General features: G+C 37.6%; 2 pseudogenes; one reads left to right on the top strand and one right to left on the bottom strand.

Moving 5' to 3' along the window:
* Positions 1 to 24,785: 24,785 nt before the first annotated feature.
* On the top strand, positions 24,786 to 25,042 carry LOC110292144 (anaphase-promoting complex subunit CDC26 pseudogene; annotated as a pseudogene).
* A 9,277-nt stretch (positions 25,043 to 34,319) lies between these two features.
* LOC147004254 (eukaryotic initiation factor 4A-III pseudogene) lies at positions 34,320 to 35,611 on the bottom strand (annotated as a pseudogene).
* Between the last annotated feature and the right edge of the window lie 36,478 nt (positions 35,612 to 72,089).

Here is a 72,089-nt window from a genome sequence, read left to right as displayed (position 1 = left end):
ATGAATAATCTAAAAGTCCATTTCATCCACCAAATGACATTCAGAAAACCAGGCAGAATAGTCTACGTTTAGAAATGAAAGCTATAGAGTAAAAGGGGATGACATGATCACCAGCTATGGTTAAACCAAATCTCCAGACCAATCCCCAGGGACAGGGTTGAAATTAGTACATTGAATCTTGCTGAACACTGGGCCTTTTAACATTCCATCAAGGATAGAGGAAGGACTCATGAGGCTCTACCCCTACCTGAGTCATAACACACACACACAGAGTAGGGATACAGTGGCATGAAAGGCAAGAAAGGAAAAGAGGGCATAATGTGAAGAAATGCGATCAAAGATTATATGTGTGTCTGTATATATGAAAATTTGGAAAAAATAAATAAGTTTATTTATAAAGTCTGTGTGTGAAAAAAAATATGACATCTCCTCCGAATTCTAGGTGCTGATTTATTTACCTAAAATGTTATTTGGAAATTGTAGAGTTTTCATCTTGTCTGTTCTCAAAGTCCAATCTACCACAAGGAGTTAAATAAAATGAAAAGCTTATTTTTAAAACTGAAATATAATTTCAATCACATCTTTCAAAGCTCTGTGTCTGGAAAGATAAAATAAAACAATTTCTAGGTGATTTTCAAGCAGCGAGCTTTGAAAATCATCCTCCTAATATACAGATTCTTTGATTTCTAGTTGCGACTGTTTGATTGAAAATAATATTTATCATGTAATTTAAAAACCAAAGACATAGCTAACTCATTTCAAAAACATGCTTTGAAGATGTTTACTTATTATAATTCTAATGTTCAAAGAAGTAATATCCACATGGAAGTTGGGCACACAGTTCTCCATCAGTAGTGTAATTTGCCACAATCAATTACAGAATATATGTTTAATATGATACTGCTTCAGAATCTCCAGACTATGAAACTGGCTGCTCTTCAGCTGAAAAGGTGTGAGACACAAGGCATTTAGATCTATTAAGCTTAATAACTCCTTACATCTTTTTAAAGTAAATTAAAAGACCACTTTTAATGATACTTTTACATTTAAAATAATGAGAGAGTAAGAAAGACAAATTATTTGCCAAAAAGATGATACATAGAAGTAAACGTTGAATTCTTAGATCAATTTCATAAACTCTGAGTTATCACATATTTTAGGTTCTTTGATTAGGTCATATCAAACTGTCTTAACATCTCAACTGGATTTAAATGAAAGCATGGATAAATCCTATATATAAAGGCTTGATAACTGAATTTCTTACAAAATCAAATAAATTATTCCTAGGAGTTAATATATAAATTCTTTAAAATTTAAAATTTTATATGAAACAAAGTTGCTACAGTTTGGATGATTTGAGTGGATCGCTCTAGGGTTCATAGCTTTAGAAGTTTGATTCTGAGTGGAACCATATTGGGATGTAGCATGGCCAGATGGCCATGAGAATGAATGCAAATCTGCAACTGACAGGGTTGGGGAGGTGGGGGCATCTCCAGAATGAGACAGAGACCTGGCATAAGGGAGGGTGGCATACCCGTGACTCACAAAATTGGCATTATTGAACTTGAAGATGCCACCTCCTGTAGCCGGGCTGGAACCCCAGTAGAGCAATAGGGACACTAACCCACCCACAAAACTTTCCACCCCAAATTTATCCTATCTATAAGAAACACAGGGATGGGGAATGAAGCAGAGACTGAGGGAAAGGCCAACCAATAACCTGACACTATCCATGATACTCTGTTTTTCTTGCAGACAGAAGTCTAGCATGGCTGTCCTCTGAGAGGCTCCACCAAGAAGCTGACTCAGACAGATGCTGACATCCACATCCAAACAGTGAATGGAATTTCAGGGCGCTTATGGAATAATAGGAGGAAGGATTGCTGGCCTGAACGGTTTAGGAACTCCAAAGAAAGACTAATGTGGAAATTTGGGGCTCTCAGAAACTGAACCACCAACCAAAGAACATGCACAGGCTTGATTTGGGCCTCCCTGCACATAAGTAGCAGATGTGAAGCTTTGTCTTCATGTGGGTCATGAACAGCTGGAGCACAGGCTATCCCAAAAGCTGTTGCCTGTACTTGGGATATGTTCTTCTCATTGGACTTCCTTGTCTAGCCTAGCTTCTTAGACTTGATATGCCAGGGTCAGGTGATATCCAGAGGGGCCCCACTGGCTCAAAGGAAAAGGGGAGGGAACATTGAATATAAAATATATTAAAAATAAGAAAGAAGTGAGGCCTAATGATATATGCTTGGGTCCTCAAAGGTGAAGCCCTTAAAAGTATTTGATATGTATCATGTACGTCTCTTTATTTCATGAAAACAAACATTGTAAATGAAGAAATTAAGACTGTCTCTTTCTCCTCTTTCTTCCTAACTTACTATGTTATTTCTCCCTGGATCTATGACATTACCTAGTCATGATAACATTACCATGTGTCACACATAAGGCATCTTTCACCTGAGCTGAACCAAAGATCATCATACCCTGGAAGCTTCAGAACTGTGAACAAAATAAACCTAAGTTTTTTCATTAGTTTCTCAGCTTTAGGGCCCTCCTTGGGAAGGCACTACAATTGTTTGGTCGAAATGATGTTCTGTCCTGTGAAATTTCTTTCTAAATGTTCGAGGTTTCACTTATAGCTTATTGCTACTGTCAGCCTCAGTTGGGAAGGGAAACTTCTTTGTTTATTTGGTGGTTACTTTGGAGACTCATAATCACTAGAACAGCTGAGAATAAGTGAATGTGGCTGAAGTGGAGTGGTCTAATGCTCAGCCAGAAATGGAAGAAAACAATACAGCCTCTATATGATCTGCCCCCATCCCGAAAGCTTAAAGAAATGCTGTAGAAAAGGGGCAGATGGAGTAGTAGAGCTGAAGGAAGCAATAGAAGTTCTGAGGCTATGTTCTGCAGTTGAAACTTTTGTTACTAGAGAACTTACAGAGGTTCACAACTTAGGATCCTAATCAAACTTACAAGGCTTGGAAAGCTCAAAAAGTCACAAGACCCAAAACGTATGACCAGGGCTGCATAAGTAGAAAAGACTTGTTGGGAAGTAATAAACTCTTTGGTGAAATTAAGTGTGTATTGCGAAGAAAGCTTGAGGGATGCAGTTTTCACGAGCTAGCATCCATGCTGTGGGGATGTTTCTATAGGAAGTTGCCCTTAGTTTCCCAGTACTCAATCATTCACCCAAATTCCTGTAAGTAACCCAAATAAACTCATTGGTTTAGCAAAGCTATATTTGGATGGTCTGAGTCTTTGACCTCTCTATGGTGCTCTAACTGGGGTGAAGAGATACTTGTTCATGTCTTACCAGGAAAATTCACAAAACAATATTTAAGAAACCATACCAGAAGTCATGGACTTGAGAGGTGTTTGGACTGGTACAAAATTGTAAACCCTTCTCACATCACTGGACAGTGTTTCTAATGATTCAAATACTCACAAATATACAGGTTCATTTCTACAATACATACTACCAGATTTCCTGGTCCACATTATGTCAGTCTTCAAAGATAACCACCAAGTTCCTGCTCCTCGACTTTGTATTCACTTCAGCTTACAAATATCAGTATCTTCTGTTATCTATCAATCACTCAACTGAACTCCCTGGACTTTTAAAATCACTTTTGTCACCTTTTTTTTTTTTTTTTTGTATTAACTGTCCAGTAAAAGAGCTCTTGAATTCAATTCCTCTTGATGGACTTGATAGCCCTTAGTTATCTCAACATACTTGATGTTTTCCTTTGTCTGTTTAATTTTTTTTTTTTACTTCTTTGAGAAAAAAGAGATGGATTAGTATATGACTTTCCAGTCATATAAGAATCTGTTTATTTTTTAAAAAGATACATTTCACATATGTATGGCAAATACATTATGTAATGCTAGCAAAATCATCATGAGAAGATTGAGCAACGAGATAACACTGTTAAAATTTTATGCCAGCTTGTAGGTAAGGCAAATTCTTCAAGGAAGCAGGAACCTGCCCATCTGACTTTTCTCCTGGTAGATAATGGCCTGTGATTGGATGTTACACTTTCAGTCATTCCCAACACAAAAATGATAATAGAGAGGGCCTATAGCACTTCCTCTCTTTAAGAGAGATAAAATTTATATATCAGTCCTACTTCATAATGTGATAGCACCAATCCTTTATTCTAAAAGCTTTCTGAAGAACTGAGACTAGTTCAGCAAGCATTGCCTTGCTGAATACCAAGGTACAAAGACATTTGACTAGTCTACAGCTGTTTGTATTTTTAAATATTTCTTTGTTTGTTTTATGCCAGAAATTGAAATTGGTTGTGATCTTTTAAGAGTCATTTTGCTTTTAACCAGTTCCTGGCCTACAAACCCTATTTTGAAGGTCTAGAAGTTAGACATATTCCTTGGTGAGCAGATAGGTAGAGGAGCCATAATTAGGTAGGAAAGCTGGTAGTAAAGATAAATGATTTCATTCTTCTCTCTTGATCTGAGGCAAAACCCTGGAATCCTAAAACAAAGGCTTTGAGAGAAATTTCTTTTGTCAGTAGACCCTCGACTAGCTGAACAAGTTAAAGGCTTGATCAAGATATTTTATTCAACAGTTGTGAACCAATCAGTTGTCCTAATTTTCTTCAAACTGATCATCTCTTAAGTTAGGAACAGAAGACTCTTGGGTCCCACCCTCTCAGAGGAAAAGGTGAAAATAAATAAATAGGTATATAGATAGATAGATAGATAGATAGATAGATAGATAGATAGATAGATAAAATGCCTCTTAAGAAACTGGTTTCATGGCTTACACACACACACACACACACACACACACACACACACACACAGATATGCTGTCACACCCACCCAAACACTTACCCACTTTGAGGAGGTTCTTTTTCTCTGTGTGCCTGCTGCATATATATGTTTTTTCCTTCCCAGTGGAAGGAGTTGTGGGTAGTGAGAACTATGATCAGAATACACACACACACACACACACACACACACATACACACACAGACATGTATTGTTTCCCAGTTTATATGGCAAATCCACTAGGATTCACCACCAGAGAATTTAGATTTAATAAGGCTTACAAGATTAGGATTTTAGTTGTTGCACCCAGCGATTAAGTGACCATTGTTTCTGAACTAAATTTATGTTGTGTTTTTCTTCATATGGAGGCTCATCAGGGTTCAAGAGAGAAAGGATTCAAAGTGTAGGTTTGCCTGATATACACCACAAATGTAGGGGTTTTGAAGCATAGGGCTGGTCTGGTAACGACCTGCCAGTAGGAACACGGTGGAGAGATTTTGGAGCTCTGAGTCAGAGCATCTCCAGGATGTAAGAACTTACTGGAGAGACCACCGGGGGCTGAGAGAAGCTGGGTGAAGCTCGGGAACTTGCCATATCTTTTTTATATTTCTCTCTCTCTCTCTCTCTCTCTCTCTCTCTCTCTCTCTCTCTCTCTCTCTCTCTCTCTCTCTCTCTCTCTCTCTCATATACACAGTCACTCTCTCTCTCTCACACACACACTATTTCTATAAAACCAAAACCAAAAGCCTTTCTTCAGCTGTTGATTCTGTCTGCTCCAATTTGCTGTATTTGAGATATCTCTGCTGCTTGCTATCTGTTACACTGGATTCCCCCCAACCCCACCTCACGTTTTAATTCTTTAACCTAACCGGCAGAGAAACATATCCTCTCAAGATCCCTAGACAGTAAGACCTTTACTCAGAGTCAACTTTATGAGAAAAGTAACTGAAGAGTTGTTCTGAACCCTAAGCCTTTAGCAATATGTCAGTGTTAGGACTTTAAGAAGAGAGAACGGAGGAGAGAGAAAGAGAGAGAGGCGGGGTGAGAGGATGGCATTTGTAGGTTAATTTAACTCGCTACACTGTTTGCACAGCCATCTGCCATGGGCTCTTGTTTTGAGATTCTTTTTACTCTCATTCACTGGTCACCTTCCTGCCAGTTTTAATCTTCTATGAGGAAGCAAACAAGGTCATATTTTCCTGGCCATGAAACAAACTTAACTTTGGGAAGTCAAAACTTCTCAAAAGGACTTTGAAATTATCACCAGTCGGGAATTACCTCAATCTCACAATCCGGGGCTCCTTTATCTTTGTGATCTTCAAGGAAAGTACTCAAATGAGACCCATGGGGAACAGAGCTGAAAATAGGCAACTGCTTTGCAGAGAAGAGAACACTCCCTTAAGGGATAAGGGTGGACAGTGACCAAACGCTATTGCTCCAATCTACATTTTATCTTATTTCAAATGTCTCTAAAAACGGGAAGCTTTTCTAAGCAGAGTTTTTCCTCTACAGGTAAAACCGAATTTACTTTGGATTGATTCCTAAAGGAGAGGCTATAGATGTCTTTGGGTTTCCTTTTTCTTCCTTTCTTTTATTTATTTTTTTAATCAGAATGCCTCTTGCTAGAACATAATCTAATAAGATCTCAGGCTCTTGAAGCCTTGTTTAGATATTTATCTACTATTGACCTTCAGGACAATTCAGAAGATTACTTTCCTATCCAAGGCCAGAGATGTGACAAGATCACATGCTCCTGATCAATAACTAGATCCTTCTAGCTTGAGGGTTTCCATTCCAGTGTTTTCAAAGCCACTAATAATTAACTACCTAACGCAGCCAGTTCTCTTCACCAGTTTGCAGGTTCATCCCATGTTTGCCTACATTTTATGTTGTTTCCTTTCTTTGAAGGGTTTTTAGTTCACTCCCCACAATCAAACCACACAAAGAGGCACTTCCCATCATAAGGCTTGCTGATCTCTCTAGGCCATGAGCTTCCTTCTGCCGAGCTATCCATTGCATCACACACATGGAAGAAGCTCTATTTTTAGTGCCATTTCCTCATTTTTGTCCCCTTTCTATTTTGCATGATGAATCATTACAGATTTCTCCCTGTCCTCCTACCCCAGAGCTCTAGCGGGAGCCTACTGAGTCTGATCTTGAACATTTCCTGGTTGAAAAATGAAGGAAATGGTTCCTGCCGTCTTAGTCATAGATAATGATTAAGTGAAATGTCACGCCTGCATTCCACACATGCTGCATACTATATCCCCACACTGAATGTTCCTTAAACTCTCTTTTATACAGCTGAACATTTCTTGTTTTTCAGGTTTCCAAAGAAATCTTACTTCCTCAGAGTTGTACTCCTAAGGTAGCCCAAGAACAGTTTCTTTGTCTTCCACTGCAATATTTCTCCTAATCCTATCGAATAATCAGCGATTAGTCTGGGCAGTGTTCAGTTATGGATGGTTAGTTAGCCTGGGATGGGTGGCAGTATTCAGTTATGGATGCTTTTGTGAAGACATACTGGATATTAACAAAGATCTTGGAAGAGTTGCTTCTGGTATTCAGCAAACAAAGACTAGTGGTACTACCAAACAAATTATACAAATCAACAAAAATAGCTCTGCCTAAAACTTCATAACAACCAATGTTTAAAAAGCCTGCCTAGCTCAACACCATAAGTCACACTGAATGTGTGTTTTTTCCACTCCCAAGCTAGGGAAAACAACATAAGACTCTGCTATATAAAATTCTGAGATATTAAAGATCTTATCTACTACACTGAACATTATTTCCTATGAAAAAGAAAACAGTTTTTTTTTCAGGACAAGTCATACTTTTTTATTAAATAAACCTCTGAAGGTATTGTACTGTTTGTCTCTATTTCTTTGGCTGGAACATTAGAACCTAATTTGCTGCCCACCTGTAATAATGATGTAAGTCGGTGATACTAACTCCTACCCAATCTGCTCTTGGCCTTATTATTTTTCTGCTTTCACATCCTTTTGTCCAAATATATTCAGTTCTCTCTTTCTTTCTGTTAGATATATACAAGTACAATTTTAAGAAAACAAGATTTTTACATTTAAATAGCTGATTAAATACAACAGACAATCAAACAGGGCCAGCTTGTCACTGAACAAAATGCTTTGCTTAGGCTTCAGGGAAGATAAGAGAAAAGATGCAACAATAACACAAAGTCACAAAAATGTAATAAACTAGATATAAAATTATCCAGCAAGTGACAAAGCCAAATCTTGTTTTTATAGTGGAAAGAAAGTTGATTCGAGATTAAATTAACTGCCTAAATTTGCAGAGTAAATTTAATGATTTATAAATGGCAATCTGTAATGATGCATATTTCTTCTTCCCATATGCTTCAAATACCACAGAGTCAGGAACAGTTCAAAGAACTGCAATTTAGGAAATCAGCATTACTAACTGGAAGGTATTTCCTGTTTCCATATGATGAGTTTGATAACAAAGACATAAATGTTTGGGTTGTCTTCACCATTTACTGCTAGGCATAAAATTGCAAATAAGAATCCTCATGATCTCTACAACATTCTAGACGGGAAAAAAAAGCCTTCAAATTTATAGATGAGTGTCTGACCTTGAGAGATAAGCAGAGTATTTGAGGGCTCCCATGTGACACATCACTACAAAAAGAACTTCATATATATTGGGGGAGGGGGAAACATCACATGTTAAATGAAGCCAGTCATTCCACTTTGCAATGCCTCACATAATTCACATTTGACTTTTCTTTACTAACTTTGAATATTTTTTCAATTGCATATTTTATGTCTACGCTAACCTTCCTTTTAATTTCTGCTATAATTTCACACTCAAAAACAATGTGTCCAAGCTTTTTCTCTGCCATTTTTCTGACCTATAATTCTGAAATATATCATGAAGACAGTAACCGTATAATTTTTCTGATATTTCTAGCGGTTTCTAGAAAAATAGATCTTTAATTGAAAATGATTATTGCAATAATTAATATAAGACAGAAGTCCTATTGAGAAGGAAATAAAAAAGAGAAAAATATGAAGATTAGAATGGAAAGGAGAATCAACCTCTGTAGGCTGAGAAGTTCTGCAGCAAAGCACAGCTAACAACAGTTTAAGACTGTTCTGTCATAGCCATAAGGCTGCACATTTCCAAGAATCTCACTAGAAATTTCATTAATAGTGAAAGTACATGTGCCACAGCCTTTATCTTATCAGATTTTATTTTATCAGATTGCATCAAAGGCATTTCTAGAGCCATACTTTAATATTGCTTATGAAAAGAGATAATGTAGAAGAAAAATAAAGGATTTCATATCAACTTTTCTAATTTGGAAAGTTGTGCTTCATACAACATATTTTGATCATATTCTCCTCTCCCAATTCCTCCCAGGTCCTCCTCACTTCCTTGCCCATCCAACTCCATATCCATTCTCTATGGCTTTTTGTATCTCTAAAAAAAAAAAAAAAAAAATCCAAAACCAAACCAAATTCACACATTATCTTTCCACGAATCCAGCCCTACAAAGGATAATGAAAGAAAAAAAAAGAATACAAGGACGGAAACCACGTCCTAGAAAAAGCAAGAAAGTAATCCTTCAACAAACCTAAAAGAAGACAGCCACAAGAACAGAATACCAACTTTAACAACAAAAATGATAGGAAGCAACAATTACTTTTCCTTAATATCTCTTAATATCAATGGACTCAACTCCCCAATAAAGAGACATAGACTAACAGACTGGGTACACAAACAGAACCCAACATTTTGCTACTTACAGGAAACCCATCTCAGGGAAAAAGACAGACACTACCTCAGCGTGAAAGGCTGGAAAACAATTTTCCAAGCAAATGGTCTGAAGAAACAAGCTGGAGTAGCCGTTCTAATATCTAATAAAATCGACTTCCAACCCAAAGTCATCAAAAAAGACAAGGAGGGACACTTCATACTCATCAAAGGTAAAATCTTCCAAGAGGAACTCTCAATTCCGACTATGTATGCTCCAAATGCAAGGGCAGCCACATTCATTAAAGAAACTTTAGTAAAGCTCAAAGCACACATTGCACCTCACACAATAATAGTGGGAGACTTCAACACACCATGTTCACCAATGGACAGATCATGGAAACAGAAACTAAACAGGAACACAGTGAAACTAACAGAAGTCATGAAACAAATGGATCTAACAGATATCTACAGAACATTTTATCCTAAAACAAAAGGATATACATTCTTCTCAGCACCTCATGGTACCTTCTCCAAAATTGACCATATAATTGGTCACAAAACAAGCCTCCACAGATACAAAAATATTGAAATTGTCCCATGCATCCTATCAGAACACCATGGACTAAGGATGATCTTCAATAACAAAATAAATAGTAGAAAGCCAACATTCACATGGAAACTGAACAATGCTCTTCTCAGTGATATCTTGGTCAAGGAAGGAATAAAGAAAGAAATTAAGGACTTTTTAGAGTTCAATGAAAATGAAGCCACAACATACCCAAACTTATGGGACACAATGAAAGCATTTCTAAGAGGAAAACTCATAGCTCTGAGTTCCTCCAAAAGGAAACTAGAGAGAACACACACTAGCAGCTTGACAACACACCTAAAAGCTCGAGAACAAAAGGAAGCAAATTCACCCAAGAGGAGTAGACAGCAGAAATAGTGAAACTCAGGGGTGAAATCAACCAAGTGGAAACAAGAAGAACTATTCAAAGAATCAACCAAACAAGGAGCTGGTTCTTTGTGAAAATCAACAAGATAAACCCTTAGCCAGACTCACTAGAGGGCACAGGGACAAAATCCTAGTTAACAAAATCCGAAATGAAAAGGGAGACATAACAACAGATCCTGAAGACATCCAAAACACCATCAGATCCTTCTACAAAAGGCTATACTCAACAAAACTGGAAAACCTGGATGAAGTGAACAAGTTTCTAGACAGATACCAGGGACCAAAGTTAAATCAAGATCAGTTTAATGATCTAAACAGTCCTATATCTCCTAAAGAAATAGAAGCAGTCATTAATAGTCTCCCATCCAAAAAAATCCCAGGACCAGATGGGTTTAGTGCAGAGTTCTATCAGACCTTCAAAGAAGATCTAATCCCAGTTCTTCACAAACTATTACACAAAATAGAAGCAGAAGGTATTCTACCCAACTCATTCTATGAAGCCACAATTACTCTGGTACCTAAACCACAGAAAGACCCAACAAAGATAGAGAATTTCAGACCAATTTCCCTTATGAATATCAATGCAAAAATCCTCAATAAAATTCTCGCTAACCGAATCCAAGAACACATTAAAACAATGATCCATCCTGACCAAGTAGGATTCATTCCAGGGATGCAGGAATGGTTCAATATACGGAAATCCATCAAGGTAATCCAGTATATAAACAAACTCAAAGACAAAAACCACATGATAATCTCCTTGGATACAGAGAAAGCATTTGAAAAAATCCAACACCCATTCATGATAAAAGTCTTGGAAAGATCAGGAATTCAAGGCCCATACCTAAACATGATAAAAGCAATCTACAGCAAACCAGTAGCCAACATCAAAGTAAATGGTGAGAAGCTGGAAGCAATCCCACTAAAATCAGGGACTAGACAAGGCTGCCCACTTTCTCCCTACAGCATTGTACTTGAAGTCCTATCCAGAGCAATTTGACAACAAAAGGAGATCAAGGGGATAGAAATTAGCAAGGAAAAAGTCAAAATATCACTTTTTGCAGATGATATGATAGTATATATAAGTGACCCTAAAAGTTCCACGAGAGAACTCCTAAACCTGATAAACAGCTTCAATGAAGTAGCTGGATATAACATTAAGTTAAACAAGTCAATGGCTTTTCTGTATACAAAGGATAAACAGGCTGAGAAAGAAATTAGGAAACAACACCTTTCTCAATAGTCACAAATGATATAAAATATCTTGGTGTGACTCTAACTAAGGAAGTGAAAGATCTCTATGATAAGAACTTCAAGTCTCTGAAGAAAGAAATTAAAGATCTCAGAAGATGGAAAGATCTCCCATGCTCATGGATTGGCAGGATCAATATAGTAAAAATGGCTATCTTGCCAAAAGCAATCTACAGATTCAATGCAATCCCCATCAAACTCCCAACTCAATTCTTCAATGAATTAGAAAGGGCAATCAGCAGATTCATCTGGAATAACAAAAAACCTAGGATAGCAAAAACTCTTTTCAAGAATAAAAGAACGTTTGGTGGAAACACCATGCCTGACCTAAAGCTGTACTACAGAGCAATTGTGATTTAAAAAACAAAACAAAAACAAAAACAAAAACAAACACAAACAAACAAACAAAACCAACAACAACAACAAAAAAAACTGCAAGATACTGGTTAGCGAAAGACAAGTAGATCTATGGAATAGAATTGAAGAAACAAAAATGAAGCCACACATCTATGGTCAGTTGATCTTTGACAAGGGAGCTAAAACCATCCAGTGGAAAAAAGACAGTATTTTCAACAAATGGTGCTGGCACAACTGGTGGTTATCATGTAGAAGAATGAGAATTGATTCATTCCTATCTCCTTATACTAAGGTCAAATTTAAGTGGATTAAAGAACTCCACATAAAACCAGAGACACAGAAACATAGAGCAGAAAGTAAGGAAAAGCCTCAAAGTTATGGGTACAGGGGAAAAATTCCTGAATAGAACAGCAATGGCTTGTGCTATAAGATCAAGAATCCACAAATGGGACCTCATAAAATTGCAATGCTTCTGCAAGGTAAAAGACACCATCAATAAGAAAAAAAGGCCACCAGCAGATTGGGAAAGGATCTTTACCTATCCTAAATCAGATAGGGGACTAATATCCAATATATATAAAGAACTCAAGAAGGTGGACTCCAGAAAATCAAATAACCCTTTTAAAAATGGGGCTCAGAACTGAACAAAGAATTCTCACCTGAGGAATACCGAATGGCAGAGAAGCACCTGAAAAAAAGTTCAGCATCCTTAATCATCAGGGAAATGCAAATCCAAACAACCCTGAGTTTCCACCTCACACCAGTCAGAATGGCTAAGATCAAAAATTCAGGTGACAGCAGATGCTGGCGAGGATGTGGAGAAAGAGAAACATTCCTCCACTGTTGGTTGGATTGCAAGCTTGTACAACCACTCTGGAAATCAGTCTGGCGATTTCTCAGAAAATTGGACATGATACTACCGGAGGATCCAGCAATACCTCTCCTGGGCATATATCCAGAAGATGTTACAACCGGTAATAAGGACACATGCCCCACTATGTTCATAGCAGCCTTATTTATAATAGCCAGAAGCTGTAAAGAACCCAGATGCCCCTCAACAGAGGAATGGATACCGAAAATGTAGTACATCTACACAATGGGGTACTACTCAGCTATTAAAAATAATGAATTTATGAAATTCCTAGGCAAATGGTTGGACCTGGAGGACATTATCCTGAATGAGGTAACCCAATCAGAAAAGAACTCAAATCATATGTACTCACTGATAAGTGGATATTAGCTCAGAAACTTAGAATACCTAAGATATAAGCTACAATTTGCAAAACACATGAACCTGAAGAAGAAGGAAGACCAAAGTGTGGACACTTTGCCCCTTCTTAGAATTGGGAGCAAAACATGAATTGAAGGAGTTACAGAGATAAAGTTTGGAGTTGAGAAAAAAGGATGGACCTACTACAGACTGTCATATCCAGGGATCCATCCCATCATCAGCCTCCAAAAGCTGACACCACCATTGCATACACTAGCAAGATTTTGCTGAAAGGACCCTGATATAGCTGTCTCTAGTGAGACTATGCCAGGGCCTAGCAAACATAGAAGTGGATGCTCACAGTCAGCTATTGGATGGATCACAGGGCCCCCAGTGGAGGAGCTAGAGAAAGTACCCAAAGAGCTAAAGGGATCTGCAACCCTATAGGTGGAACAACATTATGAACTAACCAGTACCCCAGAGCTCTTGACTCTAGCTGCATATGTATTAAAAGATGGCCTAGTTGGCCATCACTGGAAAGGGAGGCCCATTGGACTTGCAAACTTTATATGCCCCAGTACAGGGGAATGCCAGGGCCAAAAAGTTTGAGTTGGTGGGTAGGGGAGTGGGGGGGAGAGTATAGGGGACTTTTGGGATATCATTGGAAATGTAAATGAGGAAAATACCTAATAAAAATATTTTAAAAAATGTTCAACATCCTTAATCATCAGGGAAATGCAAATCAAAACAACCCTGACATTCCACCTCACAACAGTCAGTATAGCTAAGATCAAAAATTCAGGTGACAGCAGATGCTGGCGAGGATGTGGAGAAAGAGGAACACTCCTCCATTGTTGGTGGGATTGCAAGCTTTTACAACCATTCTGGAAATCAGTCTGATGGTTCCTCAGAAAATTGGACATAGTACTACCGGAGGATCCTGCAGTACCTCTCCTGGGCATATATCCAGAAGATATTCCAACTGGTAAGAAGGACACATGCTCTACTATGTTCACAGCAGCCTTATCTATAATAGCCAGAAGCTGGAAAGAACCCTGATGCCCCTCAACAGAGGAATGGATACAAAAAAAATGTGGTATATTTACATAATGGAGTACTACTCAACTATTAAAAAAGGATGAATTTATGAAATTCCTAGGCAAATGGATAGTCCTAGAGGGCATCATCCTGAGTGAGGTAACCCAATCACAAAAAAACTCACAAAATATGTACTCACTGATAAGTGGATATTAGTCCAGAATCTTAGAATATCCAAGATATAAGATACAATTTGCAACACATAAACTCAAGAAGAACAAAGACCAAAGTGTGGACACTTTGCCCCTTCTTAGAACTGGGAACTAAATACCCAGGGAAGGACTTACAGAGACAAAGTTTGTAGCTGAGACAAAAGGATGGAACATCTAGAGACTGCCATATCTGGGGATCCATCCCATAATCAACTTCCAAAAGCTGACACCATTGCATACACTAGCAAGATTTTGCTAAAAGGACCCAGATATAGCTGTCTCTTGTGAGACTATGCTGGGGCCTAGCAAACACAGAAGTGGATGCTCACAGTCAGCTATTGGATGGATCACAGGGCCCCCAATGGAGGAGCTAAAGAAAGTAACCAAGGAGCTAAAGGGGTCTGCAACCCTATAGGTGGAACAACAATATGAAATAACCAGTACCCTCCCCCCCCCCCCCCCGCCTCCCAGAGCTCGTGTCTCTAGCTGCATATGTATCAGAAGATGGTCTAGTCAGTCATCAGTGGAAAGAGGCCCATTGGTCATGCAAACTTTATATGCCTCAGTACAGGGGAACGCCAGGGCCAAGAAGTGGGAGTGGGTCAGTGGGGGAGTTGGTGGGGGAGCGTTTTGGGGACTTTTGGGATAGCATTGAAAATGTAAATGACATAAATACCTAATAAAAAAAGGAAAACAAATGAAGGAGAAAATGTAAGACAGAAAATACCAAAACAAAATGCTATCTCCCCCCAAACCATTATCTATTTTGTCTTGGTTAACTACTCTCAGAAACGGCTCTGCCCTGAAGTACTCTTTATGTTTAGTAACACTCCACTGGGGAAAGCTGGGTTTCTCTTTCCCAGAACATGTCAACTGGAAGTTGCTTTCTGCTTAGAGATGGGACTTTGTGTCCACTTCCCCATCTCTGTGCTGGGATTTTGTCTTGTTTGAACTGATGCAAGCTTTGTATAAGCTGCAATATATGAGTTCATAGGTGTGTCAACCATGTTGTATCTTGAAGACCCTTTTTCTCTTGAAGTCATCCACCTTCTCTATTTCTTACAACTTGTGTTCACTAAAATTGTACAAATGATAAATATTAACACAGTTGTGTCTCTCCTTTGCAGAGTTCAAACCTACACTTTGAATAGGTCTTACTGTCTCATATCTCTTTTGGGGAATCCCCAATACCCATGTTTGAGTTTGTCTTAATTTCTTTCTAAACATATTTCTTTTTCATAATCCTTGTGCTTGAAGTTCATATTTAAATGGCCTTAAGAAAACCTTCCACTCTGCTTCCTACAAGGAAGTTCTGAAATCATTTTCTCCACTGAAGCCACCAATCACAATTTGAGCTCTAGTAGAGATTTCTAAAAGATAAAAGGAATTCTTCAGCCTTTGGAAAGTGGCAGTATAGACCTCTAGTTTTGTCCATTAACTTGATTTTACCAGAATCTTCTTATTCCATTATAAAGGGAGGAAATTCGACATAACTACCTCCTAAATGTTTCATTGGGCAGAAAGCAACAGGGATGTGCTTTCATGAACCACTAATCATGCATGCCCGGGTGAGATTTCCAGTGACTCGCTGCCTTTCAGTCACTCATGTTCATGTAAGCAGCCTCCACACACTCATTCTCTTACCAAGCTAGACTTGAAAGGCAGACCTTCTTTGGTTCCCGATGCTACTATCTCTAACAGAGTGAATAGACAACTGCAACTTACCATTCACATAACCTCATCCATCTATGCTCTGAGTCAAAGTTCCCCATAAATTGTTCCAAAACAATATTACTTTAATAAAAGTTTCACATGCCTCTGTACAAAATAGTAATTGTTTCCATTTAAAAAAATCAATTATCCTTTTAAATCTTAAGTGGAATGGTCTTTGAAAATACAAACCTTCAAGCTATACCTTATTGAGTATTCAACTTACCTGAATCATTGACTGATATTAGTTGATATTAAAGATGTTTTAAGTCGTAATATATGCTGAGTAGTGCTACTCTATTAAAACAAACATAGGATAATTCTTAAGTTGTATGTTTTATGTCAAATATCATGTCTTTGAATAAATCCAGGTCAGATAGAATATAAATATCTTTCTGCTTGCTCACCACATAGCAATACTTAACACCATTCTCATCTCTCCGAGCCTCTGTGGACCAGAAATACTTAATTTAGTAATCTTTTTAAGTGTTTTTGATATTTTGGTACCTGAATCCTAAAAGCACTAAAAACATGATGGCAAATGCCTGCTAGGAAATGCTTCTTCAGTTTATTAATAGAATGCTCAATAATAGATGCTCAAACAGAAGTTGGAAAAGAGGTTGGAGCTAGGGGTTGAGGGTCATATGTCCTTGGTCCCAAACAAAGATGTCCACGGCTGTTTAATTAATGCGAAATGTCAGAAAAGAAAAGAAACCTTCATTCACGAATTTGAACTTGTGCTTGAAGTTTAAGGAGACCACAACCCCGTGCTCTAGTAGCCCACACTCCTTTTGAGTCAGATGGGCTGTTCTAGAGCAGATGTGAGGCTAGGAAAGTTTCCATACAGTAAGCACAGGGCAGAAACATCTGTACAAGTCTCCACATTTTCAGAAAAGAAATCAAACTATCCTCACTTTGAAAGGAGAGAGAAAACAAACAAGTGTTAGAAAAATAGGGCAATCTCATACCTCACTTCAGATGATAAGTGTCTTGAATGTAATAGGTGGCTATTTTGTAATTTTATTTCATTTCAAATGGTGTGGCATATAACACCCATATAGAATGATTTTAAATAGTAAACTGAGAGAATATTGGCCTACATAAAAGTTAAACCTCTCAGTATGTTATTGGTAAGGATTCTTTCTGAAAGCCCTATTATTGAACATCTATTAAGAAAAACAGAATCATTTTTACATTTTATAAATCTAAATATTTGTCAGCTTTCACATTGATTGATTTGGTTTTTAAAACTAGGTTCCATATAAACAAAATAGCTATAATAATCATGTTTCTGCAATTATAAACTTAAATCAACCATGAATGCTAATATGGATAGCATATGTGATTGAGTTTAGAATCACTATACAAACACACTTCTAAATGTGTCTATGAAGGTGATTCCTGGAAATATAAGTGAGCAGAAAAGAGTAACTCTGGATATGGGTAACAGGATAAACTGTATCCCCTCAAACTGTAAAACGAAGCAAAGCCTTCTTCCCAGGCTGTGTTTCTTATCAGGTACTTAATCACAACAATGAGAAAAGTACCAAACAAATCATATACAAATACTTCACATTCCATGTTAAAAAATATAAAATATTAAAAAAGAAATTAAACATTAAACTTAACTTAAAATTAAATCAGTTCAACTAATTTCTGTCCATTCACAGAAGATTTAAATTGAACTTATTTTTCTACAAATATCAAAACATTTATTGCAGATGACTATTTCTAGGAATCCAAATTTTGATAACAAACTGAAACATAGCTTTAATAATGTTATGTCTAACTGCCTTTCTGTTTTAAGCATTTTCCTTCCATAGAGAAAGCATATGCAGTTTACATGTATCATTCTCTCTAGGAAATCTTTTAGGTTATATTCTCACTAATGAAAAATATGTCCTAACATAATTCCACTTACATAGCATAAGGTCTTACTATATCCATTTCTTTAGGTTAATTAAAACTTAATACAAAGCGAGAACCTTAGAATGTCTCCAAGTCAAACAGGAAAGGAAAATCTTGGGCTTAAAATAAAGCTTAAAATCTTAAACTAATAGCTAAAAGAAGTACTGGTGTATGAGTACCACATTACAGACACTTGGTCTTCTGAAAATATAACTAAATTTTTTCTATCTAATTCTACTTTACCCATGACTCCATATAAGATTTTATTGCTTAGTTTAAGTGAAGGTTAGCACTTTTGTTATTAAGAACATTTTTCAAGAGTTTATAATAATGTTAAAATTTCTTTTCTATCTTTCTTATTTGATACTGCCAGAAAACTCAATTATATGTTTGAAAACTCAAGGAGGCTCATTTTAACTGTTTTTATATTTCTACCACCCAAACAAACTTTTCTTTTATCAGCACAAACACTAGGATCTAAGAATCTACATGAATTATCAGGTATATTTTATCTTCAAAATATGATCTAAACTCTCTCTGCTTCAAAAAATAATGGAAGCAAAAAAGAAAAAGGACTATATGATTGAGCCCCAAAACTTTCTTAAATTAAACTTCTTTATTTCTGTCTTCATTTTCTTTTGTTGCAGGAAGGTTGAATCAAATGTCCTGGTACAAAAAAAAAATGACTATACAACATACAAGCAAGAATGATAACATCTTTGAGAGAGCTGGAAAGGTGGGGTGATAATATTTTTGACATTTAGGAGATATAAAAATATAATTTATATTGATGCATAGTGATATAGGTTGTGTATATCTACCAGAACTTTTGCTCTAAAATGTAGAAATATCCCAAAGTATTCTTAGTGTTTTCATTCTGACAAGCATATTTATTTAATTTAACTAAGGAAATCTTTAAGAGGCTAATATTAATATAAATGAATATTGGTAATATAGAAATAAAGAACAGCTCAGTTTGTCCTTTCTACTGTTAAAATGGAAATGAATGCCTTCCATATGTTTGAGCAATGACTTACGTGACATGAAGTTACTGTAGATAGTTGCACTTCCAAACATTAGATACTGCAGAATGTGAAATGAAAGTCAAGGTGTGATTCCAGAAGATATTAGGCTCCTGGCAATCATGTATCATATATAAATCATGAGTGAGAAGTATAATGAACAATATAAACTTTATTAATTATGCTAAATTTAGTTTTATTTAACATGAACTCTTCATATTTAGAGGCTTTGAAAAATGCATACTGTGATGCTAACTTCAAAAAACATATTGTAACTGGTTGAGTTATGATCATTGATTTTGAAATACCAGTTATTAAGGCAATAAGATGTATCACCTTATAATTTAAAATTTTTGACATAAAGCAAGCAGTTAGAATTAGATTTTTTAACATGTCATATCAGTTAAAAATTTAGATTATTTTTTACTTATGATTAACAATATCTAAGTAAAAGTTCAAATCTAATCTAGGAAATTAGTATAATACAGAAAGTGATATGATTTACTTTTCTATAGAAGTAGAAAATTTTTGATGTAGTGTGATAGTTTGTATATGCTCAGCCCAGGGAGTGGCACTATTAGAAGCTGTGGCCCTGTTGGAGGTATGTCCTTATTGGAGTAGAAGTGTCACTGTGGGTGTGGGCTTTAAGACCCTCATCTTCACTGCCTGGAAGTCAGTCTTCCACTAGCTGCCTTCAGATGAAGATGTTGAACTGTCAGCTCCACCTGCACCATGCCTGCCTGGATGCTGCCATGATCTTGCCTTGATGATAATGGACTAAATCTCTGAACTTGTAAGCCAGCCCTAATTAAATGTTGTCCCTATAAAAGTTGCCTTGGTCATGGTGTCTGTTCATAGCAGTAAAACCCTAACTCATTCAGAAGTTGGTACCAGGAGTGGGGTATTGCTATGATAGGCCTGACTATGCTTTTGTTTGGAAGAATGTGGATTTGAGTACTTTGGATTTGGAAAGCAGTGGAATGCTTTAAATGAGGCTTAATGGGATATCCTATAAGGAATATGGAAGACTTTGATACTGAGAGTGATTTGAATTTTATGGATCTGGTCCAAGAGGATTCCGTGGAGAATTTCAGTATGTGTCCTAGAGACAGTTTTTGTGAAGAATGTGGCTAGTTTTTTATTCATGTCTGAAGAGTCTGCCTAAGGCTAAGGTGAAGATACTCAGATTAATTGAATCAACAAAGGAAGTCTCAGAAACACCCATCATAGACTGTTTTCTCTGGTTAGGTCTTATGGAGATCATTTTAAACAAGCATAGCAAGCCGAGAAAAGAAAAATATAAAATATATGGTTCGAGTATTAAAGGGGCACCAGTAAGTGAGATGGAGCCTAATCTTGTGTTCTAGGAGATAGCAGATTAAGGGAGTAGGACACAGGAGCAGTATCCTACCCAGCTAAATTAAGATCCAGGCATGGTGGTACACACATTTAATCCCAGGAGATAAAGCAAGCAGATCTCTGAGTTCAAGGCCAGCCTGGGACAGAGCAAATTCTAGGTGAAGAAAAGTTTGAATCCAGGTATGGTGGTATACAAATTTAATCCCATGAGACAGGCACGGAGATCTCTGAGTTCAAAGTCAGTCTACAAAGGAAGTTACAGGACAGCTAAGTTAAGTGGTAAAGAGGAGCTAGAAAACAGAAAGCTGGTGATAATGTAATATAACAAGTTGGGTAAGTTCCAGCCCCAGGAAGCAACAGAACTCAGCAGCTTTGTTCATTTGCCTCTGGCTTTATAGTCAAGAGAAGGTGACTACTGGACAATTGATGTTGATTAGCTGGAGCAAAAATATTAGTGGTGATTAAGAAGAGAGCAGCATCATTGAAGTGAAATCTTCTGGGAAGTTTCTCCTGAGAACACAAACAAGCTGTGTTCCAGAGATAGCCAAGGTTGTAGTTCGTGCTGCAGCTCTACTTGATAATGTGTAAGTGTCACCCAGGTGGTACTGGTTTTGAAGACATGAAGGGGTCATGAAGAGCAGCTGAGGCTAGGCACTGTGAGAAGCCATGGAAGGTCATTGGTGAAGGTGCAGGCTCAGTTGCAGTTGATGACCCAGTACTGAAGGAAACATGCAGAGGATTTGAGACTTGGCACCATGAAGATAGCCTGAGAGGCTATTGGTGAAGCCTAGTTGCATCAGAAGACCCCAGCATATTGGAGATTCCAGTACCATGGAATGATCACTAAGAATAGCAGTGGCAGTGTAATGAATTAACATGAGCTTAGAATGCTACAGAGGAAAGAACTGAAGTGACACCAGCCCTTTGGAGGAGCCCAGAAGATCATGTATATATCCCAGACATTGAAGCAAGAAACTGTAACATTGAAGTTGCCTTGGATACCCCAATATGTTCAAGATGCCAGAACAGTGGGTTAGTTAGCTGCTGAGGAAAGCTGCTAACCTGCAATGGAACCAGCTCAGAAGAAAGTAGAAGTTTGTTGCAGAAAACAAAGATGAAAAAGGAGTCAGAAAGCTGAACAACACTTTGACATTAGATACGAAGATGCAGAGTTTGGAGTTTGCCCAGCTGGTTACCTGTCTTGCTTTGAGGATTACAGTTAAGTAATTAAATGAATCTCAGAAGAGACTTTGAACCTTGGACTTTTAACATTTTTGAGACTGCTATAGACTATGGGGACTTTTGAAGTTGGATTAAATGTATTTTGCACTATGCTATGTTTAGCTTATGAAGGCTAGGGAGTAGAATGTGATGGTTTGTATATGCTTGGCCCGGGGAGTGGCACTGTTAGAAGGTATGGCCCTGTTGGAGTAGGTATGTCCTTATTGGAGTAGAATTGTCACTGTGGGTGTGGGTTTTAAGACCCTCATCATCACTACCTGGAAGTCAGTCTTCCACTAGCTGCCTTCAGATGAAGATGTTGAACTGTCAGCTCCACCTGTACCATGCCTGCCTGGATGCTGCCATGATCTTGCCTTGATGATAATGGACTGAACCTCTGAAACTGTAAACCATTCCCAATTAGATGTTGTCCTTATAAGAGTTGCCTTGGTCATAGTGTCTGTTCATAGCAGTAAAACCCTAAATCATACACATAGGATATGAGTTTTAAATTTTATCCACTAAAGTGCTTATTCCTTTATAGTACTTTCAGAGGTAAGCACAGAAGACAGACAACACTATCATTTTCTTTCCCTGTTACAGAAGTTCTCAGTTGATCTGATCATGCCAGAGAAAAACAAGAATAAACCACAGTCAAAAGTGCAAACATCAGAGAGCAAGAGTTTACATTTATTAGTCAACTGAAGATCTCTTACTTAGATTTCTTTTACACACAACTACAAAAGCTAAAGGAATGGAACCCACTATTTAAATGTAAAGACTAATTTTAAATCATGTTCTGAAACAACAGAGTCTCTGAGTGTGTCATTTAAAACTTAGAAGTGCTAACATATTTTGTTTCAAGTATATGTCTAATAGAATTTTTGTAGCACAAACACACAGGAAGCAATCTCTCCAGCTTGCTCAATAAATGTTGGCAGCATTATTTCTGGAGTGAAATAAAGCTTTCTGTTTATAATGGTAAGCCTGTCTTAATAAGTTGCATGTGCTTGAAAAGCTGCTCATGATTTTTAAAATCCAGTGACTAACTGAGAAAGTGTAAATGGCGGGCTCATAGCCAACTCAGAATTTGTCAGAGTTATTGATTACAATGAAATGTCATCAACCCACATACAAGGGTGAGTTTTGAGGGAAAATCACTAGTTTAATCTTCAATCAATAACTGGAAAATTAGTATCAAATCCAGTAAAGCAAAGATTAAATGTGGCTATTTCTTTCTTTTGTGGATCTTGCCATATATCTATTAAATACATTCATCTCTAAGGGTTTTTTGTTGTTGTTCATATTTACTGTGTTATTTAGTAATAATAATGGTACAGAGAAAATGCTTCTAAAAGGACTTATATTGTGCTGATACAATTGTTTCAATGTTCATACCACTATAGACACAACTTCTGTTTCAAAATTAGCACAAAATTATAAAATACTATAATTATTTTAATTGGGGAAACCTATCTAAAAACTTTCAGTGAGTTTTGTTTATAATTCTGTTGATAGACAGCTATAGCAACCACTGTACCAACAACATATATAATTATGGTGGCAAACTTAAAGTTTGAAGTCTCAGCTATATTCAACCCAGATATATTCAATGAGTTAATTGAGAATAGCTTGCCATGCTGTGAGTTCAAAGAAGATACGTGTCAAAAGATTACCTCATCTATAAATCATCCTTCTGTTATTTATTTCATAAAATGAGACTAGAGATTAAACACCGTTTAACTTTTGGGCAATTTATAAGTAAAGCATGTAAAGGATGCCTTTGGGCCTGTACTTTCTTAATGTCAGGAGTATAAAACCTGTTCCATAATTGAATTCAACATTTGATGAAATGTTTTTAATGTCTTGGTTTGCTTCTTCCCTTTCATTTTTCCTGTGGCTGACTTGGCTGCTTTTCTAACTATAGTAGTACATTTGTGAAATCCTCCAAGTAACTCACAGGTAGGTCAATGTAGAAACCATTCAAGGTTTTCTCACTTATTTTGCTTTCTTATTATATTTCAGAGGTTTTGTTTAATCTCTGCTAAATTTAAAAATTGTTTTAAATAATAAAATAATAAATAAATAAATGCCACAAATCTTCCCAGCCAAAATCTTACATAAGTTCGTAAAAAAAAAATCACTCATGAATATTTTTACTCATGGATTTTCTTTGGGCTGGAAAATATGCAGTGCTATTTGATACCCAAACATTCATGTCTAAGGACATTCCTCAAGAGTGCTCATTCTAATATTTAATTTGGTGACACTGGATGCATGCTTCACATTCTTATTCTTTTTGAAAACATTGTAAATATGTGTGTATGTATGTATACATATTTTATGCATTGTGTATAATTTTAGGTAAATAAAATATAATATGATTTTTGGTATTAATTTACATCCTTGCCTTCTACACCCCACCACCATCCGTTTTTCCATTAGTATTAACCTTTCTCCCTGTTCCCTAGTTGAAGACCCCTCTCTGTATTTCCATACCTTCCATGGAAAGGCTCTATGAACAGGATTTGCCTGGATTGAAGGATATCAACTGACAAGTGGGGCCTCATAAAATTCAATTACTTTTGTGAAGTGAAGAAAACAACTGAGTGAAAAGGAAGCCCATCAAATGGGATATAATGTTTCCCACATATACACCTGACAAAGGAGTATTATCCAAAATACATAGAGAAATCAAGAAGATAAGAGTCAAGAAAACAAATGAGAAATTAAAAATGATTCAGTCGGCGTAGCAATGGAGTCATGGTGGGAGTTGAGGTTCTGGGGAACTGCAGAGGCCTGAAAAGAGATTTCGATAGTGACTTTAATCTCAGCATAGGAAGCATCTGATTAATGAATGATTTGGACCCTTAGATCCTGTGGATACCTGTGAATTGATTCATCTGTTTGTAGCTGAGGCTTGGCACCCGCAGCTTTTCCTCTCCTGACATTTCACCAGCCCCCAGCTCACGGGCTCTGGCTCCCCTGAAGCCCTGGGTGACTTTAGTATGCTGCAACGGAAACCAACCCACCTGGAGCTCAAGCTCGATGACATTGAGGAGTTTGAGAGTATTCGGAAGGACCTGGAGGCCGTGAGAAGCAGAAGGAAGATGTGGAAGGTGTAGGAACCAGCGATGGAGAAGGAACTGCTGGGCTCAGCAGTAACCCCAAAAGCCGGGAACAAATGATTAATGATCGAATTGGTTATAAACCCCAATTCAAGAGCAACAACCGCACATCTCAGTTTGGACACTTTGAATTTTAGAGATGGATTCTCTTGCATGCCAGACCCCTGGGACAGAATACAATGATGACAGAAGTAACAACCAGATTTAGAGAATTAAGTGTGTGCAACCAAGCAGAAGGTTTTCTGTCTCCTGCAGGGAGAGGTGACTTCTGTGTGAAATTACTGCTGTCCAACCTTTCTGATAGGCTGGAAGCCAAATTCTGGCTTGTCCCTGGAAAATTGGACCTCAGAAGGCTTACCTGATTTTTGTTTTTAAAAATAAATTTATTTTTGGAAAAAATGTGAGACGTCCTTAAAGGTAGTAGCACCGCTAATCGCCCGCTCTGACAGGTAACTGCTACAAGTGATGTCATCCTCCTTGTCTTTACAAAAAGATCCCAGACCCCGAACCCTTGCAGTTGATCCCCTGGGCTGACTTAACTTGTTTATTCACTGTCTGCTGACCATCCTTCAAGCAACAGAGATCGCAGATGAGTGTGCTTAGGCTGCAATCCAGCAATTGGGAGGCTGAAGTATGAATCGCAAAGAGTTGAAGGCTAGTCTGGGCTACAGAGCAAAACCCTGTCTCAAAATGTCAAAAAAAAAAAAAAAAAAAAAGGAAACCAAGACAGAGATCCCTGCCCTCATGGAGACTGGATTCTAATGATCAAATTGTCAGAATCAAATCCACTTTCAGGAAGGCTTTACACGGGGGAAGCACACGCAGCTGTAACAGTGAGAGACATTCTATTCTTCACTTGGGACTCACTTGCGCAGCACCCATCTGAGAGCTACCCTGGATACTTTCACACCATGCCCTATTTTTACCATAAAACCCAGGGACAGAACCACCAGCTGTGGAAGCCAGAACATCTGGAATCAAGTTTCAAAGAAACTCCTTAGCTGGGATTTACCCAGGAATTTGGATAGTTCCTGAGTGATGTGAATGGGAAGGTAGAGACAGAGGGACATGTATAGTTCCCTCTTCTGCTCTAAGCTTTTCTGCAAAACCTTTATTCTAGTTTTATCAATGACTCCTAAGTCCTGTTATCTTCCTGTCTTAGAACACAATAAAACCCTCAAGACACAGGCTGTTAAAAAAATGATTCAGCCAGAAAAAGAGAAAATTATCAATAGAAAAAATTAAAATGGCTAAAAACATCAAAAACATTTATCATTCTAGAATTAGGGAAATTCAATTTAAAACAACTTACCCCAGTCAGAATGGCTATGATCAACAAAATAACTGGCAACTGCTAGCGAGGTTGTGGGGAAAGAAGAGCCCTCATTCACTATTGGTGAGAATGCAAACTGGTGCAGTTACTGTGAAATCAGTATAGAGAATTCTCAAATAACTAAACAAAAATCTACAAAATCATCTAGCTGCACTATTCCTTGCCTTATACCCAAAGCATTCAACATAGTACTTCACAAACACATGCTCAGGGATTTTCACAGTCACCATATTCACAATCGCCAGAAAATGACCTATAGCAAATGAATGGATAATGAAAATTCGTTCCACATACACAAAGAATATTATTCATCCATAAAACATCATCGTTGGTGGAAATTCAAATTGGTGCAGCTACTCTGGAGATCAGTACAGTGAAACCTCAAAAAAAATCCTAAAAATAAATTCACCCCATGACCCAGATATACCATATCTTCGCTTATTCCCCAAAAACTCAACATCATACTCCATTGATATTGCTCAGTAACACTCATAACTCCCCTATTCAAAATATCTAGAAAAAGAGAATAGTAAAAATACCATGAAAAAGAGGAATAGATAATAAAACTTTGTTATAAATTCACATTGGAATCCTTTTCAACTAAAACAAACAAACAAACAAAAAACCTGAAATCATGAAATATAGAAGTCAATTGCTGGACTTAGAAAAGATCATATTGAGTAAGTGAACCAAGACCTAGAAAGACAAATGCCTCATATTTTCTCTTATTCAATATTTCTCCAAATCCACAAGTGTGAGCATATAACAAGGAGTGTCTTCGGTTTTTATTGCTGTGAAGAGACATCATGAACACAGCAACTCTTATAAAGGAAAACATTTCGTTGGGGTTGGCTTACAGTTCAGAGGTTTAGTCTCATATCATTATGGCAAGAAACATGGGCTCACACAGGAAACATGGTGCCAGAGACAGAGCATAGAGTTCTACATCCAAATCCTCAGGTAGCATGTAGAGAGAGTAACACTGTGCCTAGCTTGAACATTTGAAACTGCAAAGCCTATCCCAAGTGACACACTTTCTCCAACAAGGCCACACCTCCAATAATGTCACTCCCTATTGAGCCTATGAAGGGCATTTTCATTAAAGCCACCACATTACATTTCCTGGCCCCAGTAGGCTTATAGCCATATAATAATGCAAGACTATATTCAGTCCGAATTCAAAGGTCCCTATAGTCTATCAAAGTCTCAACAATACTCAGAGTTTCAAAGTTTAAAGTCTCTTTGGAGACTCGTGGCAATCTCCTAACTGCACTCTTCTCTAAGGAAAAATGAAAAAACACATCACACACTTCGAATGCACAGTTGTAATGGACATACATTCCTATAATAAAAGTGAGGGAAATGAGCATAATGACAAAACACTGACCAAAGCAAGACAGAAAACCAGTTGTGCAATTTCCAAACTCTTCATTTTCATGTTTGATGTCAAAGCATTCTTAAGATCTTCATCTCCTTTCAACTTTGTTGAGTGCAACATATTTACTTCTCTTGGACAGGTTCCACTCCATGTAAACATCTTTCCTCAGGAGATATCCCACAGCTCTGGCATCTTAACATTTGGGGGTCCCTAAGACAATCCAGTCTTCATCTTCACAGCTTCACATAATTGCCTCTATAGGCTTCCACACCCTGACACATACTTGGCACCAGCGGCTTTCCTTAGTTGTGGAGAAAGATTCCATAACCCCTTTCTTTTTATCCTTGACTCTAAAGCTAGATCTACTTGGATGAAGCTACTTAGTTCTGATGCTTGTTAGGACTGGACTATGGCCTCCTCATTCAATTACATCTTCACCAACTTTCTGGTTTTGATGGTCTCCTTCACTGCCCAAACTTAGTTGTCCTGAGACTCACTCACAAACCAGACTGGCCTGGAAGTCAGAGATTGGCCAGCCTCTGCCTTCTGAGTGCTGAGATTAAAAGTGTTCACCACCATGCCTAGCATTAAGCTTTCCTTGATTTCCTTTTCACTAGTTGGCAGTTTAGCTGGGTCGGTTCTTATCTGAGGTCACCAATCCATTTATGTTTTCACTTCCTGGTGCCCCTTTTCTCCTCACACTACATTTTATATTTTTCCTTTCGCAGTTTGCTCCATTTTATTATAGATCTGCATATGCATGGTCACTAATCACCAAGCAACAGTCAATGCTAGGCTGTCTGGAATTCTCTTCTGCCAAAACTGTTAATCCTTAACTCTTTAATTTAATTTAATTTAATGTAATTTAATTTAATTTAACTTCAGGCAGATTGTTTGGACAAGGGCAGAGAGTAGCCACATTCTTCAAAATACCACAAGATCAATCTGTTTGCCACATATTAATATCCTTCCCCTCTGAAGCTTCTTGAGCTCAGACCCTCAGTTCAAATCACCTTCAGCACCACTGTCTTTCATTCTCCTACTAGTTGGGCTATTAAGGTCCACTTAAAGTGTCCAATTCGTTTACTAGTCCAAAGTCCCAAGTGTTGAATATTTCTTTAGAAAAATAAAAAACACTTAGGTCTATCACAGAAACCTTGGTACCAACTTCAGTCTTAGAATTTTTATTGCTGTAAAGAAATAACATCATTGGGAAGAGAGGCCCCTTGGTTTTGCAAACTTTATATGCCCCAATACAGGGGAATGCCAGGGCCAAGAAGTGGGAGTGGGTGGGTAGGGGAGCAGGGCAGGGAGAAGATATAGGGAACTTTCGGGAAAGCAATTGAAATGTAAATAAAAAAAAATATCTAATAAAAAAAGAATTAGATATTTTAAAAAAACATACAGAAATACCATGAAAACAGTAACTCTGAAAATGAAAGCATTTAAGTGGGACTGGCTTACAATGCATAGGTTCAGTCCTTTATCATCATGGTAGGAAGAATGGCAGCACCCAGGCACACAGGGTACTAGAGAAGTAGCTTAGAGTTCCACATCTGGATTCTTAGGCAGTAGGAAGAGTGTGACACTGGGTCTGGCTTGAGCATTTGAAACCACAAAGCCAATTTTGTCTCTGTAACTCCTTCCATGGGTGTTTTGTTCCCTATTCTAAGAAGGAATAAAGTGTGCACACTTTAGTCTCCATTCTTCTTGATTTCCTTGTGTTTTGCAAATTGTATCTTCAGTATTCTAAGTTTCTGAGGCTAATATCCACTTATCAGTGAGTGCATACCAAGTGACTTCTTTTGTTATTGGGTTACTTCACTAAGAATGATATCCTCCAGATACATCCATTTGCCCAAGAATTTCATAAATTCATTGTTTTTAATAGCTGAATAATACTCCATTGTGTAAATGTACCACATTTTCTGTATCCATTTTCTGTATCAGGACATCTGGTTTCTTTCCAGCTTCTGGCTATTATAAGTAAGTCTGATATGGACATAGTGGAACATGTGTCCTTATTACCAGTTGGAACTTCTTCTGGGTATATTCCCAGTAGAGGTATTGCTGGATCTTCCAGCAGTACTATGTCCAATTTTCTGAGGAACCGCCAGACTGATTTCCAGAATGGTTGTACAAGCTTGGATGGACCAACCAGAGACTATCCCACCCAGGGTTCCATCCCATAATCAGCCACCAAACCCAGACACTATTGCATATGCCAGCAAGATTTTGCTGAAAGGACCCTGATATAGCTGTCTCTTGTGAGGCTATGCCAGTGCCTGGCAAATACAGAAGTGAATGCTCACAGTCATCTATAGGATGGAACACAGGGCCCCCAGTGGAGAAGCTAGAGAAAGTACCCAAGGAGCTGAAGGGGTCTGCAACCCTATAGGTGGAACAACAATATGAACTAACCAGTACTCCCAGAGCTCGTGTCTCTAGCTGCACTGCATATGTAGCAGAAGATGGCCTAGTTGGCCATCAGTGGGAAAAGAGGTCCCTTGGTCTTGCAAACTTTATATGCCCCAGTACAGAGTAATGCCAGGGCCAAGAAGGGGGTGTGGGTGGGTAGGGGAGCAGGGCATGGGGAGTATAGGGGACTTTCAGGATAGCATTTGAAATGTAAATGAAGAAAATATCTAATAAAAAAAAAACAAAGCCCACCCCCAGTGACACACTTCCTCAAACAAAGCCACACTTTCTCATACTGCCACTCCTTTGAGCCTATGGGGGCAATTTTCACTCACACCACCCCAACCAAATGAGCAATTTTCATATATTCATTACTCATTTTAAAGAAATATTCTTCAGCACGAACAGATTTACTTTATATTTAGTAGTTCCTAATTTCCCCACAATTACCCTATTAAAGCTTTAATTAAATTAATAAAAGAATTGATATAGTGTTTGCTTTAAAGTGAAATGGAATTATTAGTGCACAAGGAAATGAATCAAAATGATCAAAGGAAACTTTTTCTACTGTGATTGGCATATTTTACTCAGGCCATGTTATATTATTTCATTTTGCACTAACACATTCACTAGTTAAAACTGGCACTAAAATACTTATTGACAAACAGCCTATATTTCTTCTATCAGTTACATTGACTGAAATGAGGGTCCCACTTGATCTCCATATTTACTGTCATTTAAAACTGTCTCTTCTAAAAATCTCTGGAGAAAGCAACCAACATCCTGTCAAATTTCTCTGTATGACTCTTCCTGTCAAATTATGTTTCCCTTTTGGCTTCAGATTTGAAATAACAATCACATCTTTCTTGCATCTGCTTGCCTGTGTGTGTAAATGCACATTGGTTTGCATGCCAGGAAATATGTGCGGAGGTCATAGGAAGATGGAGGAGAGAGTTCTCTCTTTTAACCATGTGAGTCTTTGGGATTAAATTAAAGTCATCACATTTGGTGGCAGTGGTCTCCACCCACTGAGACATCTTATACGTCCACTAACAATTATATTTTGTAAAAGGAACATTCTCAAATTATCTGTTAATGTTCAAAACATATTAAATCTGAAAACATAACTTAGAAAGGACTATAATGATAAAACACTTAATCTTTTTCTACATGCAATATTAGAAAATTAAATTAAGTCATCTCTAAATTATTTTTATGGCATATCTGTAATGAGTTATATTATACCAACTATTTTAATTTTCACTATATAACAGTCTTAGCTTTGATAAGAAAACATCTTATGAATTTCAGAAGTTGAACCATTAGAAGATATATCACTACAAATCCACATACGTCACAGTCCAGAACAATAGTCCTTACATTTTAAGGATTAGGGTTTTTTAAAGTTTTTTTATTAGATATTTTCTTTACTTACATTTCCAATGTAGTTTTTCATATCTGTACTGACTTCAAATTACTGAATTTAGGGGTAACCAGCCTAATCCTTAATCTCTTTAGATCACAATCTCATTTATGATTATGATTTAAAAATGTATGTCCTTTGAATTACCTCAAGAAATGTGGTTTCTTTGCCTATAGTCTTGAGTTTTCACAATACTAGCTGGCAATATTTTGACAGAATTATTTTTCTATGCAAGCCTGGACTTAATGTAAGAGTCAGCTAAAGTCTGTCTTCTATCTTTGACCTTGTTTTGTTTTGTTTTTTTCTACTTTTATCTTAGCATATGCTAGCCACATTGATATCTTTTTTTATTTTTAAAATATTTTCTTTATTTAATAAATATATTAATAAACAAAAATATTTATTAACTAAAGAAAAATTTATTCTTTGAAAATTTCATATATATATAATATGCCTTTATTTTACTCATACCCATTCATGTTCAACCTCCCATCCAAGTTCATGTTCTTTCACATGTATAATACGCATGTTAATTTTTAATATTTTAAATTAAAATAAAATAAAATCACTTTCTTTCATCCCTTTTCCCCCTCAAGCTTCAAGACTCCATCTCTCCAATCTGTCTCATGTTCTTCAGTTCAATTATTTTGATAGTCTGTTTTTTATTTACACACACACACACACACTGATATGTGAATAAAATCCAGTGAGTACATTTTGTTGTTTATGTGTCTGTCTATAGTTTCAGGACTGACCACTTTGTATTGGATTAGGGCTCATTCCTGGGAGAGGCTAATTTTCCTCTCCTATCAGTCAGTGGTTTTCTATAGTTCTTTGCCAAGGGGTATGATGAAGTGATAATTCTCCCTTTCTACTTTAGCATGTCTTGTGTCATTGCCATTGTTCTGGTGTTGTTGATATAGTCAGTTCCAAAAGAGACTGTTTTACATCTTACCTCTTTGTCCACAATGGTCCTTCAAACACAGATACAGGACTTGTGAGATAGATACATCCATCTGTCTCAAGCTTCGGTAGCTGTACCCATTTAACAGTCCTCACTACCTGTCCTAGTCTTCTGGGTTCCCGAATGAAACACATATGCAAACACACACACACACACACACACACACACACACACACTCCACAGTCTTTATATTTGGATGTGCTTTAAACAATTCAATGGCTGGGCCACTTCCTAACCTCCACGTGGCTGATCCACCTCCCACCCTTAGCCCCCACCCCCATATTCCTTTGTCATTACTTACAAATCTTATATTCCATCTTTGTTGACCTAGAACCAGTTGGAGTTTCTCTTGGGGACATCTCCTGCCCCTTCCTACATGGCATCTATGCCCTCTTTGAGCTTCTTCCTTCTTCCTTCCTTCATGTTCTCTCTGCAATGTAGACCTCCCTCTTCCTGTTCCTTCCTAGCATCCCTTGCCTGGGAATCCTAAAGTGTCCCACCTCTGTCTCCAACACACAGCCATTGACTGCAGGCAATTTTATTTACCAATCAAAACCAACTGTGGGCAGGGTCCCTCAGTCTTACATGTGGGACACTACAAACAGGTTTTGTGGAACCTAATTAACATGAGATCACAAGCAGCTACAGGCTCTCCATGGTCTGTTGATCTTTGTGTTGTGTCTAATTATGGTTTTCAGTAATGGTCTTCATTTACCGTCAAGAGAAGTTTCTTTTGAGGAGTGGTAGCTACCCTTATTATCTCAGGATGAAGGCTGACTTTTAGAATATAGTAGTAATTATGCTGGTCTAGCAATATAGTGAGTGGAAGTATATTCTTTTCTAAGGCCCATGACCTCACTAACCTTGGCAAACTGTCTAGACACAAGTATTAGGGATGAAGTCCTTCGTATTGAGTGGGTCTTAGGTCCATTTAGAGATTTGTTGATCACCATCAATGTGAGAGTGGCACTTTTTGTAACTTTATGGTATAATGTCATGTTGGTGATTGTTGTGATTCATCAGTTGGACTATTCAGCTGGGTAGGACTATTGCTTCCCTCCCTTGACAGCTTGTATAATAAGTTCCAGCACCATGGAAACTAGGTTTTCAGGTTAGATAACAAGTAGTCTTTCAGTTTAGATTCAGCTTGAATAATCCAAGTGCTATGACTTCTTCAGCATCAGGGGCCTATCCTCAACCTCTGAGGGCAACCTAGGGCAATAGCAATAGTTTACTTATATTTGGACTACCCTGATCAACCATTCAAAAGGAAGTTCCTCATACCTGATCTAGGGGTTTTGTTAGTATATGGTTCTTGTGGGAATAACTGTCAACTCAAATGGCATAACTTCTCATTGCTAATTCAAATGCCTCTCATCCCTTCCTTCATCCCCACTTCCCTCACCCTGCATCCATTGTGTGTATTTGTGTCTTATATACTTTTAGACACATATGAAATAGTATGATTCCTTGAAGGTTTTATTAATGAACCTTGATGTCAGTTGTTTCTTTTTTTTTGTTTGTTTTTTGGGGTTTTTTTTTTTTTTTTGCTTTTTTTTTTTTACAAATAGGTTTTCCTTGTTAGTAATTATAATAGGAAAGTATGCAAAGACACCCAGTTAATTGGGTCAATACTTGCAGTATGGTAAAGGCCTGTTTTTGCAATCTCTACACAATCATGAGATTATAGGTTGGGGGAGGGGGAGTAAGTTGGTTTCTGCTATTTTTTTTCTTTTACTTTTTTTGTTTCTTTTTTTAAAAAAATTTCCCCCACGGGAAAATGTCCACGTTTAATGTAAAAGGTTAAGCATTGGGTTATTTACACATGCATTAGAAAAGATGGCGGAGGCTGAAGGTCTTCCCGAGGGGCTCCGAGAAGACAGTTCATATCAATCAACCCCATTAAATAGAAGCTTCTGTTTCCAAACAGGGCCTCGGTGCACCAGCACCAGCTTCAGATGAGGTCAGCCACATTCACGGGCATCTCATCTATCTGGGTGCAGTAGTACTGCTCGATGTCCCTGAGAATCCGGATGTCATCATTCTTCACAAAATCGATGGCCACACCTTTTTGTCCATACCGACCCAATCTCCCAGTTCTGTGAATGTACAGTTCTCTGTTGTTGGGCAGGTCATAGTTAATGATGAGGGACACCTGAGGGACATCCAGGCCCCGAGCCCAGACGTCTGTGGAGATGAGCACCCGGCTGGCACCTGACCGAAACTCCTTCATGATAGACTCTCGTTCTTTCTGGGGCATGTCTCCATGCATGGATGACACAGTGAAATTGGCTTCTCTCATTTTCTCTGTCAGCCAGTCAACCTTCCTCTTGGTGTTGCAGAAGATGACGGCATGGGTGATGGTCAGCGTGTCGTAGAGATCACATAGAGTACCAAACTTCCATTCCTCTCTTTCCACAGCCACAAAGAACTGTTTGATGCCTTCCAGAGTCAACTCATCACGCTTCACGAGGATGCGGATGGGGTCGGTCATGAACTTGTTGGTCATCTCCAGGATCTCATGAGGCAGTGTGGCACTGATGAGAACGACCTGTGTGGCTGGTGTCAAATACCTGTACACATCATAGATCTGCTCCTTGAAACCTTTGTTCAACATTTCATCAGCCTCATCCAAAACCAGCATCTTGATAGCCCGTGTCCGTAAACTTCTCAGGCGGATCATATCAAAGACGCGTCCCGGCGTGCCTGCCACCACATGCTGCCCGTAGTCCAGCTTCCGGATGTCCTCCCCGACATTGGTGCCCCCAATGCAGGCATGGCACTGCACGTTCATGTAATCCCCCAGAGCGAGCAGACCCTTCTGAATCTGCACCGCTAACTCTCTGGTTGGAGCCAGGATCAAAGCTTGGGTTTCTCGAACCTGGATATCCAAGCACTGCAGCACTGAGATACTGAAGGTGGCCGTCTTGCCTGTGCCAGACTGAGACTGTGCAATGACATCTCTCCCTTTAATTATCTGCTTGATAGCACGCTGCTGGATTGCTGAAGGTTTTTCAAAACCGTAGGCGTAGATGCCGCGCAGCAGGTCCTCTCACAGGCCCATGGTGTCGAACGTGGGGGTCACGTCCACCTCCTTGCTCGTCTTGAACTCCACTTTGGTCATGTCCTCCTCTTTGAGCAGCCGCTTCCTGGCCGAGCCAGACGTCGCCATCGTGGCCGTGGCCGCCATGATCCGGATTCGCTGAAAGACAGTCTGCAGCCCAATTCCCAACAATGGTTCAGTCGCAGCTGTGAATAGAAGTCCAAGGATCTAGTAGTTACTCAGTCTCACACAGCAAGCAGGCAAAGGGCAAGAGCGGTCAGTTGTTTCTTATCTCTCTCTTCCTACCATATTGGCGTCATTCTCTCATGTAGAGTCAGTATAACACCCTCCCAGTTTTTCAGTTTCCCAACTTATACACCTGTATCCTGCTATCCCTCTCTCTTCCCAACTCCTTCCCACATGCACCTATGTTCATTTTATACTTTGGTGTTTACTGTGGTTAACCGTATGTTATATAATCATGTCTGAAGAATTAGAGCTAAGAACCACAGATGTGAGAGAGCATGAGGGATTTTTCTTTCTGGATTACCTTGCTCAATATAATATTTTTCATGGCCTACTTTTTTCCTACAAATTTCATGTTTTTATTATTCTTTATAGCTGAGTACTATTCTCTTGTGTATATGTAACACATTTTCATTATCCATTCATCTGCTGAAGATCCTTTATGTTGTTTCCATTTTCTGGCTATTGTGAATATGGTGGCCATGAAAATTGCCGAGGAACTGTTTGTGGACTGAGATGTTGAGTCCTTTGGGAATAATCCAAGAAATAGTACTGATAGCACATATTGTAGATTCACGTTTAGTTGTTTAAAAATTCTCCACACTGATATCCAAAGTAACTGCATCAGTTTGTATTTCACCAACAGTGAATGAGGGCTTGTTTTTCCCCATAATCCTGCTAACATTTGTTGTCAGTAGTTTTGTGTGTGATATGAAATCACAAACTATCAGTTTCATCATCATTTTCCCTAATGTATCAATTTCTTGGAAACATGGATAAAGTTGTGGCCATAGCCCACTGCAGTGCTTTTAATATAGGCAACATCTATTAAGAATTTATTAGCAAACTGCTGAAGACAGCACTCTATTAGTACACCCATTTGCTAATAACTTTGTAGATGCCTACTAAACATTTTCACACTAACTGATATCAAGTGTTGCAGCCAGCTCCTGATTTGTTTTCCATCATATTCAAGAAATTGAAAACAAAGCTCTTCAGTAACAGGAAACATTTGTTACTAAGCATAAACATATTAGTCCTGAATATTTTTACAGTGCTTGCTAGTTCCACTACTGACTTCTTACTTAGTAAGTTAACTCCATGAATCATAGTAGTGTAGTATAGGTACCAATTAATGGAAGCACTCTAATTCCTAATTGTACAGTCATCCCTCTGTTTTCACAAGGACATGTTGGTTCCAGAGTGCTCCATCCTAGGTCCAATGCATTCGTGTAAATCCTGAACACATCATCACTGCTTTAAAAATAAATGATAGAATATTTATAATAGCTAACACCATGCAAGTTAGCACAGTTATTATATTGTAGTGCTTATGGGGCTCTAAGACTAAACATAAAGGACAGACTAAAATGTCTGCACATATTTGATACAAAGCTTTTAAATATTTTTGTTGTTTGGATATGTATGTGCAATACCCACTCATAGAAGAGGCTGAGTATGACATTCTAAAATGCTACTGATTTAGTTATGATTCAGAATTATTTGAGGTAATGTTTTTGTGGTTAGAATTTTATCATATATATTCTGCATAAAGTATTATTCTACAGTATTTTTTCTAGCTTGATTTCTAGAAATAATTAATAATAATAATTGTGCACATTCTGAGAAAATTTTCAAGGGTAATTGGTGAGCTTGTACAGTTCTTCAAGAAGAGCCACTGGGCAAACTTTTCTCCTAATTTGTAAGATAAAAATGTAGGGAGTATAAAAGAGAAAAGTGTTGAGCTGTAAGAATAGGTTTATGAGAAAACAAAGAATGATCAATATTTAGAATGGACCCAAGTAAAATACAATACAAGAATGTGATTTTCGCTAGAAAATAATTTGTTACCGTTTTTTCTTTTAAAGAATTTTTAGAGTTCTATTTTATGCAGTTTATTGTAAATAGAAGAGAGAGGAGGCCTTGTGTTCCCCATACTCCATGCCTTGCCTTCTGAACCAGTTCAAGGCTCGTCCTGAACTATGCCAAAGAGAATGAAGTATATTGTTTAGAAGTAGAGATAAACAATGTACTACCACTAGAAACATAAAACATTCATTGAATAGGTTATTCTTTATGCAGCACAATATCCATACTTGTCCCTGAACATAGTAATATGTTGAATTAAGTGGTAGGGTCTTAACAGATCATTTGCCAAGGAAAGTAGGATCTGGGTGATGAAATAAAGAAAATCTGCATCCATTGAGAGTCTACCACTATCTTAAACTGTTTGAAAACTTTCTCAGGAAATGCCCACAGTGTTCTATGAAGAAAAATATAAATTTGTCTACAACGTCACTGAGAAAAATGGGTTTCATATAAGTAAGTACATTGTCCCAAGACTCCCAGAACCTTTGTCAAAACTGTGAGTGAATGCCCGTCAAGATTTGTCTGAATACACAGACTGTCTGATACTGCTTACTAGATGCAAGATTTGAAGAAATATAGTAAAATTGGCAATTCATTTGTAAAAGATATGTTGGTTAAAGTTGACATTGATGGAAGCAAAGTACAGGGAACAAGATAAAAATACCCTGTATTCCCTTGAGACTTACTATGGTTACTCAACTTAAATTCTGCAGTGGCAATATAAGAAAACAACTGATTCAGTATTAATTGGTAAGGACAATTTCAGCGTGCACATAAAAGGATGTGTTTGAAGCTGAATGAGAAATGTAAAATATTCATATCAGAGCAAAAAAGTAAAAGCTAGATATTATACTTGAAATTTGTGAGTACGGACAATAAGAAAGCCATTAATTCTTTGAAGTTTCGACTATGACTGTCTGATTTCTTCATATTTAAATATGTATTATAATTTCAATAGCTGAAAAATGACCTTAATGTCAAAAAAAGCAATTCTCAGCTTTTCTAGAATAGAAAAAAGTTCTCATCTAAAGGCCATTCGCCTTGGCCTCTGTGTTGCCTTTCATCATTTTCTTAATAATTCCTCTTTACCTACCTTGTCAAACACAGCTACAGATAGTCTTGGGTTGGAAATTATTCTAGTCTCATTTCTGCTGCAGTAATAAAATACGCTGATCAAAAGCTGAAGAAAGGGTTTGATTTTGGCTGACAATTCCAGGTAACAATCCATTGTTGTGGTGAAGTCAAGGCAAGAACTTAAGCAGCCAGTTGTATCACATCTACTGTCAAGAGCAGAGAGAATAAAATATGCCAGGAGTTCTCAAACTGTGGTTAATGATGCCTTTGGCAAAACTCCATCTCCAAAAATATTTACATTACTATTCATAACAGTAGCAAAATTACACTTATAAAGAAGCAAAGAAAATAATTTTAATGTTGGGGGTTGCTACAACATGAGGAACTGTGTTAAAGAATCACAGCATTAGAAAGGCTGAGAACTACTGGAATATACCCATATTGCCTACTTGATCTCTTAATGCTCAACTTGTTTTCTCTATTCTTAAACAGTCCAGGTTCAGCTCAGAAAATGGTGATACCACCTTTAGGGTGGCTCTTAGAAACACAATTAGCAATCAAAACAATCTCTGACAGGTATGCTTATAGGCCACTTAATCTAGACAATTCCCCATTAAGGCTCACATCCCTGGTGACTCTACATTGTCTCTTGTTAGTGGCTGAAACTAAGCAGAGCTAAACCTTAGAGGCAAGTTCGCACCTGGAGACTCCCACACACACCACTACTCTCTCTACAGTGCCATTTCCTCAGTGAATACCAATAAGATACTGACATTGTCTAACTGAATTCCCAGTGACTATTTCTATCCTTTCCAAGATGTCCATGAACAACCTACTAATGGATATAAACCTAATAAAAGTTTAAAAGATTATATTAGAGCTATTTAGAAAGAAATAAGTTAATTTGGGTAAAATATCTAGGTAATCAGGATCTCAGATTGGCAAATCAAAAGAGTACAACACTGAGAATATATAACTTGGGTGGGGGTGTACCTGATCTACTAGGAGAAAACATGTCACAATTGTTGCCTCATGAGCAGCAGACAGTGAGTACCCCATAATGCCTAGATATATGTATATATCTAAAGTTGAGGTAGATACACTGAAATTGATGAACAAGTCTAGAAATTCCTCACATTTGTTAATAAATTACCCACTAGGATCAAATCTCAGTAAATAATGAGAATGGTCACCCTGAAAAGGGTAGGCTCAGGATCTATGCAGCTGGTGAAGATAAAGCTGACATTTGCAAAGCTGATATCAGCATAGGCAGAAATTCCAGAAGGGAAACATGGACAGAAAACGCCAAGAAGCAAAAACCTAAGGTGTTGTAAGATACATAATCATATAGACACAGAGAAGTTAGGTGGTTAGTTAAAATATCTATAACCAATTTCCACAGAAGTGTGTTAGCTATTCCCTCTGAGTTGTACATGACCATTGCTGTCATAGATCAGAGCAGCTCTAATAATCTTTACAAGATCTGCATAAGTTTATGGGTTGAGACTATAAACATTTCATTATGGAAACATGAAGGACTCAAAAAATGATGCTTAAAGTCCTTCAAGTAATTCTCACTGAGGGTCCTCTGTTCCCCTGGCTATATTGAGAGTAAAGAGATGATAATGATGGGACTCTGTGGGAAGCCAACTCCAAGATGGCACCGGTTTCTGGTTGCGGTTATCATAAACAACACCACTGCGCAGGCGTCAATTCGAATTTGGTGCCAACCCCTCCCGAGCAGGTGCATGCAAATTGGGTGCTGGCAGACTGACCAATCCCAGGGGGCCACGGAGCCTTCTCCTGTTCCGGGGTGCATATAAGCAGGGCTCCCTGGGAGCCCAGGGTCCCTGTAGAAGCATCGCGGCAATCCTGCAATAAAGGCTGTTGAGGAGAATCCAACTGTGTCCTGTCGTTCTTGCTGGTCGAGAGCAGACGCGACCTATGGCGGCCCGTACGGGGACTCGAGGATCTTGTGGATTCAGAATTCTTCAGCTGGGGAATGGTGGTACCAGTAAGTCTCCCAAATTGATCCCCGGGCTTAAGGGGGATATGTTTTTCTTGCCCATAGACCCAGTGTGGGTAGCTCTTATCCTTGTTTCGTTTTCTGTAATTTGTGGCCTCTGCATGGCCTTTGACAGAAGCAGTTAAGACAGGTCAGAAAATTCTTATGGAACAATAAGAAAGCATGTCAGAAGAGGACAAAGAGCATATGAGCAAGAGAAAGAAAAAGGGTGAGAAAAAAAAGGAAAAGAAAAGGAAGGAAAAATAAAAGGAATCAGTGATAAAGAAAAGGAAATAGTGAAGATATATCCCTCTTTAAAGGATTTAAGTTTATAAAGCTCCACTTCCAGAGACTCGGAGCTTAGCAAAGATGATGAAGCTGACCTAGAGGAAGAGGCAGCTCGGTATGAGAGGGAAAGATATGACCTGGATTGGTCATATAGAACCAAGCCAATGAAAAGGGGAGCCGAAAGTGCTGACAACTCAACCTTACAACCCTGATTACACAGGAAAAAAGGAGTCCGCTAGGGCTGTTAGACCAGGTACCTCCTTCTGCCCAGAGGTGTGGAAAGAAATAGGATTAACCTTTCCGGTTTTTGTTGATGGACAAGGGCAGCGGTATCACAAGCCAGTGGATTTTAAAACTATTAAGCAACTGGCTGAGTCAGTCCATACCTATGGGGTGAGTGCAGCCTTTGTAGTTGCACAGGTAGAGGCGCTTGCTAGATGTTGCCTCACCCCGGGGGATTGGAACAATATAGCTCGGGCATGCCTATCATCTGGTCAGTATTTAGATTGAAGGTCTTTGTCATATGAACATGCAAACAGTCAGGCAGCAGCAAATTTAGCCACAGGACAAGATCCCCAGAGACATTGGGGTGCAGATATGCTCCTGGGTCTTGGGCACTTTGCTTTAGATCAGACAAATTATCCTGAAGCAGTCTATGCCGAAATAAATGAGGTAGCTACCAAAGCCTGGAAGGCATTGCCAAACAAAGGCGCAGTCTCAGGCAATCTTACAAAAGTCTTACAGGGTCCCACAGAAACATTTTCAGATTTTGTAGCACGCCTCGTTGAAATAGCCGCTAAAATTTTTGGAGACCCTGATACAGCTATGCCTTTGGTGAAGCAGCTAGTATATGAGCAATGTACTAAAGAATGCAGGGCAGCCATAACACCCTATAAACATAAAGGCTGAGAGGTATGGATGAAAGTCTGTTGAGAACTTGGGGGCCCGCTGACCAATGCGGGCCTAGCAGCAGCTGTAGTGCAATTAGGCAAATCCAATGATGATGCTTGTTATAAGTGTGGCCAAAAAGGACATTTTAGAAGACAATGCCCTGAAAATGAGAAAAGGACTCCATTAGATAAACCTAGGCAGCCAGGATTATGTCATAAATGTAGAAAGGGAAAACATTGTGCTAATGAATGCAGAACAACAAAAGATATAGAGGGTCGACCCCTACAGGCAGGATATGGTGACACCAGGCCAAAAAACGGATAGCCGGGCACATGTCACCAGGGCCCTCAAATATATGGGGCTCTTCAGAAAGCGTCTCTCCACCATCTGAGAGACCACGGAGAGCCACTGCAGGTTCCACAGGACTGGACCTCCACTCCACCACCAGACTTGTACTAACCCCACAGATGGGGGTACAGCCCATAGAGACAGATTTTAAAGGCCCCCTTCCAAAAGACACCATGGGGCTGCTGCTTGGATGTTCATCGACTGCCTTAAAAGAATTACAAATTACCCCTGGAGTGATTGATCCAGATTATACGGGGGTTGTAAAAATCTTAGTGGCCTCCCCCAGTGGCATTTCAGCTATCTCCCCAGGAGACAGAATTGCTCAATTATTACTGTTGCCAAGTTTGCATAAATATTTCCCAGCTGATAATAAAATAAGAGGAGAGAGTGGACTAGGTTCTACAGGTTCTCGATTTGCTTTCTTATCTATGGAATTAGGTGACTGTCCCATGTTAATTTTGGAGGTTGAAGGACGATCCTTTCTGGGGTTGTTAGACACAGGTGCAGATTGCAGCATCATCTCCACTCATGATTGGCTGCCAAAATGACCTTCGAAAACATCATCTCAAAGCCTGCGTGGTCTGGGTTATGAGACTGCCCCTCTTATTAGTACTAAGGAATTGACATGGAGAAATGAGGAAGGTAAGTCGGGAAAATTCCTCCCATACATTGTGGACATACCTGTGACCCTATGGGGCAGGGATGTCTTAACCAAGATAGATCTTAGATTAACTAATGAGTATTCCCCACAAGCCAGAGAAATTATGTCTAGTATGGGCTACACTCCAGGAAAAGGGTTAGGAAAGTCATTACAAGGCATAACTATGCCAGTATCAACTAAGTTCAAACAAGATAAAAAGGGATTGGGTTTTCCCTAGGGGCCGTTGAGGGCAGTATACCCATCACTTGGAAGACAGAGGAACCTGTATGAATTCCTCAATGGCCTCTCTCCTCTGAGAAATTAACAGCCGCTAGGGAATTAGTAAAAGAACAATTACATTTAGGACATATTAAACCTTCCCAATCACCTTGGAATACACCCATATTTGTGATCAAGAAAAAATCAGGTAAATGGAGACTTATACATGATCTTAGAGCTATTAATAGTCAAATGCAGATAATGGGCCCAATACAAAGAGGCCTACCCTTGCTTTCTAGCTTGCCCACAGATTGGCCTATAATAATAATTGGTATTAAGGATTGTTTTTTCTCTATTCCCCTTGCATCCTGTGATAGCAAATGTTTTGGTTACAAGCTAATTTCTCTCAGTCTCTTGAACAGAGTCGCCTCTTATCTGAGCAAAGCGGAGCAGTTGTCCAGAAAGCTGCTCCTCCAGATTGCCAAACTCAACGGCACTCGACTGGACCCAGTCACCTTGGGGGACTTCACCTCCTGGATCACCATTGCCTTCTCATTTTTTAAGGAATGGGCAGGAATGTTGGCCTGGGGGGCAGTGGTCCTCCTGGGTTGTGTTTTCTGCATCTGGCTATTGTGTTGACTAAAAAGAGAGCATGCTCTACATAAAGCAGTGGTGTACCAAGCTCTGTTGGCAATTGAAGATGGCGCATCTCCCAATATTTGGCTGGCCTCTTTGAAAAACTAAGAGTTTGCCCTAGGTCGTTTGGCAATTGTAGTCACACAGATCCACAGTATCCAGAGACAGGCAACTTTCCTCGTGCACAGACCAACCTAAGACATGGGGCCTGGAGGTGATAGGGCAACCCTATGACGGGTAAGGCTGTGACACTAGAGAATTGACCTAAAACAGGAGCCGTGGCCAATGGACAGATTTGCCCAGACCTAGTCCAGCATCATTAAACAAAAAAGGGGGAGATGTGGGAAGCCAACTCCAAGATGGCGTCGGTTTCCCATTGCGGTTGTCATAAACAACACCACTGCGCAGGCGTCAATTTGAATTTGGCGCCAACCCCTCCCGAGCAGGTGCATGCAAATTGGGTGCCGGCAGACTGACCAATCCCAGGGTGCCACAGAGCCTTCTCCTGTGCTGGGGTGCATATAAGCAGGGCTCCCTGGGCACCCAGGGTCCCCATGGAAGCAATAAAGGCTGTTGAGAAGAATCCGACTGTGTCGTGTCGTTCTTGCTGGTCGAGAGCAGACGCTACAGGACTCTTCAGTAGACTCTGCCTATAAGTAACTTGGAGACAGAGAAACACTTCAGGAGTTTTCCATGCTGCATCTTCATCCTGTGAAAACTGCCTTTGGTTCTCCAGGGTTCCTGGAATTAGCCTCAGTTTTGCTCACCAAGCCAGATTTGGGAAGTATTATGTATTGGGGTGTTGGGTTATTAAGTTACAGTAAACTTGTCTTTCAGAAGAATTACTTTGGTTGTCAGGTTGAAAATAACCTTTAAAAAGTGGGCCAAGAGGGAAAGCAGGGATAACAATTGATTAATGAAGACCCTTTGCAATCAATCATCTAGATAGGTGACTATGGGCATAATGTTTTGTATGCTGTATAATGTTTATCCTTAGGTTATTTAAATGCTGATTTCTCTACCCTCATATCTTGGGATGTATCATGGGATGGGGCTGGGAGGTAGCCAGATTAGCGTAAAGAAAAGACAGATCATTTAATTGCTCAGCTATCGAGACGAAGTTTTAAATAAATCTTGGTTTCTCTGTGAATTTATTGGGGACTACCATAACATGAAGAAATACAGCTGTTAGATTAATTCACTGTTTATATTTATATTAAGAATAATTCATCCTCAGGTGACAACAATGACTTAGAAAAATGTTTAGAATTTTGAAAGAGAAGACTATGTGAGCAGAGAATACATTGAGGATATACTCTGAAGTTTCAGGTCCACAGAAAATTACTCAATACTCTGATTCTCCCTTTAAGCCCCCTAGATCTAGGCATTACAGAACAAAACAAACAGTTGGCATGGCCTTTCCTCCTGGAACTGGCTGGAGTCTGTATAATATCATCCAGTGAGCACACAGTAATCTTAAATGAAACAGTTCATACCTTTTCCCCTTAAAAAGCACTGTCTATTCTAATTCCTCCAACTTGATTCTAAATGATGCTTCTTGAAAACAACATCCAGGTTTTCTTCCTTATCCTCTGACCCACCAAAGTAATGTCTAAGAATCAAAGAGTTTCCTTTGACATCCATGCTGTGTTCTTTATGGTGTTACTCATCAAATTTGAGTTGAGTTAAATTCTTCACCAAGCTCTATATGAAATGCTAACATTGTAAGTGATATTTAGGTGCCTTGAACATGGTAGATTCATGATTAAGAAAGTAGTTAGGGCTGGAGATAGTTCAGCAGTTAAGAAAATGTTTTGTTCTTGCAGCGGACTTGAATTCAGTTCCTATTATACACATGGCAGCTCACAACCATCCAAAATTCCAGTTCCATGAGATGTGGATACTTCTCCTGGCCTCTGTGGGCACCAGATATGTATGTGATACATGTACATATATTCGGGGAAATACTCAAATCAATATAATATATGAATTTTTAAAAATAGGCTAAAGATGGGAACAGAGCAAAGTTTGATGATTTTTAAGCAAATGTTACCTCTAGTACTCAATACTTCTGTAAATTGAATGTCTTAGTCTTTACACATGTAGCAATTAGCTTTTTAAAATATGTCATAAAATAATGAATGTACATCACTTTGGCTAATTGGATACATTCATGCACAAAACTTTTTAAGTAAGGTAATTCATACCAAGTGAACATATTTCAAGCTACCTAGTTTATAGAAGGATACATTATGCCTACGTTAATTCAGACGTCTTTATCTGTATCTTCTTGGGGAAAAAAGAACCCAAGTATAATTAAAATACTGAGGATGTAATAGTAATGATTCACATATCAATTTACTTTGGTTCTAGTCTCAATTTCTGAAAATCTTAATTTTGTTTAACAAATTATAAGGACAATTCCTCTAAAGCAATAATATTGTTACTAAGTATTTCCTAGTTTCCAGGCATTCTGTGTGCATAGTCCACTTAGATACCAGTCTTCCACATTTTACCCATTAAAGAATTAGTTTAAATATTTAACAATACTAGATATTTACCTGGACATAATAATAAATAAAATTATAACTGATAATGCTGCAAGTGATAATGAAATAAATGACAACTAGGTACTCTTTCATAAAGTAAACATGAAATTTCAAAAATATTGTCTAAATCATAATATAAAAAGCAGTTCATTATAATTAGCAGCAAATTCTCATTCAAAAATTAGGTAGTTTCTCTCTTAATTGTTTTCTGTTTATTACTTTAATAAATAAAATGACTGTTAGTGTTCTAGCGTTTAGCTGAACACAAAAAATCAAAAATTCTTGCTTTGTGTGAAAATCTTAAACTATATCAAAGCAGTAATAAAACGTGTGAAAATAAATAAGAAATCATGATGATTTATCAACAAATGCATTACAATTAAAGGAATTTCTATTATACCTGGGAAGAAATATTTTTATTTACTAGTCATTTATGGGATGAAAATGCATGTATAATTCATTTATTTTCATGAATTATTTTGAAGTACCTTAAAGAAATTCTTAATTTTTATAATCACACTAATGAATATTTACTATATTTATTCACTTCTATGTTTGCATATGCAGGCATCCATACCAAAGCACATATGAAGAGGTCAAAAGACAAGCCCTAGGGTTATTTGTCTCTCTCCTATATGGTTTCAGGGATGGCAGCAACCTGAGTCATGTTACCAGCATCTCTCAGGATATTCTATACTAAAGGTTTGAGCATTTGTCTCAATAAATTATAAATGGTGTAATTACACAGCAGAAGGTGGTAAAGAATATAAGAAGCTCAGTATATTATATTATATTATATTATATTATATTATATTATATTATATTATATAAGGTAAAAATGTTTAATTGTATTTATTTCATCCAATATTTGGTAAAGCTTTGGATAGTATGAAATATGAAATATGAAAATAATGTAAGCCAATTTCTTACATTTTACTTATCAAAAATATAAGAGCCAGAAAGTCTGAGACCACATTTAAATCAAAGGTTGACCTATTAGCTTAGCAAGAATTATACTAAAGCATTTTCAACAATATCTAAGTTTTTCAAATAGTTCCATTCCCTGGTGATGAAGTATTCTAGTATATGAGCCTATGAGGGCTATTTTTACTGAAAACACCAGAGTAACTTAATCTCTAATAGAGCCTTAATTCTTCCAGAATCTGAAACCAAGCGATTTCATCCTGGGGTCTAACTTTTAAGCAACACTTTCAGATATTTGGTGATCTAAAAGAAAATGTGTGCAATGTTAAAGGGACAACTTTTCTCAAAATTTGGATCCCTAAAGAGGTCAATTCTGTTTTACTATTACATACCCAGACATTCATCCTCTGTAGTTTAGTTATTCCCTTACTATTAAACATTCTCTCCTTGAAGGACAGAGTCTCATAGGCATCATGAAGTAACAAAATTTACAAGACCCATGAAGGAAGTGAAACTTACTTATGTCAGGAACTCCTAAAAGTTACAAGACTCATAAGGTCCTGTCCTAAGATTATATGACCAATAATAGTTGCTAGAGGGAGGAGGCTGTCCCATCAAGCCGCATACCTTCCTGTTGTTCAAGGACTACAGAGATGCAGCTTCTGTGAGTTGTTGCCTCTGCTGGGGTGGGCTTTTGAGAGATGGCAGCTGTCTTGAGTCACTCCTGCTTCTGTATGAAACTTTTATTCACATACCTATAAGTAATCACAATACAATCATTGGTTTACTTGGCTAGAGTTAGGGATAACTGTTTACTTAATGTGTTCTCAGTGTTTTATCTGGAGTGAACACATGCTAGCTCAAATCTCCCCAGAAAAAGTCACAGAGCATTCTCCTTCGCTGAGTGAGAGAAAATTATAATAGAAACAGAAAAATGTCTGAATTATAATGTAGAAAATGATGATCAATGAATTAATATAAAAATTTTAAAATTACTTTGAGCCATATGAAAAAAAATAATTGTTTCATTATTGTTATAGAACTTCACATTTTTGTATTTTGACAACTGATTCCTAAACACCTGAGCCAAACATGGGGATCTCATTAAGATTCATATGTTATCAAAAATAGAAATAGTTAGAAAAATAAGAAATTTTGTCCTATTGACTGTGTCCTTTGCCTTTCAGAAGCTTTTCCATTTTGTGAGGTCCCATTTGTCAACTGTTGAACTTAAAGCCTGACCCATTGGTATTCTGTTCAGGAAAATTTCTGTTGTGCCAACGTGTTTGAGGCTTTCTCGTTCTCTTCCCACTTTCTCTTCTATTAGACTCAGTGTATCTGATTTAATGTTGAGGTCCATAATCCACTTTGACCTGAGCTTTGTACAAGGTGATAAATATAGATCTATTTGCATTCTTCTACATGTAGACCACATGTTAGATGAGCAGCATTTGTTGAAGATGTTTTCTTTTTTCCACTGTATGGTTTTGGCTTCTTTGTCAAAGATCAAGTGCCCATAGGTGTGTGGGTTTATTTCTGAGTCTTCAATTCTATTCCAGTGATAGATCTGTCTGTCTCTGTGCAAAGACCATGCAGTTTTTATTGCTATTGCTCTGTAGTACAGCTTGAGGTCAAGGATGGTGATTCTCCCAGGAGTTCTTTTATTGTTGAGAATTGTTTTCACTATCCTGAGTTTTTGATTTTCCATATTAAAAAAGTTAAGATTTGCTTCTTCTATGTCTGTGAAGAATTGTGTTGGAATTTTAATGAGGATTGCAATGAATCTGTAGATTGCTTTTGGTATGATGGCCATTTTTATTATATTATTCCTACTGATCCATGAGCATGGGAGATATTTCCATATTGTGAGGTCTTCTTCAATGTCTTTCTTCAGGTACTTGAAGTTCTTATATATATATCTTTCACTTGCTTGGTTAGAATTACAGAAAGGACAAAATGGCAACCCACAGATTGGGAAAAGATCTTCACTCACCCTATATCCAATAGAGGACTAGTATTCAAAGTATAGAAAGAACTCAAGAAGTTGAACTCCAAAAACCCAAATAACTCAATTAAAAATGAGGTGCAGAGCTAAACAGAGAATTCTGCACAGAGGAATTTTAAATTGCTGAGAAGCAATTAAAGAAATGTTCAACATCCTTAGTCATCTGGGAAATGCAAATCAAAACAATCCTGAGATTCCACCTTATACCATTCCGAATGGTTAAGGTAAAAAACTCAAGTGGCAGCACATCCTGCTGAGGATGTGGAGAAAGAGAAACAATCCCTCTCCATTGCTGGTGGGACTGCAAACTGGTACAACCACCCTGAAAATCAATCTGGTAGTTCCTCAGAAAATTGGAAGTGGTTATACCTGAAGACCCATCTATACTACTCCTGGGCATAAAACCAAAAGATGTTCCACCATACCTCAAGGACACATGTTCCACTCTGTTCATAGCAGCCTTATTTGTAATAGCCAGAAGTTAGAAACAACCAAGATTTCCCTGAACAGAAGAATGGATACAGAAAATGTGGTTATTTTACACAAGGGAGTACTCTTCAACTATTAAAACTCACAGACCATATGAAGCTTAGGAAGGCCCTAGTGTAGGTACTCTAATCCCACTTAGAAGGGGGAACAAAATAATCACAGGAAGCAGAGGAACGGAGGGACGGCCAGGAGAATGAATAAAAATATGCAGCAATAGGGGATAGAAGGCAGGGGAACCTCTAGAAAGTCCTAGAGATTTGACATATGGGAGGCTCCCATGATCTTAGCCGAAATGCCCAACAGTAGGGAGATGAAACCTGAAGAGATAACCTGAATAGATAGACAGGGCCCCTAGTCAAGACATGCATTCACCCATCTTCAAAAATTTTGACCCAGAGTTGGTCCTTTCAAAAGGAAATGCAGGGACAAAAATGGTGCAGAGACGAAGGAAAGGCCATCCAGTGACCGGCCCAACTTGGAATCCATCCCATGGGCAGGCATCAAACCCTGACACTATTATTGCTTAATATACAGAGAGAAGTGCTTGAGTGTAAATATTGAATGTGGGATAATATGCCTTTTTTGATGAGGGTTTAAAAAAAGAGAAAAGAATAAAGTACTCCAAACCTAACACCTAACACCTACCAATAAGTCAAGAAATAATGGCTTAATCAATTGTCCTTTTCCTTCCTTTCAAGATCCACAGTGAAGGACTTAAAGAGCTAGCTGTAAATCTTATTAGCTTTATGTGCTATCTGCCCAACCCATAGGAGAAAGCTAATATGAAGTAATAAAGGTCAAAAGATGACTAGATAATCAAAGAATTTAAATCTCTTTCAAGACCCCAAATAATAAAATAAAATTGGAGGAAATAAACACTTGAGGGGAAGATGTATTGTAGGATTTTCAGGACACTCATAAGAAAACCTAAAAGAATTGTAATTCTCTGTTAGGCAGTATGGCCCTCATGTCTACCCAAACTCTTTTTAGTGTGCTAACACATTCACAAGCATACACTGCTTGGTAAGAATTATCATCCCTGATTTATACATTCCCAGAGGAACTTCCAGGAGGCTTAAAGTGCTACACTACTAGGCAGAAGGCCCCAGGAAAGCATCAGACTCTTTGACTCTTAATTGTAATAATAGAATAAATTGGAGATCTCTGTCCGACTGAGGAAATCCACCTTTTTTCCCAGACTTTGTTAGCTTTTGGTAAGATTGGCTGCAAATTTTTGTCTAGTGTTTTGGATTGTTTGTTTGTTTGTTTTGTTTTGTTTTTTCTGCACTGAGAAAGTCATGCGGAATTTTTCTCCCTTAATGTGCCTGTTTAGTTTAATCACATTTAAAATATTAGAACAACTTTGACTTCCTGAAACAGTCTTCTAGAGTGAGAATTTTGGTTTCCAGAAAAACACAGAAATATTATCAGAATGTGTGTGTGTGTGTGTGTGTGTGTGTGTGTGTGTGTGTGTGTGTGTGTGAGTTTAATCCCAGGTGTGTGATGTGGGGCAGCAGCATAGCAGCTGACTCTGATTTGCCACTTTCCTATCCGCTGAAGATAATTTCTGCTGTTGTGAGATGTTTGGAATTCTAGGGATTTTATGAGTCTATATAAATGCTTAGACCCTGAGAGGTGCTGAGTTTTTGGTTAGTTAGTTGGGGTTTGCTAAGTAGTCATGTGTAAAGAAGAAAAACAACAAGACATTAGATATCCTAATAACAAAGATCAAACTTGCCCCCAAGAAACTCGCTGCCCCTAATCAGCAGGGAGTAGTCTAATGATAACATCATCCCTTTTCCACTCTATCCATTTTTGGTTGGGAAACCATACTTTTAAGGTTTCTGACTACCATGATGTGTTCCATGTTCTCCCCATGAGCTGAGTGCAAAATGGAGGGTTTCCTTTCCCAGAAGAGCTCCTTCTTCTCTGGGGGAGCCTGATTCCCCACATCCTCTATCCCAGGAATGAAATGTAGAAAAATTACAGATTCAATTCTCTTTATTCCACTAAGAACCTGGCCACCCAGCACCTAGAATCCCTCTCCATGCAAATGAGGCATTCCCAGTGCCTTAAGCTCCAGCCAATGTACATTCACCTGAAAAAATCTCTTCCCACTCTTCCAAAGTTTATATAGCCTTTGTTCACCCAGAATAAAAGACACACAAGATGTTTCATTGAATACTGTCTAAAAGAGGTGCAACACTGAAATCCTCAGAAAAAGCTTCCTCCTCAAGCCCCACCAGAGTTCAGATCATACTGATATCCTGCTGATCCACCCATCCCCAGAACAGCTTCGTCTTTTCCTGTCCAATGTTCCAGGAAGTAAAATGCATGCTGAACCACACTCTTTTCTCTGCTATCTAGTGTTAGTGGGCTGAGAAGGTGGAAAGCAGGTAGAGAAGGGTTAAAAAAAGAAAAGAATCACAAAGTAGCAAACAGTCTTCATTTGGAATCACTCAATGTTTATATGTTGATGTAGTCAATTCACTTATACTTTGTTGATTCTGAACCATTTTCAATATATTCTAAGATATATTAGTCTATGCTTTTCTTGTAGTGAAACTGTGGGACAAGGTAGAGTTCTTAAAATGCCATGAAAAGTTTTTCCCTTTCTTAGGTAGATCTCTTTTTCGAGTTTACTAAATTTTCTTCCCTGTTCTTTCTATGAAGTTCATCAGTGAAGCCATGCAGACCTGAATGCTGTCTTGGGAGAATACTTACTGCTTCAACTTTTGTAAGAGATATAAATAAAGAATCTTCTGGCTTGTTATTGATCTATGCGTGGAAGTTGGGTGGTATAAATTCATCTGTCTCACCATAACTAGACATTCAGAGTCATCCTTTGAATAGCTCATTCTTCATCAACAAATGCCTCTAATAGAATTCATACTGTAGTTTCAACTGTTGTTGGGCTGAAGTTCAAAAGAAACAATATCCTCTATGGGCCTCCTTTTTTCCTCACTTGGCTAATAACTCCCACCCCCAACAAACTTTGTTAATCTAAACTTCATACATACTTTTTCTTTCAATTACTAACTCGGTGTATATTTATTGGCCCTTCCCACTTTCAGGAGTACATGGACCACTCCTAACTCCCCTCACCTTGAGAACTTTAGTTCATGCTTCACATATTAAATGCTGTCTCTCATCAGAGAACTCTGAGAAGCCACATGCAGAATCCTGACTAAGTTTGATGCTTCTAGCTTCTGCCATAGAGTCCCCACCCTCTGCCCAGTCCCCAGTGATTTACTTTCCTGTCTTGTAGGGCAGTGTATAACTACAAACTCGCTTGGGGTAATGTCTATCTATCTCCCCACCAGACTAAAATCTTAGTGAAGGCTTGGATCACCCTAGGATGTCTATGACAATAACTTAAGAGATAGTATCAAATTGCCATATCAAGATAAATTATTTATTGAGGAATTGAATAATTGAGTGAATGAATGCAATGTGGATTTGGGATGGTCAATTTTATTTTTATTTTCCCATCATCATGTCTTCCTAGTTACTGCAATGACCTAATTCATTTTAATATTTCAGCTAAGTATAATAACTTCATCATTTCCTCACTTCACGAACATAGTTAGTGTTCTCAAATTAATATAATGTAGTTCATTATTATGAGGCTAATAAAATCCAAATGTGATGATTTTTGACCTGCATTCTACTTTTTTGTATATACACCCAAAGACCTTTCTACCTGTATTCACAAATGGTGTTATCCACTAGCCACTTTAGAGTTTTTTATTCAAATCTCAAGTAAATAATGTTTTCTCCTAGCAATGTGTGAAAATGTTTGATAAATCATACAATGTTGCAGGAAGTTGTTAATGGTAATAAACTTTATCATTTAAAATTGTGAATATTTACCTTAGAAATATGCTTTGTTCTCTTTCAGTACATATACCCTTTAAGTGCCGAATCAAAGTATGTGTACATACACTAGAGAAATATATTTTAAAAAACTCTGTCTCTGTCTCTCTTGGTATGTTGTACATGTACATGAGTGTGGATGTCTACACCTGTGTATGTACATATGGAGCCAAAGAAGAACATCGAATATCCTCTAGCACCTTTGTTTTAGCACCTAAGGAAAGGGTCCCTCATTAAATGCAAGCCTGCTGGTTTATCTAGGCTCCCTGGCCTGTGTCTCTAGTATTTAATGGTGTGGTTACAAACTCATACAACCATGTCAAGATTTTACATGAATGTTATGGATCTGAATTCATGTCATATTTTCAGAGAAAGTACACTGAACCATCTCCCCAGCCCAAGAAAAAAATGTCAATATTATCTGAAAATATACTGGATAAAAATATTTCTGTTTTCTATAGGGTAAAAAGTAGGTTTGCATTTATAGCACGGGAAATTGATGACTTAAAAGAGAAAGGAAAAAGTGAAGGCATGCTATTTCTCTTACCACACCTGTTTCTGTGGCAGAAATCTCCATTCTAAGACAGAAGGACCTGAGAGCCAAACAGTCCTTCCAAGTCTTAGAATTCTTAGACATGGCAAGAAATGCAGTGAAAGAAGAGACAGAATTCAGAATACAATTCAGAAACCAAATGGCTACTCTTATACAATCCCAACAGTGTCAAAGAACACACCCAGCAGTTTTAGCAATAAACAGGCAACTTTGACCTTACAGGAAAGCTTTAATGATGACCAGAATTCATTTAGCTGCCATCAGCAGCACTACATATTCATGAGGTTATGTTTATTTGTTTTTGTATTAAACATTCTTACAAATTAACAGCATACTTAAGTTGTGTTTAACCTCCTTTGGCATCAGCATAAACAGCATCAAACATGTTTAATGAAGAAGGAAAGAAGCCTGTAAAATATTAAATGTGATGATGAACTTGTCCTCCTCGCGTTCTTCCCAATATTAACTGAACCTTGCTGATTCCTCTCCCAGTTTCCAGCACATTTGGTATAAATAGTTTTAACCTTGACTAACTCTACAGGTAGTGTTCATTAAAATTTAGAAGAAAAACATGAGGAAAAAATAAAGATTGGTTAAAAAAAAACATATTCTACACATTGATCAGGAAGGAGACAAATGTTCTACAAAACAAACAAACAAACAAACAAAACAAAATTTTAAAAAAACCCACATTTTTATGTGTTGAGTTCCCTTCTAATTGCAACTGTGGAATTTGAAAATAAGAAAGAAATGTGACACTGTCCCCAGAGGAACAGTCAGGCAGGCTTCCAAGAGACTAGAAGGATATTTCCTTTATTGAATTCACCCCAGTTCAAGGTTGACCCTTCAGTTATATAGACTCAGAAAACTAATATATCAGATCTGGAAATAAATGGATAGTCTATATTAATGAGGCTTCTAGAAGCAAATGCAAAGTTATCAATTAATTAATCAACAGTAGAAACTGTAATAACCCAGATCACATGATGAGAGTATTCTGAATCTTATGAACACACATTAGATGATAAAAGATAATTTTAGAAATGCTACGTAAATGGGGAATCAGAGGCAAGGAATTTGTCTGAGTGATTTGGATTAGTCAATGCCTTCAGAGGAAGATAACTCACCCTATACATACACATTTCCTGCAAGAATCTGTTTGTGAAGTTGACCAATCCACTATTTGACCAATTCTCTCTTTTTATTTCTTTCTAAAGCTAACTACTGGGACTTACACCATAAAATTTACAAAAGTGGTGAGGGGTTCTGTTTACTGTGGTTAGCCACAGAAGAGTTTTATAAAACTGTCAGGGGTTGATCAAATAGACAAAGGCTATTTTCAACTTTAAGAAATGTATTTTGAATGCACACACACACACACACACACACACACACACACACACACACACACACCTCTTACTATAAACATATGGCAGAATAAGCCTTGCACAATTAAAGCAACACATTTCTTACCTTCTGCCATTAGCTAACCCAGTCTGTTGTGAAATTCAAATATCAATACTTGGATCCAGAATCTAATCTTTTACTCATTATTTAAAACATATATAGAGGAACACAATTTCCAGAAAAGAATATTCTTTTGAGGAAAAACAAGAAACTTTGGGTGGACCATAAGAACCAGTTCACAGATGTGGGAATCTGAATGAAAGGATGATATAGAAGATACAGAACACTGATGGAAGATACTGGAATCTCAAAGGTTTCGCTTTTTAAATAGTTAATTTGGTTTTAGATTATAAGCAGAGTCTTTGCAAGCAGGATACTCTTTATATTTCATTGTGTTCCATCCTGCTTTCAGATTTTAGGGGGAGGGGAGAGTTCCAGAAAGAAACCTTCCACCAGGTATTTTCTTTTCTCTTCTTTCACTTCTATGAATATCCCCAAGCTTAGATATTATCTGCTATTTAGTAGTCTCATAATGGTTAATAATAAAAATAACCAATGACTCAACAGAAATGTACTCACTTTTGAAATGTGAAAAAACTTGAGGACTCCAAGATTCTTTTAAATTAAATAATACAAACCCAAAGAGAACATTTTGTACTAATTATACAACAAAATCTGTGCAGATATCTTAAGACAAAAGGAGAGATAAGAATTTGGCTCTAAATTCAATAACAGAAAGTGATACACATTTCAATACTTAAGCTGCCAAATTACTGCAGACTACACAGATTCTATTTTGCCTGGTGAGTTTTTAGGACAGAAAGTGTGGGTTTATATCTTCTGTATTTTTATTATTTTTAAGAAATATTATAACTGATCTTTTCTCAAGCAATTTTTAAAACTGGGTAACAGCAGTATATATACAACTAGGATTTCTGGTTCTGCATAAGTTGAGCTCTAGATCAGCCTATGAAAAATGGATTCATCTTTCATTAGTTCAGCTAGGATCCGAACTGCTATAACTCATAATAATGGGAAACAGATCAGAACTTGACTCTAAGATCCGCAACAATGCTAATATCAATGCAGATAAGAGGAGTGAATTAGTTACTTTCTGTTGCTGTGATAACCAAAGGCAACTTAGAGAAGAGAGAGTTTATTTTGGTTCTAGAGGGAGAATCTATCATGCTGGCAAAGCATAGGTAGTAAACTACTGGCATGGTGGGATGAGCAAGAAACTGAGGGATTATATATCAACCAAAACCATGAGGCAGAGATAGCAAGCTGGAAGTAATGTGAGGCTATATAAGCCCATAACCCACCCTTAGTAATGTACTTCCTCCATTAATGCCTGGCCCCCTAAAACTCAACAAGCTATATCACCAACTGGGGAATTTCTCATTAAGATCACAACGGGTTTCTTATTTAAATGAAAGCACAAAGAATTCAATGCTAATCATAGATATCCCAACATGTTCAGTAGCAACCACTTTCACAAACCCAGCCTCTTTAAGCAGATACATATGTACAGCTGCCTATTTATTCAAGTTGTGTGTGTCTTCCTCAGATGTGAATTCTAAAATGTTACACTAAAATCTGAGTTATAAATTTCTCATTATCAAAAGTTATAAATACTTTGAGATATGAGATGGGTAGTAGTTGATTCTAAATCCTTTTTTTTTTTTCTCAACACAGTGATACATAATGGCTAGGAGCATAAATACTACAGTCATAATGCCTGAACTTGAATCCTGGGTTTACCAGTATTTATCTGTGGACTAGGGGGAGTTACTAAATACTCTCAATGTCAGCTACCTTCTCATCCTCAAGACAAAGATAACAATAGTACTTACTTCAGAGGGCAGTTATATGGGTCAGTAACATAATTCATGTAAAGGTGGCACAAAGTAAGGCATTTATGAAGGATAAGTAGTAATATCCCAGGATATAGTTTAGGGACCACACAAGACTTTATTTAGAGATTTTTGATATTTAATTATGAAGGATAAAAATACAATTTTTTTCTAAAAAAGACAAGTTGTTATTGGTATGTGTTACTCATGGATCAATAAAGAATAAACCTTAATTCTCACACTTCAGGAATTTTTCCTGAAATGTACCCAAAGTGACAGTGTTGTAGGCCACACTTGCTTCTGGAGATAGACATTTTCTCCTAAATAAGTATCAGACATTAAGGGAGTTCCATCTTTCATGTAGACCAGTGGATCTCAACCTGGAAGTCAAATGATACAAACATCAGAAAAAAACAGATATTTACATTTTTGTGATGCATAACAGTAGCAAAATTACAGGGATGAAGTAGCAACAAAACTAATTTTATGGTTGGTGGTCATCACAACATGAGGAATGTTTTAAAGAATTGCAACACTCAGAAGGTTGCGAATCACTAGTCTAAGACTCAACATGATAATTTCCAAAGATATTGGTGACCATAAGCTTCCCTGACTCCACCTGAATTACTAAAACTCACATGGACTTTATGTATTAGATGTAAATTGTTGTGAGGTCTGCTTAAATCCAACATAAATCCAATATAACTTAAGCACCAGGTCAATGAAGATGACAAAAATTTATTGGAATGAAGCTGCTACAGATCGATCAGGGCCACAGAACAGACTCAGGAGATGAACTATGACCTTGAAGAAAAATTGCACAGCATATTTAAAGGATGCCATAAAGTGAGGGGTATCATTGAAGGTTATAGCATTGTCCAATCATATTTTGATACAAGTATAGCAGAATTTTCCCTGTCTAATCAATTTAAATATTAATACAAGAAGCCCGTGATTGGACAAGGAAAAGGGAGGTAGAGCTAAAAGTTTCAGAGACAGAGACAGGAGGAGGACAGGAGAGGGAAGGAGGAAGATGGAGGAAGAATACGATGATCTAGATTCCATGTGGCTTTAAACAGAAACAAATAGCTATGACTATTTTATAAGGGATGTATAATTACAGGATAATTTGTCTTATCTAGGTGGGTAAATTATATCAGTATCAATTGGCTCTGAGTAATTGTGTGGACGTTTTGTGGAGTGAGAATTTACTGATACAAACCTGACTTATAAATTGCAAGCTGCTGGAGTTTTGATTTTACCAGGTTTCTAGGATTTGGGACCACTGACCACAGGGAGTGGATGGCTGGGAATGTGAGCAGAAGTTGCAGCAAGAGAACCATGATGGGTCACTGCATGGGGCTAGCCATGGAGGCAGCGAGATTGAGACTGCCAGAGCAGAGAGTAGCTGGGTGTTGCATGGAATGTTGTGACTTTTTAAATATTTCCCACAACATATAAGGGGATAAGCAAGGGAGTTTTTACCAAGCAGGATAAGACTAGGTTCCTGGACCTAAGAACATGGACTTGTTTGATCCTGCCAGCAAGATAGTTGTCTTTGAGATATCTGGACTCAGATAACTGTCTTGAAAAACAAAACAAACAAACAAACAAACAAAAACAAAAACTGTTTCCTTATAATACAAGTTGTTCAGCTTTTGGGAAGTCCCAAGCTCCCCTAGGACCTGGGACCTTGAATTTAGTTTCTTCCTGTGGTTAAATGGAGTTTGAAACATATTGATAGTACTTAGAATGAGGGGTTTTTTTTGTTTTTTTTTGTTTTTTTTTTTGTTGTTTTTTTTTTGTTTTTTTTTTTGCTTGCTTCCAACAAAAGGAAGTCACTAATCATTTTGTCAATCATCAGTAAGTACTTTCCTAATCTGCATCCTGCCATAACAGGTTCTTCTTTACTGCCAGATAGCTACTCTTAAGAAACAGACCACCCCTTCGGCACTGAGAACAGAAAGCATCCCAATAGCCTAGTGAAAGTATATTTAGCAGCTAGAAAAGACAAATATCCTTTACTTTCTCAGTGAAAGGTGTCAGTTTTTGAACTTTAGATGGTCATAGACTTGAAGATTATGAGGGTGTTTCTTCTGCTAACAACCTTCATGAGAGTAATAGACTCTGAGCTTTAATGCTTACTAAGTCTTAGTTTACCCACATATAAAATAGGTAATAGAGCGTTGTTCAGCTGCCATGTATATATGGGCTTTCTTGTTATTTTTTGTTGTTAGTGAAGACCAACTTTAGTCCATGGTGATCTGATAGGGTGCATGGTACTACTTCAATCTTCTGGTATTTGTTGAGGCCTGTTTTGTAACTGATCACATGGTCATTTTTTGAGAAGGTACCACGTAGTGCTGAGAAGAAAGTATATTCTTTTGCTTTAGGATGAAATGTTCTATAGATTTCTGTTAAATCCATTTGGTTCATAACTTCTGTTAGTTTCACTGTGTTTCTGTTTATTTTCTGTTTCCATGATCTGTCCATTGATGAGAGTGGGGTGTTGACGTCTCCCACTATTATTGAGAATTCATCTTGGTAAAGAAATGACTGAAGGAGCTGAAGGGGTTTGCAACCCATAGGAAGAACCAAAATATCAACCAACCAGACCCCTCAGAGCTCCCAGTAACTAAACCACCTACCAAAGAGTACACATGGAGGGACCTATGGCTCCAGCCACATATGTAGCAGAGGATGGCCTTGCCAATGGGGGGACATCAATGGGGGGAGAGGCTCTTGGTCCTGAGAAGGCCCAATGCCCCAGTGCAGGGGAATGTAGGATTGGGAGGCAGAAGTGGGTGGGTGGGTGAGCACCATCATAGAAGCAGGGGGAGGATAGAAGAGATAGGTTTTCTGGAGGGGAAACCAGGAAAGGGTATAACATTTGAAATATAAATAAATAAAATATCCAATAAAAATTAGATAATAATGTCTCCAATGCACGGTGACTGTTATGGTCAACTGAGAAAAAACACACAGAATATAGGATTTCCATGTTACTACAATGCACTATTATCATCTTTACTGTAATTATTGGCTATTTAAAATATCCAGGATTAGTTTACTATAGATTTTTAATCTTTCGTGCTTGATTTTTAATTAGAAATTAAAAATATAAAAGCAATACCATATTCACATCTAGTTGAATCAGTAACTCAGAACCTTAACATATTCATGCCCATTTAAATGTCACTCAAAATAAGGATGGTACTTCCATAGAATGTATGTGTTCTATATGAATTCACAAAACACTAATTAATCTGTTTCTTAAACTGGTGAGAATCAGAGAAACTTAGCTACAGGTTCCCTAAAAGTGACTTTGTAGCCTTCATTTTATACTAAGTAAAGCCTCTTTGTAGAAAGAGTGCATTGATGAAGAGAGCCCTTGAATACTGACAAAGAGAGATGTTGGTATAGTAGCACTTTACAGATTTGGGCAGGCTTTAGGTGATGTCCTTTTCCACCTTCATCATAAGATAATATTTCTAGTTTTGTTCCTATGACACAAAACAACAAAAGAAACGTGGCCGTGGACACAAGTATTTACCTGGATAATTGGACCAGCTTCTTAGAAGCTGTTCACTTACACTTTGGGTAAATACATTTATTATTCAAGAAGATTACTTTATGCATTACGTATTTATATAACATTTTAAATTCATACGATTTTATAAGCCCTGTCTAAATTATATGGTGACAATAATTACTTGAGGCATGTCATAAAAATTCTTATGAAACCTCAGCATGTTCCAAGCCTCTCTTATTTTATTACTGAGATAACCACAGAGGGTATGTGGGTTATAGACTACCATTGTGAAATAATCTCAAAGAACAATATTTTATAGTTATATATTTACTTTCAGATACAAATGTTTATAATAAACTTAGAGTGGAATTTAATACATAATAATTGCAAAGATACTTTCAGACTGCTATTGAATCCTACTTCCTCTTACCATATGTGGCAAACCTTTTTGTTACTTTTACTATTTGACAAGAACTTTGTGTTATCTTGGAGGATTCATATTGCTGTCAGGGCTTTCCTATGAACTGTGGCCAGTTTTTGAGTATCGCAGCATCCACATTCCAGTCACTGCTCCCTGTCAATAACATAGATCAGGAGTTGCTTGACATTGTCACATGTGCCCAAATGGCAAAAGTGTCCCCATCAATAATTACTGCTTTGTTCACTGAATTCCCTTAATGATCACAGGAAGCAAGTATTACTGTCTCTATTTTCTAGATTAGATGGCACAACCTTGAGGAGGTTGGATATTTGCCTGATGTAATACAGAGAGAAGCAGAAATGAAATCAGCTGCAGATCTAATAATTTAATCATTCAGTTGAGTGGTACCTCACTCAAAGACTCATCTGAATGCAACACTAAGTTCTATGTATCCATGGAAATATCCCATGACTCCAGGAGACTGAAGACTTTGCTCCTTTCTAAAAAAAAAAAAGGCACAGACATTATTTCCCTGAAATCTTTTGAGTTATTCTAAAGGCTCAAAGGTTATGAAATTTTCAGTAGCTTAAAACACTGGCTTCTGTTCTATTGTGAAGTGGTATGGACTCTGCTCTATTAGTTCAGGATGCAGACAAGGAGGAGGACCTACTGGGGACATGCTCATTTCCCAGGTAGAGTGATAATAAGATGCTTCCTGAATATGTTTTACCCAGAAAAGACACAGAGCTTTTTTTACTTAATTTACATCATAAAAGAAATCCAAGCAAAGTAGGCAGTCCATGGACAAGCAAAAATATACCTTGATACTCTTTCTCACTTAATTTACATCATCATCATCAAAAAAAAAAAAAAGTCAAGGCAGTGGACAACGAAGATTATCTACAAGAGTCCTGTAGATAGGACCAAGATGGGCATTTTATTCAGAAATAAAAATGTACTGAAAAATCGTATAGAATGCATACAGTTAAACTGATAAAAGGAAACAGGTAACATCATACAAAAAGACATTTTATTCAAAATGTTCATGCTTGCATGCCATAGAGTCTTCTATTTGAAAATATCCTAATAAGGCAGCTATTAGAAGAATTGAACCTTAGACAACAGAGTTCTAGGTATTATAAGGCACAGATTCAGCACTGTGTTCCTCCCTGGTGATCTTTCTGTTGAAGCAGACACGTTCTCCTGCTTTGCAAATCTGTTCCATGTTCTTGTTATCAGTAGGTCTCAAAACTATTTAATTTCTATTTGATTCCTTGAATATTCTGAGAAGCAGCAGATAAATGTTTATTTGATGAGAAGACATTTTATCAATCATAAGGTTCACTGGAAGCAGCTATCTCACCTGTGATCTGTTTACTGTAATACCTCTTTTCCTTTCTCCTTTATTCTCTCTTCTACATACATACACATACATAGAAATACATATATCACACACATAGAAATAAACCCCACAAACTGCCAGAAAAAGCCTGATCAAAATTTATAAAATTTTATAAAACTCATTGAAATTATTCTTAAAATGTTAAAACTAATAAAAGTCACTTTAAAACAAAACAATTAACCTTTAAGTGTTATTATGTAGCAGTCAGAGAGTGGAGTTGACTCCGAAGATAAGAAAGGCAATAAAAGTAAAGGAAGGAGAATGGAAAAGGAAAGAGGGTTTGACAGGTTCAAGACAGCAACAAATCCTGAAAATGCTTCACCCCTTCAGCCTACGTGTTTGGCAGTGTTTGGTTATGGATGGAATTGTGTTCCTCCAACGTCATTTTGTATTCCTCACCTCTAATACCTGTGAATGTTACACTTGGAAAAGTATTTTAGACTCATCCAATGAAGGTGAAGTTATTGTGGGTTAGAAAGCATATGATAGACTTTTCCTGGGAAGATACAGTACACATATGTCTATTCATCTCAGAAAGAGAACACATGACAGACCAAAGAAATGATAGTAATGATAGGAATCATAAAAGTCCAGCTCAGTGAGCCAGTGAGTTCACATTGGGTTAACCAACAGCAGTATGGGGGATGGGTAATTTACAGGAGAAGGAATGAATCAAAGAAGCACTTGCAACACAGAAAACCCACTCCAGCTTAGAGGACAATTCACAAAAACTGGAACCTTGGAGCTCTGTGCACAGCTGGCAGGCACTTCAACAACCTGGCCCTCTCTTCTCAGCTATTTTGCTGGTCAAAGCCTCCTACTCCAGTTATTTCTTTCTCTACAAAGCTTTAGAGAATCTTCCATAATCTTCCAGGTTTACACTTTCCCACACATGGCCTTTTGTTTACTTCCTGAGTCTCAGGTGCCTTCTCTTCCCTCCTGGAGGGAATGTTTCAATTCAGAGGAAATTGCTATACAACAGAAAAGACCTTTAATTCAATGACTGATACCTTTTCATGGAGAGAGAGATTCAGAAACACAAAAATCACAGAGGGAATGCAGGACTGTGAAGGTGTGTGTGTGTGTGTGTGTGTGTGTGTGTGTGTGTGTGTGTTGGGGGAGAAGTACAGTTCAATTTCAAGCCAAGAAATGCCAAAGTTTGTCAGCAGTTATCTCTGGAAGAAACAAAGATTTTTTTGCTAGAGTCCTCAACATGACTCTCCAGACATCATGATTCCAAATTTCCAGCCTTCCAGTCAGTGGGGAAAAGATAACAAACAAATAAAATAATAAAAAGACTCTTCTATGATCTGAACAGCTCAGATATAAGAAATCGTTCTTGGTGTTTTGATATTTAGTCTTAATTATCAATCGTGTTAAAATAAAAGAAAAATTCCCGAGCCATTCAAGGCTGCCAGGAGATGAAGAGACCATTTTTTTCAGGCATGTAGCTTCACACAGGTTGCCCACACTCCCATAGATGGCCATACACTTATGTACATATGGACAGTGGACAATGCTAACTGAACTCAGTAGGCTATGAGACAGAGAAGGAGAAGGGGGCCACACAGAGACAGAGTCAGAGAAAGAGGAGAGAAAATTTGGAAGGGGTACATAGCAAGGGTTAGGAGAAGCTGGATGGGGACAGGGTTGAAGGGTTAAAGTCTAATTTCCCCAACCATTAAACTTAACTTGGTTGCTGAAACCTTTATTACAAAGTAATAAACAACCTGAATAAAGAATAAAAGAAGAATAGAAGTCTAGTTTTAACAGTGAATTTTCATGTTCCAACATAAAAATAAGATAGAGGTGTAACCCTTCTTAATATCTAAGTTCTTTACCTATAGAGTATTGTTCAAATATTAAAGATTCTCTATCCAATCATAAAAGGATTACCAACACAAATCAAGTTAACATTATATTTATACAAATTAATAGGCATGTATATAATTCTGGGTGAAAATTTAACTGTGTTATATTTACTGACACTGGTTATTATTTGTTTCTAATAAACTCTTTTTGGGAAATTTTCAGGGGTGACCTTGCATTAAACACTGATTTTCTAGCTTCAACTTTGCCTCTCAAATAACCTCATGAAATTCTCTTCTAATAGAAACAATTTCCTCAGAGTAGAACACTCAAGACTAAAGTGTTGGACTACTAAATGATAGTGATACAATTGCATGCATGGGAATTCCTGTACAAATTAGTCTCTACATCCTACATATATTTCAAGTAACTCATTTGTGATATAGCTAACAATCTATGAAAAAAATAAAACTTCAGAATCAGAGAAATAAAGTAAGGTAAAATTAAAGTAATAAGCTATGAAGAAGTAGTCTACTTGATGTTATACAATTATTAGATTGAGTCTGATTCTGAGTTTAATGTGGGTTAAAGAGAATAGTTCTCTTTGGCAGTGGGAAGAGACTTATTATTCAGGTGATGCTATTCTATATTTCTTGATTGGCAAGATGGCTTTGTATTAAAGGTGTGTGCCACCAAGCTTGATGACCTGTCTTCAATCCTCAGAACTCCAATGGTAGAAGTGCACAGACTTCTCGAGTTGTCCTCTGATCTCCACATGTACTTTTATGACCCATATGTGCACAAATATAAAATAAAAATAGATTTAAAAAATCTTACAGGAAAATTACAAAAAAGAAAAACCCCGTGTAGGAATTCCAAGTTAACACCCATTAGATATATTCCTTCAGTCTGTTTTCAATGAACAGAATCTTTCTCAAATCTCAGTACAGTCAAGGTAACATATAGAACTAAGAAAACATCTCAAATGATAGATTTTCACATTTTTGAAATATTAGCTCTTCATGGAAAATGCATAATTTCTTCTAGTATCTGCATGCTTTTCACCATGCAGTTCTAGGATTTGTAACTCATGGTATCACAAAAATACCATCATTCTGTTTCCTGAGAGAACAATTGTGGAAAAAATGTTGAAATCAAAGAAATTAAATTAATTTCCTTTTGAAATTTAATCTACATATATATAGTAATTTCACAAAAAAGTTTGCTGTTAAATTTTTATAAGTACAGATAATTTATTTGCTCATATTTATTGGCTTTTATTAAGTTTTATTATCCCAGTTATTCTCTCTTTTTCCCAGTTCTATCCATTCTCCAGAGTGTGAATGGACAAAACTCCACTGTCTACATGTGCCATGTTTTCTGTATCTGCTGATTTGTTAATGGATATCTAGACTTATTCCATAACTTGGCTCTTGTGAATGAAAGGCTGATAAATGTGAGTATGTAGGTAATGCTACAATAAGTCTGTTCTGTTTAGGATAACCCAAGGTGGTGTGGCTTGATGATATCGAAGTTCTATATCTAAGTTTTTGAAAAACTCCTACTCTGATTTCCATAGGGCAAAAACTCATTTCCATCATGGAAATCCATCACTGGTTTATAAAGTGTCATTCTCCTTTGTAGTTTGACAAAGATGTGCTATATCTTTTTTTATTAGGTATTTATTTCATTTATATTTCCAATGCTATCCCAAAAGCCCCCCTACCCACTCCCCCACCCACCCACTCCCACTTCTTGGCCCTGGCATTCCCCTGTACTGAGGCATATAAAGTTTGCACGACCAATGGACTTCTCTTTCCACTGATGGCTGACTAGGCCATCTTCTAATACATATGCAGCTAGAGACACGAGCTCTGGGGGTACTAGCTAGTTCATATTGTTGTTCCACCTATAAGGGTTGCAGACCCCTTTAGCTATATCTTTTATATTAATGGTAGATATCTGTCTAGAATAGAAGCTCAGAGTAGCTTTTATTTGAATTTCTTTCCATGATTGATAAAGATACTAAACGTTTCTTCATGTATTCCCTGGCCATTCGTAATTCTTTGGACGATTGGTGCCTGTTGAGTTCATTTGCCTTGTGACTGATGGCATCATTTGCTCTTTTGGAGTTTAATATTTTACTTCTTTATATATTCTGGCTATTAATTCCATATTGGATAAATATCACTAAAGATTCTCTCTGTTCAGCAACGTTTATTTTTATCATATTGCTCACTTCTTTTTCTGTGAAGGATCTTTTTAATGTCATGTAATAATGTTTGCAAATTCTTTCTGTTATTTTCTAAATTGGAGAAAGTCCTATTCATAAAACCATTGGCTATGCTTAGAACTTAAAGTTTTTTCCCTCCATATTCCTCTAGTAGCTTTTACAGGTGTTGCACTAAAATCATTGGCCCATCTGGGATTTTTATACAGAGTATGAGATGGGTACCTAGTTTAAGTGCTCTACATATTTAATTCAGTTTCCAAAGAAAAACTTCCAAATGAGTATATGGTTTTACCAACATGTTTTTGTTTGTTTGTTTTTACAGTTTCATTCAGAATTGGATGGGTATAGCTTGGTATGTAATTTCCAGACCTTCAGTTTGACTCCATTGGTCTGTGATCTGCTCTAATGCCATTCCAGTGCTGGATTAGTTACTTTTGTTGATATTTTGATGCTGGAAGTGTCACAATATAGTAGATAAGTCAAATGGAAGATGTGTGAAACACAACATAGCAAGCAGAAAACAGTCCGTCTTAGCTCATTTTTTGCTACAGGAAGAATGGCATCACAGTTTCTTCATTGCTTCTCCATTGCTCCCAGGAAAAATGGATTCTTTCATTAGTTACAGTAGTAGCCAGTCAATTGGTTTATTTTATTCAGTCACTCACTCAAGGAACTCTAACTGATTAGAAAAAGAATGAGTTTAATGAAGACAGACTTAGAAGGAGGGAGGAGGAGGAGGAGAAGAAGAAAAGCAGCAATAACTTAGGTTCAAAGATTTAAAGCTGTCAGATTACTATTATTCATTAGCCCATCACCTAGAAAAGAGACTAGATGTGATTCTACACCTACAGGTAAATAGCACAGGATGATCCCCACCTGAACACAGAACCCATGATCTGCTCTGCTTCATGAATATATATATATATATATATATATATATATATATGTATGTATATATATATATATGTGTGTGTGTGTGTACGTATATGTATATACATACACACACACACACACACACACACACACACACATATATATATATATATATATATATATATATATAAAGGGTTTGTTATTCTTTTTTTTTCCTTATCAGTCCATGAGTCTTTCCCCAGGTTGTGCTTTTAATTGGAGAGAGCTAGGTTCCTTATAAAATAAAGTGACTTTTTTCTGAGTCACAAACTTTATACTGAGTTGCAAGCTAAGAATTCTCTCCTTGCTCTGCATTTCCTCGTCTGTAATCTGTAAGCCTAGTTGGTGCTTCTAAAACATGTATAAGGGTCTAAAACTCCTGACTTACTTCAAATTCACTAAAGGAAAACACAACTTGATTTGTGAACTCAGATTTTCATAAACATTTGACTTCATTCTGATGGAGTTAGAGGTGCCTTGCTAACCCATGGATGAGGTTCAAAGACCAAACTAGAAAGCTTGCCTAAACCATAACTCCTGTGGACACTGCTATTTGAGAATGCTTTGCTCACCCAGAACTATTGAATCCTTAGCTCGCTCTTGCACAAAGGAGCAGAAATGGAGCAGCAATAATCAACCGTGTCAGTGCTAAGCAGAACGTTTCATGGGGATTATGAGCATTTAGCTTCTGAAATCTGCATGTCTGGAAAACTAGCCCAGGACTTCTTTCTTTTCATATTATCTTACACTTTATAAAGACTGTCTCTAAAGTGTGTGTACAATACAACATAGTTGATTTCGTCCTGCAATTAGCTAGTTCCCTATATTTGAACAAAGAAGATTACCTGAGGTTTTTTATTTTGGGTAGAATAAATCTCGCTTTAAGATCCAGTAATTCCTCAAACTACAGCTTTAAAGTAAATTCTAAGCAGCACAAAACTTAGATAAAGCTCTATGGTGAAGTGGTGAAGTTTGGAAAATGTGGTGAGGCTCTAGTTACCACACTTGGAGAAGATGGAGGAGTTAGCTAGAGATAAACCAAATAGGAATCTCAATAGAAAAGTGCCTTGTAGAAAAAAAAATGCTGTTATAAATATTTTTGCCTTTATTTTTCCCAAAATAAATGAGATATATTTGAGGAAAATTAACATTTTTTCCGAAAAAGCAAAAGTTACAAGCAACCCTGAGATTCCACCTCACACCAGTCAGAATGACAAGGATCAAAAACTCAGGTGACAGTGCCAGGCGTGGTGGAGCACGCCTTTAATCCCAGCACTTGGGAGGCAGAGGCAGGTGGATTTCTGAGTTTGAGGCTAGCCTGGTCGACAGAATGAGTTCCAGGACAGCCAGGGCTACACAGAGAAATCCTGTCTCGAAAAACAAACAAACAAACAAACAAAAAACAAAAAACAAAACAAAAAAACCCTCAGGTGACAGAAGATGCTGACAAGGTTGTGGAGAAAGAGGAACACTCCTCCACTGTCACTGTTCCTGGGATTGCAAGCTGGTACAACCACACTGGAAATCAGTCTGGCAGTTCCTCAGAAAATTGGACATATTACCTGAGGATTCAGCTAGACCACTCCTGGGCATATACTTAGAAGATGCTCCAACATATAACAAGGACACATGCTCCACTATGTTCATAGCAGCCTTATTTATAATAGCAAGAAGCTAGAAAGAACCCAGATGTCCTTCAACAGAAGAATGGATACACAAAAAAAAAATGTTATATTTACACTCAGCTACTAAAAACAATGAATTCGTGAAATTCTTAGGCAAATGGATGGAACTAGAAAATATCATCCTGAGTGAGATAACCTAATCACAAAAGAACACACATGGTATACATTCACTGATAAATGGATATTAGCCCAAAAGATCCAAATAACCAAGATACAATTCACAGACCACATGAAGCTCAAGAAGAAGGAAGACCCAAGTGTGGATACTTCTGTCCTTCTTAGGAGAAGAAACAAAATACAGGAGCAAATACTGAGACAAAGGATAGAGGAGAGACTAAAGGAAAGGCCATCCAGAGACTGCCCTACCTGGAGATTCATCCCATATACAGTTACCAAACCCAGACACTATTGTGGATGCCAAGAAGTGCTTGCTGACAGGAGCCTGATACAGCTGTCTCCTGAGAGGCTCTGCCAGAGCCTGACAAATGCAGTGGCAAATGCTCGCAGCCAACTATTGGACTGAGCACAGGATCCCCAATGGAGGAGTTCTAGAAATGACCAAAGAAGCTGAAGGTGTTTGCAGCCCCATAGAAGGAACAACGATATGAACCAGCCAGTACCCCCAGAGCTCCCAAGGACTAAACCCTCAACCAAAGAGTACAAATGGATAGACCCAGGGCTCCAGCTGCAAATGTAACAGAGGATGGCCTTGTCAGGCATCAATGGGAGTAGTGGCTCTTGATCCTGTGAAGGCTCAATGGCCCAGTGTAGGGGAATGCAAGGGCAGGGAGGTAGGAGTGGGTGTGTGGGTGGGGAATATCCTCATAGAAGCATGGAGAGGTGGGATAGGATGGGAGTTTCAAGGGGCTGGGAAGGTAAAACTATTTGAAATGTAAATAAGGAAAATATCCAATAAAAAAAAAAGTAAGTTGGAAAATAAAGAAAATGAGAAACAATTTTTGATATGTTCAAAAGCATGCCTGTATCAACTACATGCATTTGAAAATAATGTTTTTGTGTAAACCCAGAGGCCATTACTAAGCTATTCTTGATGTAAAATTTCCATAATTCCAAGGAAGTCTATACAGGTATTTCAAGCTATTAATTTTTGGATGAATGTTAATTTCCCTTATCTGGTGTACCAAAAAAAAAATGTATTGCCAAATGACCTTTGGGATGAATTTGTCACTGACTCATGGAGATGGAAACGTAATGTAACAAAAAACACTTAGAACTTTGGAAGTAGACTTGGCCTAAAATTAGAGCTCAACTGGAAATTTACCAGAAAAGTCCATGGGTAAGTTGATGAAATTCTCTCAATTTCATGAGTGTGATCTATCTACATTTATGCTGGACAGATCCAGTCATATCTAACTGACAGACGTATTAGAGGATTAAAATTCTAAGCAGCATGTCAGAGACATCAGTGAATACTTGTTTTTTTTTTTTTGTTTTTTTTGTTTTTTTTTTTTTTTGGCAGTGACAAACAGCTCTTTTCCCATATGCTCCAGGTATGAGACACCTAGAGCTCTTCAGTATTCTCTATAGGATTGATCAGAGCAATCACTATTGACCCCCATGCTGCTCCCAACGTTTGACCCAATGACCAGCATGTTTGGGAAGAGAGCCTGAATCCTTCCTATGTACCTGGTACTAACTAGGAAGCATTTTGATCTATTGTTCTGTTTAGTGAGGGTTATGAACACCTTCAGTGTACATGTCCTGCCACAGAACTTGGTGATGACCACTTATGATGCTCTAGTCACACCTTGAAAGCACATCTGGTTCTGTGCTTTCATACATTAATCATTTGTGTAAATTTTTCCCAGATAATTGAAGGTACCAAAAATTCCAGCCTCTAATATATGAGGAAATTGCTGCGGTGTAACAATATTTCAAGTATTTAGACCTTCAAGCACATAGAGTGACACTTTAGATGGCATACAAAAATCACTTTCCAGTATCACCAGTGCTCTTCCCAAGAGGATTTGTCTTTATACCAAGTTCCTACTGTCTGCTTGCACAGAATTCACTTCTTGGCTTTATTCTAGGTTCTTTCCATTCCCCAGATCCAATTGAAACATCTGTTCTCTTCTTTTTGTTTGGTTTGGTTTTTGTCTTTTGTTTTGATTATCTTTATTTCTCTTTCACCCTTGCTTCCTTTTCAGGGTCCAAATGGTTTCTCTCTTACTAAACTGGTTCCCATGTAACTCCTTCCCTACCTCAGTTATTGATAGCTTCCTTAAGGTTGTTCTTGCATATTGCTCTCTAAGTCCTGCTACATTTTAACTACAGCAACAGAATTAATTATACTAGAAAGTATATGGCCAAGGGATGTCGTTCTGCGTACACATTGACTCTTAAGATAAAAGAAGAAGCATAATGAGGAAGAAAGGAACTTTATAAGGGAGAATTACCTTATCTAGTGTTTACCATGTCCTGTGAAGGTCCTCATGTCCCACAAGAGTAATTGGCCATGGCTTTGCAAGAGGAAATAGTTAAAAAGAAGAAAAAGAAAAAAAAAAAACTTCAACTGAAATGAGTACAGAGTACAGAAAATACTTCATAAGAACTATCTGGAATACCCTCTTCAGACAACCCAATTTAGCCCCAATAAAAGCTCTTATTCAATTCTAAAATTAAAAGAGAAATGTAAAAAGCTTCTTCATTTCTTATTAGACACAGTTAGCAGCCACTTTCCTCAGAACTTGAGAGTTGAGAGGATTAAACACAAAAGCTAAACCAAAGAAATTATCATT

This window comes from Mus caroli, unplaced genomic scaffold, assembly GCF_978045245.1.
Source record: "Mus caroli unplaced genomic scaffold, Mus_caroli_1 scaffold_6, whole genome shotgun sequence".
NCBI classification, from domain to species: Eukaryota; Metazoa; Chordata; class Mammalia; order Rodentia; family Muridae; genus Mus; species Mus caroli.
This window is presented reverse-complemented; position numbering and strand designations above follow the sequence as displayed.